Source organism: Leptonychotes weddellii, chromosome 13, assembly GCF_054177405.1.
Source record: "Leptonychotes weddellii isolate Sample4059 chromosome 13, ASM5417740v2, whole genome shotgun sequence".
NCBI classification, from domain to species: domain Eukaryota; kingdom Metazoa; phylum Chordata; class Mammalia; order Carnivora; family Phocidae; genus Leptonychotes; species Leptonychotes weddellii.
This window is the reverse complement of record NC_138381.1, coordinates 9,055,866-9,127,954: the sequence shown is the minus strand read 5'-3', so window position 1 is coordinate 9,127,954 and position 72,089 is coordinate 9,055,866. Positions and strand designations below refer to the sequence as shown.

At 37.7% G+C, this 72,089-nt stretch overlaps 1 protein-coding gene and 1 pseudogene across 3 annotated transcripts; both read right to left on the bottom strand.

The window, feature by feature from the left end:
* Nucleotides 1–26,751: 26,751 nt before the first annotated feature.
* Nucleotides 26,752–28,534, bottom strand: LOC102727251 (large ribosomal subunit protein uL6 pseudogene; annotated as a pseudogene).
* Nucleotides 28,535–40,313: 11,779 nt separating this feature from the next.
* DSEL (dermatan sulfate epimerase like) lies at nt 40,314–58,522 on the bottom strand. Of its 3 annotated transcripts, none has more exons than XM_081801054.1 (3): nt 58,172–58,522; nt 52,836–57,365; nt 40,314–52,601 (listed from the first exon to the last, which is right to left on the bottom strand). In XM_081801054.1, exon 2 carries the CDS (start codon nt 56,481–56,483, stop codon nt 52,845–52,847), a length of 3,639 nt encoding a protein of 1,212 aa, XP_081657180.1. In that variant the 5' UTR covers nt 56,484–57,365; nt 58,172–58,522; the 3' UTR covers nt 40,314–52,601; nt 52,836–52,844. The 3 variants fall into 3 exon arrangements, with proteins under 3 accessions (XP_081657180.1, XP_081657181.1, XP_030880309.1); XM_081801055.1 differs by having other exon boundaries at nt 40,314–51,621; XM_031024449.2 differs by having other exon boundaries at nt 40,314–57,365; nt 58,172–58,521.
* Nucleotides 58,523–72,089: the final 13,567 nt, after the last annotated feature.

Below are 72,089 nucleotides of genomic sequence, written 5' to 3'. Positions count from 1 at the left end.
ATTATCTGGATTGGTTGGACCATTTTTCTGTAGAGCTATAATGCTCACAATGGTGAAACCACCCCTCTCCTTCTCCCGGAAAAAAGATTTTGCATTTCCTAGCTGGGACATTCAAATATATCTACCCAGTGATAGAGGAACATATTTTACTGTGACAGTTGTTTATGAACTATGAGAAGATTTATCACTCTCTCACAAACTTTATTGTCCTATCACTCCCAATGCTCGGAAAAAGTGGAAAAAATAAACATTTAAACTAAAATTAGCTAACTGATTAGATACCATTGAGTTTCCATGGCTTAAAACACTACCCTTAGCTCATATGACCCTCTGGTCTTGTCTTTCAGGCATTCATAGATTGTCTCTTCATAAGTCAGTCAAAAGCAGACCCCTGCAATAGAAATACTGCCACTCATGTTGGATTCCAACAACTTAAATATTGATGGATCCTGTTAATCATTGTAGAGGGATAATTAAATATAATTGGTTCTACCATTAACAGGTATAGTTTGCCTTTCTTCAAAAATCACCTAACCAGCCCCTCACATTACCTAAGACCAGGTGAACTAATACCCTGGAGAAGATACCAGAGAGTGATTACTTTTAAGCCTGCTGAAAAAAGACCTTATCAGTGACTCTTATCTCCAATACAGAAGTTAAATAATGAGAAGTTATTCCTTGGATACCTATTTCTCAACTAAAATGACCACAGATCCAATAAGAATTGGAAGTTGCAACTATTCCACATCTTAAACTTGTTTGGAGAAGTTTCAGAAGTAATTGGTGCAGAGAAATGAACTATTGACACAAGATATTTGGAAAATGCACAGGAGCACCACATAGAGTTTCCCCCAAGACCAATGGAAACGTATTCTCGTCTATGCCACACCTTCATTTGCTATACATTAACAAAAATTTATTTGGTCGTACATTTCCTCTTTACTGTCTTAAGATTATATAGTTCTGACTTTGCCTTTTTTTTCACATTGTTACTAATTCCTTCCTTAGGTTTAAGCTTTACTAGAGAAAATCACTATAGTAATTTCACTTCTCTGAGCTATTGCTAGGCACCAATATTAAAAATAATATAAAGTTAAGTTTCACTAACTTTAGAAATAATATTTTTTTTATTTAACACACAAAGAAACATTCTTGCTCTACATAAAGGGAATACACTGATTCCTGGGCTGTAGCAATGACTGTCATGATGACATCAAGAAACCAAATATTACAGCTCCTAGAGTTAATTGCATCTCTTTTGCAGCTTCTGGATTATCTATGTGGGAGATTAAGTTCTTCAATGCCAACTCAGGAATGAAGAAAGTTGTTTTGTGGAGCTAGTAGCTAGACCCACTCCAGCACCCTCACAAGGAATCTGAAGGGATGGAAATTTTTAGTGAAATAATAATTGGTGGAAACGATTTCTAAGAATATCAATTTTATCCATAGTAATGACCATGGGACGTCAAACATTTAAAAGGAAAAGGGGATGTGTGAGTGACTACGAAACTAAGAACCAACCGTTTCTTTGTGTGTTAACTCAAAAATATCATTATTGGTAAAGTTAGTGACTTTATATTATTTTTAATATTGGTGCCTAGCAATAGCTCAGGAAAGTGAAGTTACTAGAACCATCTCTGAGGATGAGGAAAGAACTTGTTTTTCTAAAAATTGTTAGTATATTAAAACTCATAGACCGAGTGCTCCATGGACCAGATCTGATTCTGGGGGCTTAGGATATAGAAATCCTGCATCCATATCAGAGATTGTATTTTTAGTAAATGGGAATCCCTTGACTTCTAATTACTGACCAGATCTTTTTACCCATCGGAGCACTTGGTTGTGTACTGGAGCCTGCTTGATTGACACAAGACTCTTCAAAGTCAATTATTTGCCCTAAAATGGATTTTTCTTATTCTTTTTGTAAAACTTATCCAGGTTGGCTCCTGACTTACCAAATAAAACTTTGCTTCTGGCCTTGCATTAGACTTTGAAGTGTTGTTTTTGTGGGAACAAAATGAAGTCATCACAAGTAAGTACCTGCAAGTTTTACAGAGAGTCAGAATGTCACTGGGAAAAGAAAATTGTTTAATTACTTCCTATCAAATTTGATAGTTTAAATACTTAAATAGCAGATGCTATTTTAATGTATTCTAAAGTTTTCTCCGGTATAGTTTGCTAGTCATGGTTTTTGCATGTGAAAAAAAAGGCAATTATAATGAAAGAAAATTTAGTTATCCTTGTGGAATGATTTCACTGTTACTAGTTTCACATGAAATTTCCTCTAGATAGTGTTAAACTTTTAAAGTGGAAAATGATTGCTAATAAACTATAATATCCTTCTACATGTTTTATAACAAGAAAGAGCTTTGGAGGAAAGGAAGGGTCACCATTTCAATGGTATCAATTATACATTCATGGCCATCAATGCATGTTAAATATTGAATTGTGACATTCACTGTAGGGCTTCATGGAAATATGAACATCTTAGATATAAGGGCTCAGAAACCACTGACTGTATCATGATTACCTATAAAATGAAGGTTAAAGAAATGTAACAGAGATTGTTTCTCTTCTTCTTCTATGGAAAATGCCTTTAAATATCTTTGATCTGCTTTGCAATTTATTTTGTCCCTTAATGCAACTCAGTAATATATTTTAAAATTTGGAGTATGTCACATAGCCCAAAATCTCTGGTTCTTCCCAAGCCCAGTAGCATGCCAGGAACTATTTTCTTCAAAAGGTGTACAATTCTCTATCGTGGATGGCGTGTTCTAAATCAAAAATTCTCATGGTCAGTGCTGTGATTTATTCCATTAGGTCTTACTACATGTGGCATCTTTTCCCATCATTGATAACTTTGATAACATGGAGTCCACCATATGGTCCAAGCTACTGTGCGGACCTACTGTGGAGAACCTCTGGGTCTTGTTCCACTAAAGGCTGGCCGCCTTTCACATCACCCACCACGGAGGTCAGGGCACACATCTAAATGGGAAACAGGATGTCTCCAGAACACAAAGAAGCCTATCAAATAGTATGCTTCCCTTTTTTTATTGTGGGAGGTTTAAGACACAATAATTTGTCTTTACTCATCTTGGTTCAGATGATCAGGTCACCATCAGTTTCACCATCATACATACTTTTTAATTAACAGAACTCTTGGATTCATAATGCTTTTATAGAATTCTTAACATATTCCCTTCTGAAATTAAAATGGTAAGATAATAAAAATGTATTTAAGCAAAATATATAAAGTTAAAAAAACTATAGTAGTTTCTCTATAAAATTATAAGTACAAATTTCTGTCTTTAGTCTGACTGTTAAGTCTAGCCACTTTAACTTTCTTGAGGTCAATCGTTAACTGATAAACTTAATGTATATTAGTTCTTTCATCGACATGATAAAAAAAAATCCAAATTTTGGAGATGATCAAAAAGCTTTATGTAAGAAACTTAGTATAAACTGCAAAGCCTAAGGGATATTAAAATATTTGTATTGTGAAATAAGACAATTAAAAATGAGATATATAATCTGTAATCTATAAGGTTCTGCATTAAACTGCTGATGATAAATGTTGCAAAATAAACAGGGAGATATTGTTTCAACTTGTATCCTCTGGTGAATATGATTGCTTGATGGAGATTCTGAAAATGATTGCCAAGACAAAAAATATTTGGATAATCTGGAATAGATTTAATAATATATTAAATTCACTGATGGTTAATGCAAATACTAACATTTTTTATTTAAAAAAAACTTTAGTTAGTCCAATCCACTCAGCTTGTGCCATAATTAAGCAGAAATGGTATGAGAGTCATTTCATTTGACAGAATGACTTGTTCTGTATTGCAGTTAAGAAAAATGATTAAAGCTCTTTGATTCAGTTGGCAAAAGGATTTTGAAAGCCTTTCAAATTTATTCTACTGTTTTGTAAAACTCCATAGCTACTTCCTGTAATTGCCCACTAGATTTGCATACCAATATGAGAAAACAGTAAAAACTTTCAAGTAAGATCATCCAGACATCTTTAGTTCTAACGTAGATATATTTCTTATCGAACTTCAAAATTGTTATTGATCATTCAATATCAATAACAATATTGTTGCTGCCTTTTTCTTAAGATGAGATTACTCTTGTATTTCAGCAGACTGGATTCTTCCTCTTCATCATTCTTCATTTTCCTTCTTTTTTTTTTTTTAAATCTTTTTTTTTTTTTAAGATTTTATTTATTTATTCATGAGAGACAGAGAGAGAGAGAGAGAGGCAGAGGGAGAAGCAGGCTCCCAAGGAGCAGGAAGCCCGATGCGGGACTCGATCCCAGGACCCTGAGATCATGACCTGAGCCGAAGGCAGACGCTTAACCATCTGAGCCACCCAGGCGCCCCTTCATTTTCCTTCTTATAAATAACCTTGGATGCATATTATTCATGACAATAACAATTCTTGTTTTATGACAAACTGTCATTATTAGTCCACACAGAGCCTCTTTTTCCTTTCTTCTTTCTCTTCTTTCCTTCCTTCCTTCCTTCCTTCCTTCCTTCCTTCCATCCTTCCTTCCTTCCCTCTCTGTCTCTCTCCTCCTCCCTCTTTCACTGCCTACTCCTTTTTTTTTGTTCCTAAAATTAATATGCTGAACATCTGAAACCCATGGCCTTGCTCAGTACTAGAACATTAACATTAAATTATGTCTGGTTTCCTCTTCTCTCTCATTCTTTTACTCCTTTAATATTTGAGGATTAACTAAAGAGAAGAGATGGCAAATATAAAATGCTAAATTTGAAAAAGTATCAGAAGAGAATCTTTATGAGGTAAAGAATGAGGATGAGCTGGACAGATGAAGAGGGAGAAATGAGATACAGTCAAAACAGAGGAGACATGAGCAGGCAGAGAAGGTGCGTTTCTTTTCTCCACACTCATCTCTCTCTGGGCAAGTACTGATCAGAGAGTGTGAGCCTGAGAAGTGAGAGCTGACAAGTGATTTCATTTTCTGGGTCTGGGATGGGTCTTTTTAAAGATCTCTTCCAGCTGAGATAATATTACTCTTATCACATCTAAATTTCTACACCTCATGGGGGCTGGGGATTATTTGGCCTTGTGTGACTAGCTACTATGAAAATATTAGTGAAAGAGAGGAGTTTAAACCTTCCCTGAATGTCAGCCTGTCATTTGCTGGGCTCACCTAGAAATAATATCTTTAAGGCTTTTCTGAACTTGAATCTTCTTTAGGATGGAATTCACTCTTGAAGTAATGGCCTGTAGTACCCAGCCAGGTTTAGAGATATTTAAATTTAAAATCAATTTTTTCTTTATTCATGAATATTGAATGAAATTCAGAGAAAAAAATGTGTACCTCGTTTTCTTTATTTCTCATTGATGATTATTAGTGTATGTTGGAAACAATTCATTGGCTCTGTCTCTGAATGACATTGGTATGGCATTCTTTATTTAAACTTGAAGCAAATCCCATACCTTTACTTTCAAACACTCTGACTTGTTTTTCATCACCTCCTAACATACAACATAATTTACTTACTTGGCCTATTGCTAATTTCCCAATCCTTTAGAATGAAGGCAGGAATCTTTGTCTGATTACTAATATATTCCAAGTACTTCCACTTTTCACAGGTAGTAAGTGGTCCCTTCATATTTGTAGAATGAGTGAATGAGTTCCCTTTAGAAACTATGTATATTTCCACTTTAACAGAATCTAACATTTTAATACATAATTTCTTTGGAGCTTTTCCCATAAAAGAAAAAAAAAATGTCCTCAACTATATTTTAAGGAATAGTTTTCCAACCTTTCATTATCCATTACTCATTAACACCTATTCAATTAAATATCAGGTAGCAATTTGTATAATTAAATACAGATTCCTAAAATTGCTTAATTATTTAGAAGTTCAAGTGTTGTTTTTTTTTTTAAAGATTTTATTTATTTATTTATTTGAGAGAGCGAGAATGAGAGAGAGAGAGAGAGAGCACATGAGAGGGGGAAGGTCAGAGGGAGAAGCAGACTCCCTGCTGAGCAGGGAGCCTGACACGTGGGACTTGATCCCGGGACTCCAGGATCATGACCTGAGCTGAAGGCAGTCACTTAACCAACTGAGCCACACAAGCACCCAGGAAGTTCAAGCGTTTTTGACCACTACATTCCTTATGTTATTTCCCTGATCTTATAAACAATATATAGATGTTACATTTTTATAACTGAGTTTGCTCTACTATCCAATATCAGATCATGTATTATTTTCTACTTTGCACACTAGAATCCTTTGAGACAGATAGAGAGGAGGGGAGGAATGGAGAGATAGAGGGGAGAAAGAAGAGAGAAAAGGAAGAGTGACAGACCTCTTTTAAAAGCAACACAAAAGGAGCACGTGGGTGGCTCAGTAGGGTAAGTGTCTGACTTCAGCTCAGGTCATGATCCCGGGATCCTGAATCAAGCCCCACGTCGGGCTCCCTGCTCAGCAAGGAGTCTGCTTCTCCATCTCCCTCTGTCCCTCCCTCTGGCTCATGCTCTCTTTCTCAAATAAATAAAATGCTAAATAAATAAATAAAAGCAACACATAAAGCCGTATAAATGAGATCAGCAGTACGATCCTTGCAGTAAAAAATGGACACAGGTTTACAACCCTCGTCCAAATACCTTGCAGCCAGATTGACTTCAGAAGCACAAATGTTTCACCCTTAGGAAAGTAATCCAATGCACATATTGTTATTTTGTTACAACCCCTGGAAGGTCTAAGGTAGTTCCCTGTAATCAGGTGCATCAGTGTATCTGCAGCAAAAGTATATGATTACTTGTTTTAAGTGGGATCAACATTCTATAATATGTAAAAGTACAAATATAAGTGCATTTTCCATGCATGAATTACAAGTACAGAATCAATTACACTTCATACGTACACACACACACATATATATATGAGATGGTTAATCATTTCTTATTATCTCTATGGGTGCATAGTGTTTTGTAAAAATATGTGCTATGAATAAACAATTCCTCAAAGTTTATCCAATTCACTGAGGGCAAGAATACTAAAAATTAGAATGACCTGAATTGTTGAGCCCTATGAACAAGTTAAAAAATCTCAAGGATTGTATGTATGTATTTATACCCTCAAGGATTTAAAATGTATTTGGAAAAATACAATATATAACTTAAAATAACTAAACAAGGACGCCATTAGACTGGCGTGGTTCTAATGTCTTGGTAGACTACCTAAGCAAACCAAAACCAAAGCCTCCAGAGTCAATGCTTTCAAGAAAAGAAAAGAAACATTAAGAATAACCAATCACTAACAGCCAAATAGTCTTTCCCAAATAAGGCAAATGCCTAAGCTATTGCTGATCAGGTAGTGTCCTTGCTTTGCTTCACTTCATTTCTATGAAAACCTCCCGCCTCACTCCAGTCCCTGGAGCGTCCCTTGTCATTTTCCATTTGGTGCTGCCTGTTTCAATGTTTGCTAAAAAACTACTCAAAAATTTTATGTGCCTCAGTTTACCTTCTAACATATAGATATAGATATAGATCAGTTTAAAAATCAAGTGTATTATAGGATTAAATGCAAATATTAATGGCACAGATTATAAATGGTATTATTTTCTCAGAGGTTGATTAAGTAAGTGGTTAAGGTAGGATAATAAGGAGAATGTACCAAGTGAACTGGATATATTAAGCAACAAAAAGAGAGGTGTTAAGACCAGGGCAAAGGGACCATTTGTTGATAGACTGAGTCGACATGCTGCACAGGGGAGAACTGAGACTTTTGCCCCAGGCATGTTTATGTTGCTATTTGGATACAGTTGGGTCAAAAAGACCCTGCCAAAACGATATCATTCAGGGATTTAATGCACAATCGTGTATGAAAAAGACATTTTGATCCTTATTTCACACTAACTTCTCCCATTACAGCAGACTTTGCTTCCCACAAAATTCATTTTAATCTTTTTGCTTTTATGAAGATGTTGCTTTTACAATTACAAAGGACTCAGTTATGAAGTGTTTCATTCCTCTTTCACCTAAATTCCATTACTAATTCACCACATGTATTATTAATTAAAACAGCATTAGCATAGCAGATTGCAACAAAACAACAAATCAGAAAATATGGGTTATTCGAAAAATTTATATGCTCAGAGAATGAGCATTTCTTTTTTAGATAATCAGAAGAAGCAGGTAAGCCATGATTACATCTGATTACCTGACAAATATTGCCAAATCTCATAACACTTCTCAGCCTACCATCCACATCCCATAGGTGACCCTTTACTGGCTCATAACCGGTGGGTAATATTCAATATATAAGTCATATAGGTCTGTATATGTTATATATATATATATATATATATATATATATATATATATATATATATGTGTGTGTGTGTGTGTGTGTGTGTGTGTATATGTTTTACAAAAAGATTTTTAAAATATACCACACATAGGGCACCTGAGTGGCTCAGACATTAAGCATCTGCCTTTGGCTCAGGTCATGATTCCAGGGTCCTGGAATCGAGTCCCACATCAGGCTCCTTGCTTGGCGGGAAGCCTACTTCTTCCTCTCCCTCTCCCGCTGCTTGTGTTCCTGCTCTCGTTATCTTTGTGTCTGTCAAATAAATAAATGAAATCTTTAAAAAAAAAAAAAAATATATATATATACACCACACATATTATTAAGCTTCTTACTAAGTGGTAAGTTATAACACAAATTGTCTATCATTAACTCAAGTCATTTAGTAATTTTTTTTTTTTTAATTGGGAATGTAACCTTTTGTATGACCTGGCTGTCACTAGCAAAAGACAATCCTATATGAGGTTGGTGTAGGTAGACACATTAAATTTTTTCCCAAGATTTCCACATTGCAGTTATAATGGTTAGAAAACAAAATGTCTTAATGCAAAGGATAATTCCCTCATCATCTGTGATATTATATTTTATCATAGGATTATTTTATATTCTATAAATATAAGACATATACATTATTACGGAGTTACTTGCTGTATAAATATTGTATTTTTTTATATCATTAAGAGCTGAGTCTGCCCTTAGGTTCTTCTGAAATAACAGCAAGAACATACAATGTGTATACTGTGTGTAAATATACTTGAGCATTTAATATTTCTATCATTTACTATGTAACAAAAATTACATTCGTGAAAGCCTTTTGTAAATGATTGTCTTAATTTTAATCAATTTTTTCACATTATACACAGGATCTCATAAACATTTTGTTAGATTTAGGACTAGGTAAAATGAAAGAGCCTAAATATTTATTAAAATGTACATGCTTCTCAGCAATGAATGCATTTTCACGTAATATTAGCCAATCTAATATTTTTCTTTCAAAACTGTTTTGGGTTTTTTTTCAAGCATATCTTATTCCCCCATTTTCACAACTTCTGCTTTTCTTTTCTTTTAATTAGTTGTATAGATAGCCAATCACTTATTGGGTTAAATTGATTTTGAATAAGTGAAGCATTACTTTTTTTTTTTTTACGAACATTACTTTTTTAAGTAAAATAGATAACTGACTTTTTTGAATGACAGTTGTTAATTTCTTTTTTGGACAGTTGTTAATTTCTAAAATTATATATATATAATATATATATATATATAATTAGAAATTAAGCTTTCTTAACTATATATATAATATATAATTATTTATAATATATATGCACATATTTCTGCAAAGTTTATTACTCTGATCTCACATTTTCTATCAAAATATAAGGTAAAAGAATGTTAAACTGTTTTTGCATTACATAACTCTATTTGAGATATAATCTTCAAATTTATTATTTCAATTGTCAACTCTTTATTTTTTATTTTATTTATTTATTTATTTGACAGAGAGACACAGTGAGAGAGGGAACACAAGCAGAGGGAGTGGGAGAGGCAGAAGCAGGCTTCCCGCCGAGCAGGGAGCCCGATGTGGGGCTCGATCCCAGGACCCTGGGACCATGACCTGAGCCGAAGGCAGATGCTTAACGACTGAGCCACCCAGGTGCCCCTATTGTCAACTCTTTAGATTTATTATTTAATAATCTCTGATATTTACTCGGTGTGATATAGAAAAATGAACAATTTGTCCAGATAGGATTTTGTGTAATTTTTCTGATTTACATCTTCTATTGAATGATCCATACCTAATTGATCATTGTGTGGGAGTTAATGCCAAATTAAAAGATCCATTTTTTCCCTAAAATATAAGCTTTCTTCTGTCATTACATCAGCACAAACTATAAAAATGTCATAAGGGTTTTATATGAATATTTCATATTGAAACATTTGTCTTCAGTACTAACAATACAGTTTCATATATTATTTTGGTTATTGTCTGTTCTGGGCACAGGCGTTAAATAAAAATAAATACAGTTTCTGTTCTTCTATAGATTCAAAAATTTATTTTTATGATACTATAAAGAAATGCTCATAATGTTATCCAAACTTTATTGTCTCTTTATTTTGTGTTTTAGTTTTTAATATTTTATTAGAATTCTTGAATTTATACATTCATGTATAAATTGTATTTACACAAGAATTGCCACATTTTCAACAATTTGGAAGTGGGAACCATGACCCGTTTTGTGACTAGTAATACACTGACAGTTCTAAAGCAGAGACAATGATCACCAAAACAATACTTCCCGTATAACTCTCCACAAACTGTCTTGTAAAGCAGAACAGAGCACACAGTCTGATAGCTGTGACAGTGGACTTTATGGGGTCCCTATGACATCCACAACTGTTACCATAAAATACGTGTTCACTTGAGAGTTTATTTCATTAATTTTCTAGCGTACTACAGGTTACTCTTATGATTTTTAAGCATAGGCATGGATTTATTTCAGCATTTTAACAATTGAAAGAGCCATGTCAGTGGGTTCTAACTCTGTTCATCAGTGATGTCCCTAAAGGAAAGGGGGTAAGTTGGTGTATAAGGCTCAGGGTGTAATGAGTAGAGTGACAATGTGTCTTTTGCTTCTGGTAACTTAAAATGATAGAAAGGAATATAAACATAGCTATTTATTCCCTGGCAAAACCAAATTTTCTCTTCATTACGTCAAAATGTGCTTGGTATTAAAATGGCTGTGTCAGAATATCAAACACCCATAGGAAATGTGAAGAGATAAGATCCAACAGGTAGGTCAGAAGCAAATAATATAAGTCCTTAGAGTGAATTGTAATTAATTCTATAGGACAAGAATAATTACTGAGGGGCGCCTGGGTGGCTCAGTCGGCTGGGTGGCTGCCTTCGGCTGAGGTCATGATCCCAGGGTGCTGGGATCGAGCCCCGCGTCGGGCTCCCTGCTCAGCAGGGAGCCTGCTTCTCCCTTTCCCTCTGCCTGCCACTCTGCCTACTTGTGCTCTCTAACTCTCTGTCAAATAAATAAATTTTTAAAAAAAAAAAAAGGATAATTACTGAGGTTTTTGTCAGGGGTGTAGTATGGAGGAAATGGTGTTTTGGGAAGATTAACTTAATCCATAGTTAAATGGTAAAATGGAGAGTATAAAAAAAATGAAGAGAGTTTAAAGGGTATTTTAAAATGGAGACTATCAAAAGAAAGTTTAGTTAATAACTGATTATCTTTATACAGGATGAAAAGTAAAAGTCAGATAGGAGTGGAAATGAGAAAAACTATTTCAAAGATAGAAAACAGAGGGTTAGGAGAATCATCATGCATTGGAGCTATAGAATAGCAAGGAATATTAAATACAAAGTTCCAGTTTGGTTTTTTCTCATATAAAAAAATTCAAATATGGTCAACCTGGGGCTGGTACAGTTGCACAATATTCCTGCCAGGGACCTTGGTTCACAACTGCTTTCCAGACAGGAAGAAGAGGGAAGGGGAAAGAGCAGGAACAAGGAGCATCGGTACAATTTATCAACAAAGGAAGATAATTGCACAAATATCTTTTGTTTCCCCTGATTTTCTCCTTAGATTTCTCCTTCATTCATTAGAACTACACCACATAATCATTGATTGCTGACCTCTGTGAGTACAATGACCATATTGGCAAGATCCCTTGCCTCTTGGCATCTGTCAGATGGGCCGGTGGCAAGCCCCAGCGGGAGCCTGAGAGACTGGAATACTCATTTCCCTGACTCTCCTGGGTGGGCCCCAGTCTGGCAGTGATGAATCCTGCCTGCAAAGGCCACAGCTCATGTCAGGTGGCTCTCTCTTCCAGCTTCAGCTCTCACGGAGATGTATGGGCAATCACTATCCCTTCTTGTCTTTGACCCCTCTCATCAGATTCCCTTAACCCTTTGTAAATAGTTCCTTTATTTCTTTAGTTAAATCCTTTTATGACTGATACTTGTTTCCTGCAGAAACCCAGACCAATATATAGGAAGAGCAAATCATTTTGAATACAAAATTGTCTCAGTAAAATTGCGGAAAAAGAAGTCAATAGATGTTGGGTAAGAAGTTAACAAATAAATCAGTTGGTTGATACAAAATTAAGAAAACTCTTGAATTGCATGAAAAATATGACCTAAGAAAAATTTTAAGCAGCTAATAAATTATTTGTATGTGAAAGTGAATGACAGATTTTATGATTGTAAGGATTCAGACGTAAGAGAGATCACAAAATACACCATAAATGTGTTCACCCTTTAAAAAATACTTAAAAAATACTTAAAATTGTGTCCTCAAAAAATGGACATATTGTGGGCTTTGAAATCAATTAAAATGGGTGTGATTGGAAATTTAGGATTTCTAAACATCGTAAAGTGTCAATTTTTTTCTGTAAAAACATATACTATTCAAATAATAATTCAAAAACAATAATCAAGATTCCATATTTGAAATTATAATGACAGGACTGACAAATGAGAGGAATGTTGCTTTTGAAGAAGTTTTCATTTTTTTTATTATGTTATGTTAATCACCATACATTACATCATTAGTTTTTGATGTAGTGTTCCATGATTCATTGTTTGCGTATAACACCCAGTGCTCCATGCAGTACGTGCCCTCTTTAATATCCATCCCCAGGCTAACCCATCCCCCCACCCCCCTCCCCTCTAGAACCCTCAGTTTGTTTCTCAGAGTCCATAGTCTCTCATGGTTCGTCTCGAAGTTAAGTACTATACTGTTTATCACAGATTGCTGGAATTATAATCTCACTTTTGATTCAGAGCATTAATAAATAATAGAAAAGAATCACTTTGAAAAAGTAAAAGAGAACCACAGTAGAATCTAAAACAGAATATCCACTCTCCAAAACATTGGGGAAACAAAAAGTAATGGAAATAAAGTGTCTACGTCAAAGGATAAAAACAAGGGAAACATAAAGAGAGAAATTGTGACAAATAGTCCAATTATAACAAAGGCTGTAAGTAAAATAAACCTTCTATTCAAACAACAAAGAGACAAATAAGAAACTCTGACTCTGATGGAGTCAGACAAAATCCTAGTTCATGAGACCCCTTAAACAGAGGGACACTAAGTTGCAGAAGGAACATTATAGGCAAATCATGTCAGGTAAATGCAAATAAAGTTCAAGGCCGAAATCATTAAGTGCTAAAAAATTAGTCATTCCCGATAAGTAGAAGATTTCTTAATATAACCAAATTTATATATAAATTCAAAACTGTTAAAAATTTAAAGTAAGCCTTGACATAAATTCAGATGTTGTAGGAAATAAATTGACTCTGTCATGTAGGTTAACATGTAAAGCAGTATACAAGTCTGAATACTAATTTTATGCTATATGGATTGTGTCTGTAATAGATAAGAACATATTTGTGTTAATAAAATGCATTTTTGAACTTTGATAACAGGAGACTAAAAGGAAAGGCCTGTCCTAAATGACCTCTAGTTCTCTTAGAGTTCAGAGATTGAATCAATTTTTTTTTTCCTGCTGTATTCCCAAACGGATGCATCACTTGGCAAGTTACTCCCTGGATGCAAGTGAGTGCTTTTCTTTTTTGCTTTTCTTTTGAACCTGCATCATGTCTTTCAGGCCACTTAGCAACATCTGAAAAATTGTCACTTCAGTGGCTCCTCATAGAATGTACTTTTGAGTCTTACTTCCTGTATTATACTCTGGGCAACTGCCAGAAAATTACAAGACTCTTTTCTTGTAGTATTTTGTCATTTTAGGCATCTAGTCTTGGCTGAAAATCCAAAAAGGTCAAATCTCTTAAGACAGGAATTTATAAAACTCGAGGTAAAAGTGAATTCCCAAAGCGCTCATAAGAAGCAAGCACAATAGTTATGTCTCGATATATAGGTCCTACACATATCAATGGAACAGAGTAGGGAGCCCAGAAACAAATCCACACTTACACAGTCAATTAAGTTGAATTTATTTTTAATTGCCAACCAGGTTTTGTTGACCCAAATTGTCCACTAAATAAGATGCATTTAGAAAAACCATTGAAATCTTAACAAAAATTGCTCTGTAAAAACGTACATTTTTTGTTATCTGCAACACTTCCCTCACCACCAGAATTTCCTATTTCTTACCTTTGTTTGCAATATTAGGATGAAAATATGCTAGAACAATGTACCTAAGTGTGGCAGTTACTGTGATCCACTAGAATAGTGTATTCTCCTATAAGAATATCCAATAAAAATAATAATACAAAAGTTAAATTATGTGGTTAAATTATGTGTAATTATGGCTATTAAAAATAATTACTTATTACATCATGTAATTATTTTTTCTTGTGATTTCCCCTTTCTGTTTATATCTGTTTCTAAAATATTGAAAAATGCAACAGGTTAATAAAGTACTTTTTATACAAAACGCAGAAAGTGCCAAAAGGAATGATAAATTCAACCGTACTGAAATTTTAAATTTTATATTTATGGAATATCACCATAAAGAGTATGAAAATACTAGATAAAAACTCAGAAAAGTTATTCGCAATCCTTAAACTGACACAAGATGTATATACAAAATATATAAGGAAGTTTCATGCCTCAGTACTAATAACACAACAAAATTGTCCAAAGTCTTAAAGAGGTTCTTCACAAAAGAGTAAACCCAAACAGCCCATGAACATATGAAAGGAAAGGTGGTTAAACATCTCACCAGGAGAGTCCCAATTAAACACATGATGAGATATACTTCAATACTCTTCAGTTCGACAAATATAAAAATGTCTGGCAATATCAAGTATTGTGAGGAAACGGAAAATTCATATTTAAGACAGACTTTTCATTGTTGCTGGTGAGAATAGAAATTACTGTATGAACATTCGGTAAACAGTTTTGTATTAGCCGGTATAGTTGAATATGTTTAATGTCCTACGATCCAGATATTGCATGCCTATGTATATGCCCTTGAGAAATTCCATACAGTGCACAGGGAAACATGTTAAATAACAGTAATAATAAGATCAACAACAACAAAATCGCAAATAATACTTGTATAACAAGTTTATATATGCAGAAACTAATTTTAAGTGCATTATAAAAGTCACTTGGTCCTCAAAGTAATCTTATGAAACAGGAAGTGATATATTCCCCGTTATTAATAAGAATGCATATGTGGTAAAATGCAGAAAATAAAATAAGATAAAGTAAAATAAAATAATAAAGGAAAAATTTAACACAAATCAAGATAATGGTTATATGTTTAATGGTCAGTATGCGTGTGTTTTCGAGTGGTGTTGTAATGAGGCATCTAACATACTGCAGTGTTCTCTATTTTATTCCAGGCAGCGGCTACACATATTTGCTACTTTATGGTTGAAAATATATAATGTATGTTCATTTTATACATGTTTTGATATAAAATATGTATCACATTTTAAACATACAAATGAACATATGTATTTTTCTGGAAATAACCAGAATTGCAAATGTTGTTTAATGGAATATACTTTTAAAAATGTGACTGACTTGGGGCACCTGAGTGGCTGCCTTCAGCTCCGGTCATGATCCTGGGGTCCTGGGATCGAGCCCCGCATTGGGCTCCCTGCTCAGCGGGAAGCCTGCTTCTCCCTCTCCCACTCCCCCTGCTTGTGTTCCCTCTCTTGCTGTGTCTCCCTCTGTCAAATAAATAAATAAAATCTTCAAAAAAATTTTTAAAAAATGTGACTGGCTCTTGATTTCAGCTCAGGTCATGATCTCAGGGTTGTGAGATTGAGCCCCGCATCGGCTCTGAGCTGTGCATGGAGCCTGCTTAAAATTTTCTCTATCAGGGGCGCCTGGGTGGCTCTGTCGTTAAGTGTCTGCCTTTGGCTCAGGTCATGATCCCAAGGTCCTGGGACTGAGCCCCGCATCGGGCTCCCTGCTCAGCAGGAGGCCTGCTTCTCCCTCTCTCGCTCCCCCTGCTTGTGTTCCCTCTCTCGCTGTGTCTCTCTCTGTCAAATAAATAAAATCTTTAAAAAAAAAAAGTTCTTTAAAAAAAAAATTCTCTCTATCACTCTCTAGAAAAAAAAAAGAAAAAGAAAAAAGGTAATATATCAATTCACAGTAGTAATTGCCCCTGGGAAGATGGAGAAGAGTCAGAAAATGAAACTGGTGTAATGTTTTTTAAGAAAGATAATAGTTTGTAAAATTTAATCTTAAAAATCAGAAGAGGATATCCAAAAGTTTAATTTTTTAAACTTTAAGTGGGGAGGATATGAATATTTGTTTAAAGATTACATGCATATATACCTATATGTAATATATTTTTACATGTATAGCATATGTATGTGTGTATATATAGAGAGAGAGAGAGAGAGAGATTCTCCTTCTACACTTTGCTTGAATGGGACTACAAAAGATGCAAACCCTTATTTGGGCTGCAAATAAATAGAACCAATAAATTTACTTCTTTCTATATTCCATGTTCCAGGGATAAATGGAGACACCTTTGGCTGAAAGGCGGGCATAAATCATATCAGCAAGTATTAAGTGCTGAGAAGGCACTTAAAATTTGTTTTAATGGCACAGTGGAGAGAGCACACAGCACTACTTGGAGATCAGGAATCAGAAGTGCTTTGTGCAGAAGAGGATAGCTACTTTGGGTCTTGGAGGATAATTAGAAAACCTCCAGGTGGTAAAAGAGGGCATGGAATACTCATCCGTTTAACAAAATTCAAGAAGAAAAGATGAACAAGCAAGCAACCTGGAAAGCTCAGGTATGACTTAAAGGTAGAAAATGTGTGCCATGGAAAAATTAATCTTTTATCAGGATTGAACTCCCCCTGATAGAATTAGTTGCCAGGGAGGGACTCAACTTCTCTTAGGATTGGACTACCTCTGATGATAGACTGACTTTTTATTTGATGAACAGCATTTTAATAATATTTACTTTTTGATTATGTCAGGACTGTGTTGTTAAATCTATCTGCAATTACCTGACATTCTGGTATACCGCGTCTGGTGTTTTTAAGGAGAGATTTTTACCTCCTTCTATAATTTAAAAAGAATCTGTCTAATCGTGACTGTTACCAAGTTATTTAAGAGGGTTGCCTGCCTACTTCTTATGTTGTAGCCTCCTGAGGAGTCCTTAGAATGCTATTAATTATGTCATAAGAAGTTGGATTCAATTTTCATCACATCAGCAGATATTCCTTCTCTGTCATTCTGCTGATAATAATCACTGAACAACAAGTAATCACCCAGTCATCTCGACATTCAGAAGATACTAAACCAAAGAACGTTCCCGTTAAACTAAACAGCTAAGTAATGCCCGCTGTTGTGACAAACACTCCCCCAGATCAGTGGTTTCTCTAGCTCACACCACAGACCAGTGCAAGTCTGTAGCTCTCCCAAAGGGACAGGGATTCAGTGTTTTTTTTTTCCATTCTGTGGCTCTGACATTTTGAAATTCTTCACTTACAGTTACAAGGATAAGAAAGAGAGAGGGAAGACATGAGGATTGTGCAGGCCATTTTAAGGGCCAGGTAATTATTTCTCTCTATACTTCATAGTCCAAAACCCAGTCACAAGTCACATGGCTCACACTTTATTCTGATGGAAGTTGGGGATGTTGGGAGATGTGGTCTGATCAGAGAAAGGAAATAGAATTGCTGAGCATCTAGCCACCAAATAGCATACACACACACACATACACACGTACACACACACACACTGGCCCCAAACTATTACCAATAAGTTCAGCATCTCTAGAGTAGATGCAGATGCACAGATATACATCCCTCCAACTCTAGAAATTTAATTGTCTTAGATTCTCAAAAATACACATTTACAAAGAAATCTAATCTTTCATCCTTAATAAATTGTTACTATGTTTAATTTTTATTTGATTTGCTCAACCATAAATGTGGAAAAACTAAGAATAAACTCAGAGAAGAAATAGTTAGATTTTAAGAGAAATACAATTATCATTTTAGGAGTTACCTGATATGAGTTAAATAAAGAGAATTGCAGAGTATTTATTTCACTGTAAAAAGGTTATCACTTTAACTTGTGGTTATATACTAGATATTTGATGATGTATGTGACTACTCAGGGCAAAGAGTATTCTTACTTACACACAAACAAATTCCAATAGCTCAGAAGACTAAACTTCTTCAGAAGTGTCATGCAATACAAACTGTGACCAGCCAAAATTTAACTCACTACTACCAGCACACAAGAGGCACTTACTGAGCCAGTGAAAAATGTAAGAAAAGGATTATATAATTCAGTGCCTAAGACATAGAATTTTAACATAGGCAAGCACTGATTATACTGGTGATTTGAAATCCTCATTACAGATGCCTTCATCAAGCATCAAAATTGCTTAACCTAGTTCAAATTACTACTATGGTTTCCACGTTTCCCTTCAAAACGTCACTCCACCGAGCAGAGGACAGCAGATGTTGACTGGGAGGAGGGAGGATGACGGAGTGCTTTCTGCATGGGCGTTGCGAAGTTTGATTTTACTGTTGGGTGCTACCAGATGGTGCTCCTTTAGGGATAAAAAGAGGTTTGGAAGACCCATGGAAACCACAACCAATGAGTTGATTAGGTGGGAAAACTGGGCCTTAAGCTGCGTGTTTACATAAATACGGCTGGCAAGGAAGAAATTATTTTCTCTGTCAGTCAAAACTGTCCTGCTCTGTGACCATGATTATCCTAGAGGAAAATTACCATGCTTTTAAATACTTGCCTTGAAGAGAAAAAAAAAAAATCAGCACACATTAAAAAATAAAATACCAATATGTTGTGTTACTTAAATGTGCATTTGATTAAGAACTTGAATATGACCTACACTAAATTTTTAGACATTCAGAAATGGAGAGAACCAGTAACAAAAAATATATATATTTATGGAAAAGAAAGAGAGAATGGGTATGTTGGATGTTCAAAAATGACTTGGTCCTTGAATAAAGACTAAGTCTTAAAAAGATATAAGTATTCTGTACTTGAAATTAATAATATTAAGCTTAATTTAACATATTTTATATTTTTACTTTCTAAGTGACTTGGACTGGCTTTCCTTCATAATTTCCCCAAATATGTGTATAGGGAACTTGTCATTTTTTCCAAGAGGACTAGAACTCGCAAAATTATGTTTAAAAAATAGGTATAATAGCAATTGTTTTATTGAAATGCACAGAAAAAAAGTAAATGCACATATTGAAAAAGATAATTTGTGAACTTCATTAAAATTATAAAAAATACACATTTTCAAACACAATGAAACACACTCACATATTATTTAATGTATGCTTTGTGTCAATCTTGCTTACAATAAAACTGAGTAGGAGATATTAGCATTCTTACTTTACAGATGAGGAAAATATGGCTCAAAATAGTTAAGTAACTTTCCCAAGTCATACTACAAACAAATAAAACAAGTACTATATTTTAGGAATGCCTAACTCCTAAGATCCAGATCTTTCCTCTACACAGTGCAGCTCAAATATTACCCACACTGACATGAATCGCATCATTCCTCTGCTTAAACATAGTCTTTCTGCACTAGAGCCATTATGGTATTATAACTTCCTCTGTATCCAAGAAACCTCCCACCAGATGATGATTTTTTTTTTTTTGGTCTTCCTAAAAATCTGGGCCTAGGCTGTAGCATCTCAATCAATATGTCAATGATATCTCTTAAAAGAAAAAAGCCCCGTGTTGTACTGGAGAGGATCTTGACTTTGTACCAGATCAACCTGGGCTTCTCTCCCTGCCTACCATCCATCGTTAGGATATAGTACAATTTGTTTAGATTTTCAAGGGTATTGTTCTAATTTTTGAAAACAGAATAACAATATAGACTTCACTGAACATACAGAGCTTAAATCATCTAATGTATGCACACCATCATGCACTAATATTACACCATGGGCATAACTTGAGCGCTGTGATCCACAGAGCCAGAAAGAGACCTGAGGTATGCAAAACTACTTATATTACATGCAAATATCTATAAGAATCTTTGTCTGGCTACACCTAAGTAATATTATATCCATACACAATTCAATGCAATTATAATATATATTATGTCTGAAAATACAATTTAAAGTATCTGAGGGAATATAATTACTGTTATAAATGAAATGAATCGAATGAGATTCTGAGTTGAATTTAAAGCTAAACTGAAGCATTTTTATGATGTGTCACTTTAATAAAACAATGGTAATCTATATCTCTAATAGTTGCGAGTAGTATTTTTCTGTACACAAAAGTTTCTCTTAGAAAAAAAAATCACACTGCTAAAAAACTAATGTTTGATAAATATTAGTTTCTTTTATCTGTGTCCTATCACACTATGAAGATTTGACTGTTCCATATTGTTCAGAAACTAGATAAATAAGTGGTCAATAACTACAAAAATCCATAAGCAGTAAAAACAATATAAATTTCTAAATTTGCTTCCTAGGGTATGGAGACTGTGTGTATCATGATTGTTTTCATGGCCCCAATACCTAACTTATTAATATAAAATGATGTTATAAATTATTTTCTCTGCTGACCCTGATGTGAAGAGTCAGTTCTGAAGTTAGCTGATGTTGCCTTCTGTTTGGCATGCAAAAGAGACTGGAATTTTGATTCTCTGGCACCTAGCGAAGGAGGAGATGGAAGAGGTTTTCTGTTAGGAGACAATGGCTGGGGGCCAAAAAAGAATCTCCTATTCGATTTTAACTTACTGCTAACTATTCTGTACCATGCTAAAATTCTCCCGAAGTAAACCCAGAAAGTTAAGAAAATATTACATTATATTATGTTCTTTCATTAATGGTGTACAAGAAAATTGAGGGAAGATTCTGTCCAAGTTTAGGACAAATCAACCAGAAAAAAATATCAAGCTGTGGATGTACAGATAAGATTAGCAACTCTTACCAAGAGAAGGCAGGAGAGGTGAGATCTCTCTCACAAGGATCCTTAAAAGTAGAAAAGGCTGACAGAGGAGGGAAAAGTAAAGAGATGGCAATGTGAGAAAGACATAACCCAATGTTGATGGCTTTGAAGATGAGGAAGTAGGGATATGAGCCAAAGAATATGGGTGGCCCCTAGAAGCCTGAAAACGCAAGAAAACAGATTCTCCCCTAGACACTCCAGAAAGAAATAGAGGACTCCTATCACCTCTATGTGAGCCCGGTGAGACTCAGTTCAGACTTCTCTATAATTGAAAGACAGCAAGTTTGTGTTGTTTTAGGACACCAAGTTTATGGTATAATACGTTACAGCAGCAATAATAACCTTATACATACATGTATGACCAAAATTCTATGAAACCACGGAAGAGGAAGTACCTAGTTCTGCTTGATGCTTCATGAGTATTGGCCAGAATCAAAAGTCATTCATGAACAGAAATGTTCCATTATTTAGGCATGATGCTATGATGATTTCCACAATTACAAGCTTCATTCCTCATCACATATTAAAAGATTTAAATTCAAGTGGCAACAGTTTATAGATGGGTAATTTGTATAACTCATATAGCCTCTGGTTTTCCGCATGAGATGATTTTATGAATAAACGCCATGGAACTAAAAGCAATTTGAGCACATCTTCAAAAAAATGTTTAAATAAACATTATGATTTAACAACTTCTGCCAAGCACTGTCAAAAGAAGCAAGAAACGTGAATACTTTGTATCACAAAGTATTTGTATTCACATTCAGATGTGAAGTAGTCCCTCCCAGCGTGAAGTCTAAATACATTAGGGACTCAGCACTGTGACAGCCAGTACCCTGGAGATTATCTCTTTAAAGTGCAGAAACAGACTGAGAAAATTAATGATATGCTTGTGAGAGATTCAACCTAAATATCTGCATATAAATACAATAGTATTTCCTTGCAGATATGTAGTCCTATTTTCAAATTTGTTAAGATATATGGTAAGGAATGCTATTTTACTTTTGAATTCCCTGTTCGGTATTGCCAACTGATCAGGGCACCAGATACGGTTTTGCCCTGTATCAGAATGTTTGAATTTTTAAAATCACCTTAATATTTCCATGCCTGGAAGCAAATGCACACACACACACTTACTTCAATAAATCTTGATTCTGCACACTTGTGAAAAATTATCACCAAACACAAATTTAATAGAATGTTTTGAATTTTATTTTCCCAACAAATATCCACACCAGAGAAACACTAAATCCATTTCTTTTATTGAAGTATAATTTAAAATATATAAGATTAATATTTGGAACTCACTACTGATAAAGGACTGAAGATAAATTTTAAAAATACAAAATCACTGGGGCACCTAGGTGGCTCAGTAGGTTGAGCATCAGAGTCTTGATTTTGGCTCAGGTCATGATCTTAGGGTTGGGAGATGGAGACCCGGGTTGGGCTCTGTGCTGAGCATGGAGCTTGCTTGAGATTCTCCCTCTCCCTCTGCCCCGTCAACCTGCGCTCCCCTCTCCCCCCGACCCCTGCCAGCTCGGGTGCATGCCCACACTCTTTCTCAAAAAAAAAAAAATACAAAATCAGTTTATGGTAGATAAAAAGGAATTCTTTAAAGTTATTGATTTACCTCAAATTCTTTTCTTTCAGTAGTTTCTGGGTACCTCTCTAAGACTGACTTCTCCCCTATGAGTGCTATGAAATCAAAGCACAGAGGTTAAGATAGACATTAACTTCTACGTGGGGCACTGTCATTTATCCCATCTAAATTAGATGAATCAACAAGCAAAATGCAAATTCTTCTGTCACATTAAAAACGTTACCAATATACATGAAACTGATTTAAAATGTGCTCATGGGACTTTAGTATGAGGATTGTAACGTCACTCAGAGTCTTTGGTCAAGGTTGGAGAACAATAAAAAAGTTATAACTGTAATAATATTTCCAATAGTAATTGCCTCCATCCATGATTTCAGTGAATAATGTACATAGTTTTTGCAATCCTTTTTTTTTTTCATATTGTGCATTCGAACTGATTATTGGAATGTGATTTTATGTCTGTTAGGTCTAATAATAAAATTATTTCTGTTTCATTTCTCTTATATTTGATTTTTCTAGCAACTTCAATTTTTTATATTTCATATTTCATTGTATTTTACAAAAACGTAGATCATGGACATTTAGAAATTGAAAAAGAAACTGTCCTCTACCAAAGATGGCTTGAGAAATATAGTGTAAAATCCATTCCATATTAAAGATAAGGGAGAAAAGCCCTAGAAAGATTAATACTTTTTAATAGAAAAAAAATCAACTTGTAGCTAGATGCCCTAAGAATGTTAATAAATATCAAACTACAAAGCGGAGTAGTCTTTAGAGAAGTCCCACGGTGTGTTGGCGCTGAGCCCTGTCTTGTTAAAAATTTAATTAATAACCAGGAGGAAGACAGATAAGGGCATGGCTCTAAGATTTGTAGATGGCAGCAAGCTGGGAGTGATAACTAAAGCATTAGTAACAAAATCAAGAGAAAAAAATGGTTTTGACCATCTGTTATGCTGTGTAGAAACCCAGACAAAATTTTATAGAAATCTAATGGAAGTCTGGTACTTTTTAAAACTTGGTGGTGTAATTTCAGGAAAAAAGGAAACCTTAAAACAAAAACAAAAACCCTATAGATTTGAACTGGACTTACATGGACATTGTGATTAGCAGCACGAGGTCCTACAAATTCTAACAGAAAGACACCCAATTTGCAAAAGAGGTCAATGGGTGTTCTATTTCACTACTCTCCCGACTCAAAGAACAATCTTCAAACTATATTTTTATTTCTGCCTTTGTCAGATGTAAAGGATGTTTCTTGCCATCACAAACAGCTCTCAATTTGTCCAAGTCCTAAACCTAATGGCCTGAGGCCACAGGTGTGATCCAGACCTTCAGTGGTGCTTCCTCCAGTTAAGAAGGGCTGCAGGATTTCAGGTGCAAGAGGAGAGCGGGGCAGCATGTCTGGGGCACAGATGAGAGCCTGCCTGTGCCAAGCTGACGCTCGACAGATGACAGGCTGACTCTGGATGTCGGCTGCTCTCCAGGAGGACAGCGAGAGTGCCAGCTTGGTGCGCAATCCCCTTCCACGTCTCTCCCCGTGTTGTGACTGAAGGTCGATCGGCCTTCACCACTCAGGAGTTCGGTTCTCCATCTCTTCCCCCTTGGATTCTCCACCTCTTCTCTCTTCCTTTTCCTTTCCCCTCTCCGTCAGCTAACAAAACAGAAATCATACTGAATGCACTGGGCCCAGGTGCGCAGCCGCATGTGTGGCCAAGGGGAGGGGACCGCCGGGGAAGCCACAGCGCACCTGCTACCTCTCTTGGCTTCTCAATTTTAACTGATTTTTTTTTTTTCCCAGAGAAACGTCTCATGACTATGTTAATATTAATAATAATTCATAATCTCACTATTAAAACATCTGTTATATTATGGCATATACATATGACATTTATTTGTTTTATCAGGCTTTAAAGAAATTTGGGGGTGACAGTAGGCAACCCCAAGCAATCCTCTCCCATGCCTCCATCTCCCCATTTCTCAAATGTGGACAATAATAGCATCACACCACGTTTTTATATCCATATTACTGGTTTTATTCAGATGCGATGGTCCAAGTGCCCTAAATTAACCTCCACCTCCAAGAGGTTGCCAGCAAATTCCGAGAGCTCCGCAGAAGGCCCCTTCCTGTGTGTGCAGGGCTCGTCCGCTCACGTTCTTCCTGCCGCCGCTGCCTCCTCCGCTGTGACCCGCTGGGGTGGGGGGGAGACCCCCCCGTCCGTGGAGTGGGACCCCTGGTGCCCACACTTGAGGCCCCAGCGAGCGCGAGACTTTGCATGGGGAACCTGGGTGGGCCATGTAGACGCGCCACCGCCAGGTGAGCCTGGGCAGAATTTAACAAGAGGGAGCTGGTGGGGCCCGTGAGAAAACGAGAAACCTGCCTCGGACGGAGCCTTGGAGGTGCATCTTCCTTAGAGACAGCCTGGCTCAATGTGACACCCCCTTCCTTTCTGCTTAGGGAATGTTTACACAACTCTGAAGCCACTTTATGGCCAACACAATGAAGTCTTTCCTACCATCCCTAGGGACCCAGGATTCACCTTGCCCCAGGATGATTAAAATGGAAACAAACATTCCCTCAAGCTGAGAGCTTCGTTGTGACACCTTGCAGAATGGGGAAGCCCAAGGCCCTGAAACACAACAGTGTAAGATCCTGACAAAATAGAGCTGCAATGGAGGCCAGTAAAATCCTCAGGTGTGCCTTTTACCAGAGACCCAAACTCCACCTCACCTATGAAGACCTGTATGAAAATGAGGAAAAGTATGTAGAAACAGAGATGAGTAAACGAAGTTTTAGAAAAAGAAATAATTTACATTGTGACCATCCTGCTGACAAAACAATAAATTCCAGGCTTGTTATAAACATAAGCTAGTGTCACAACTAGATGTTTCTTTCAAAGGGCTACTTTCCTTCATTCAGATCTATTTTCAAATTCCTGGGTAAGTATTTGTTTTTACTTTTACATAAGAAAATACAGAACATAAAATAGTAATGAAATTCTGATAAATATAAAAGAATGTGTGACATGTTTAAAAAACACATGTATTTTTCTTTTTCTTTTTTTTAAAGATTTTATTTATTTATTTGACAGAGAGAGAGCAGGAGAGCACAAGCAGGGGGAGCAGCAGAGGGAGAGGGAGAAGCCGGCTCCCTGCTGAGCAAGGAGCCTGATGCAGACCAATCTCAGGACCCTGGGATCATGACCTGAGGCAAAGGCACTCACTTACACTGACTGAGCCCCCCAGGCAACCCTGTTTTTCTACTGAATGAGATGTGTCTTGAGGGTAAATTCCTAGAATTTGGATTGCAGGATCAAAAGGTTAACATATATCTAGTTTGTTTAGAAATTTCAAAATTCTCAGCAAAGATTTTACCAATAAGCTTTTCCTATTAGATATGTAGGACTTCACATTTCTCTATACTCTTGCTAGCAGAGTGATGTTATTATAGTTCTTAATTTTTGCCATTCTGATAGGTATGATAGCTTTTGTGTGCATCTTTTGATTATGAGTGATTTTGAACATATTTCCATATTTTCAAATCACTTTAAATGTTTTTAGTAAATTATCTATGTTTTTTATCTATTGTTATGGAGGGTGGAGGTTTTTTGTATATTTTTCTCACATTTTTAGAAGTTCCCTATTACTGGAGTATTAGTCTTTTATCAATGATATAGTAACTTATATTCTCACTTTCCATTTTTTTTGTCTATTGTTTTGGTGGTTTTGCTATGCAATTATTTTTTTTAGTTGTATGCAGTTAAATATATCACATTTTTATTTTATTATATATGAATTCCAGTAGATTAAGAAGGCAGATGCAATAGCAGTTTATTTGTTTATATATATATATATATATATATATATATATATATATATATATAAATTTTAAGAAAAAGCCCCAAATCAATACAGTTTTAATTGCATCTTTGAAATATCACAAATAAGTCTGCAAAATCATCCAGTCGTCTTGTGTTTTTCTGTAGCTGGGCAACTTAGATCTTATTCATCAGCCTGTGAACTGTTCCTTTTCCAGAAACATACACCATTTGAAAATTTTCTGATATCCCTGGTTTTAACTGTTGTGACTTACTGAATCAAAGCAGCTGAGTTTGATACAAATTCAAGATCATTTCCTTCAAGAATTAACTCATCTTTCTGGGCTTGAGACGTTGGACAAGCAATAGGTGGCCTCATCCGAGCCCTGCAGATATATTTTTCACCCAACAAATTTCAGATTTCAGCAAAAGAACCATTCTCCTGAATAACAAGGTTGATGGGGAAGTGAGCATAGACAGACTCATCTTGTAACAGAAGCCCAGTGTAACACCCTTGACCATGTTCTGTACATGACTGCAGATCCTGTGGACAGTAGTCAGCTCTTTTCTATTTCCCACCATTTGTCAATTCAGAGCCTCTTCTTTTTCTTTCCAAAGAGACTGAGTTCTACACTGTGATTGACGTCCCTCTCGAGGGTTGCTCTGGGGCCCTTCACAATAACAGCGCGTCCCTTCAGAGTGATGTTGACATTTTCCGGAATGTCGACAGTCTGATTGCTGAGAATGGTCTTCGTTCTCACAAAAGATGTGGCAAAAGGCAATAGCATTTTTGATGGTTTTCATCCCTTCTTGAATATATGTTTCCATCTGTTTCATTGACTTTCAACCTGAAGTACATCCTTTAGCATTTCTCGTAGCTCAAATGAGTTGGAGAGCACTTTCTCCAGTTTTGTTTATGATACAATATCTTTACTTCTTTTTTCCTGAGACAACTGTTTCTTTTTTCTGAGGCAACCCTCAGGCTAGAAGTGGTTTATAGAATTCTGGGTTGACAATTTGGGTTTTTTGTTTTTGTGTGTCTTTTTTGTTTTTGTTTTCATTCATCACTAAAGATGTTGCTCCAATATCTTCTAAAATTCATTATTTTTGAAGCCATGAATCCTTTGAAATATTGTTCCATTGATATGCAGTGTAATTTTCCTCTCACTGCCTTTAGATGTTATCTTTATCTTCGATTTACTTTGTTTTGACTATGGTGGGTCTAGTCATAGTTTTCTTCCTTTTTAACCTGCTTGAGGTTTCCTGAAGTCATTGAATAAAAATTAAACTGACAATAAATTTGAGAAAATTTCAGTGATTATTTTTATAGTATCTTTTCAGTCCTATTTTTCCTTTTTTTCCCTCTGGGACTCCAAATATGAGTATGTCATTGCCCTCAAATATTACTAATGTTCTGTTCAGTTTTTTAATCATTTCTATGTATCTGTCTTCAGGTTCACATCTTTTTGCTGTTCTCATTCTGCTATAACAATACCAGACAATTTTGTTTGGTCTTTTTAAATTTCAAATATTGCTTTTTTTTTTAGTTTTATTTGTTAATTAAAATTTTCTATTTTTCAGTTATTGCAGAATAATTATTCTTTATGTCACAAAGCATGATTATAATAGCTGGTCTAAAATCCTCGGGGGTCTCAGAGCCTCTGGGTGGCTCAGTTAGTTAAGTGGTAAACTCTTGATTTCAGCTCAGGTCATGATCTAAGGGTTGTGAGATCTAGCCCTCATTGGGCTTCGCGCTCAGTGGGGAGTCGGCTTGTCTCCCTCTTCCTCTGCTCCTCCCCCGGCTCCCACACATGCTCTCGCTCTGTTTCTCTCTCTCAAATAAATAAATAAATCTCTAAAATCCTGGTCTCCCAATTCCAAAATCTGGATCTTCTCATCGTCAATCTCATATAATCATCTTTAGTGCTGAATATAGCTTCCATCTCCGTTATTTCTTCCTGTATTAAGAATTTTAGATTGTATCCTGGACTTTGCAAAAATCATTTTGTGGGAATCTGGATTCTGTTATTTTACCCCAAAGAAGCTTTCTGTTTTGTTTGTTTTTAGTAGGTAATTACCTTGATTGTTCTCAGATTTAAAGTCAAACTTTTGAGTAGCCGGCCAACTTTGTTCAGCGACTGTGTCTTCCTGTATACAAGTAAGACTCTGTCCTTAGCATTTGTGTTTAGATTTGGCCAGATAGTTGGGCAGAGTTGTGCCCCAATCTCTTACACTCCCCTTTCCCAGTTTCCTCGTTCACTTTCCAGTGAAGTTTTCTCTCGTAGCGGCCACGTGCAGTACATGTGAGACCTGCCATCTCGGCTAGAAGTGGTGAGAACAACCAAGTCCCCAGGGCCATTCCCTCTTCCAATGAGGAATTTCTTTGAAAGTTCTGCTACCTTTGAATCATTTTTCAGTGTCTTCCAGTGGTAGTGTGCTTGTTTACTTACCATTTTTTATAGTTTCTCTGGAGTTTATAGCTGCTATCTGTAAATGGGTTGATAAAACCAGAGCTTACTTGGCTTTTAGGAGAAGTGAATTCAAGCATGTATATCCAGGATAAAGACAAGATTTCAAAGTAATCACATCACCCTAACTAGAAGAGATTTATCCTAATGCTCTCTCACATATTTCTTTTCTCCAAGCTTTCATTGACTTTTTAATAATTTACACTTTGTGTTATTTTCTCCCCCCAGATTTACTGAAGTATGACTGAGATTGGGTAATACGGACATTTTAACAATATTAATTCTCCCAATCCATGAACATGATAAATCTTACCATTTATGTATGTCTCCTTCGATTTCTTTCATAAGTGTTCTCTAGTTTTCAGTGTATGGATCTTTCACCTCCTTGGTTAAATTTATTCCTAAGTATTTTACTATTTTCAATGCTATTGTGAGGGGATCATTTTCTTTATTTCTTTTTTCAGAAATTTCATTGTTAGTGTATAGAAATGCAACAGATTTTTGTATGTTGATTTTATATCCTGCAACTTTACTGAATTCATTGATTATTTCCAACAGTTTTTACTGGAGTCTTTAAGGTTTTCTATATGTAAAATCATGTCATCTACAAAGAGAGACAGTTTTACTCCTTCCTTTCACTTCTTATTTTTGCCTGATTGCTTCTGACTAATACTATGATAAATAGGAATGGTGAGAGTGGGCACTCTTTGTCTTGTTCCTGCTCTTAGAAGTAAAGCTCTCAGTCTTTCACCATGGAGTATGATGTTAGCTGTGGGCTTGTCATATACACTTTATTATGTTGATGTACATTCTTTCCATACCCAATTTGTTCAGTTTTTATGGAAAAGAAATGGAATTTTGTCAAAGGCTGTTTCTGTTTCTATTGAAATAATCATGTGATTTTCATTCATTCCATCAATGTGGCATATCAATTTATTGATTTTTGCATATTTGACCATCCCTGTATCCCAAGGATGAATCCAATTGATCATGGTGTGTGATCCTTTTAATATGCTGTTGAATTAATTTGCTAGTATTTTGTTGAGAATTTTTACATCTATATTCAGGATATTGACCTATAATTTTCTTTTCTAACAGTGTCCTTATCTGACTTTGGTATCAGGGTTAGGCTGGTTTGTAAAATGAGTTTGGGAGTGTTCCCTCCTCTTCCGTTTTTTGGAAGAGTTTGAGAAGGACTGGTGTTAATTCTTTAAATGTTTGATGGAATTCACCAGTGAAACCATCTGGTTTCAGGCTTTTCTTTATTAGGAGTTTTTTTTTAATTACTAATTCAACCTTCTTACTTATTATTGGTATATTCAGAGTTTACATTTCCTCATGAAGTAGGTTGTATATTTTTAGAAATATATTTCTTTTTTTTTTAAAGATTTTATTTATTTATCTGAGACAATGAGATAGAGAGAGCATGAGAGGGGGGAGGGTCAGAGGGAGAAGCAGACTCCCTGCTGAGCAGGGAGCCCGATGCGGGACTCGATCCCGGGACTCCAGGATCATGACCTGAGCTGAAGGCAGTCGCTTAACCAACTGAGCCACCCAGGTGCCCTGAAATATATCTATTTCTTTTAGGTTGATCAATTCGTTGGTATATTGTTTAGAGTAGTGTCTCATAATCTTTTGTATTTCTGTGGCATCGATTGTGATTTCTCTTTCATATCTGCCTTTATTTGAATCCTCTCTTTTTTCTTGGTAAGTTTAGCTAAAGTTGTTGAATTTTGCCTTTCAAAGACAGTATTAGTATTAGTATATTAGTAACAACATTGTTAATCTTTTCTATTGTTTCCTATTCTCTCACTTATTTCTATACAAAACTTTATTATTTTCTTCCATCTACTATATTTGGGCTTAATTTGTTCTTCTTTTTCTAGTTCCTTGAGAATATTAGGCTGTTTACTTGAGATCTTTTTTTTTTCTTAATGCAGTCATTTATAGCTATAATCCTTTCTCTTACAACTGCTTTTGATGCATCTATTAAGTTTTTGTATGTTGTGTTCCATTTCAGTTGTCTCAAGATATATTTTTATACCCTTTCTTAAATTTCTTCTTTGGTCAATTGGTATTTCAGTATTGTGTTGTTTAATTTCCATGTATTTGTAAATTTTCCAGCTTTCCTCCTGTTATTGATTTCTATTGAAATCAATAGGTGGGCAGAGTCACTGGCTGGTACTACTACAAACAGGAATGCAGTCCACCATGATCTGAATACTGGTTTCTCTTAAGTCCCTGTCTTCTGTGTCTTTCCCTGATTCCCATTTATTGAGCCCCACAGATTCTTCAGTGATCTCTATGAGGAAAGACCTAAGTGAGCCTCCTGAGCAGCAGCTCACAATGTGGGTAAGCTGGATATGTATCTTGGGCTCTCTTTTCCCAGCAGACAACCTACAGGCCTTGGGGGCCCCACTTGGTGTGGCAATGTGCCAGCCTTGGGGATGGTGATGCAGTCAGAATGTAGCCTCTCCTCTTACACACTTGTAATGCTTTTCTTCTCAGTCTCTGGAGTCCAGAGAGGTGCTGCAGCTTCTTCTCCAGGTTCTGATAGATTCATAATGGTATCTTGTCTACAAATCATTGCTAGTTGTTCTTCTTATGAGAAGGACTGGAGTCAGGAATGACTCGTGTCACCATCTGCCTTGAGGACTGATGGATGATGCACTGTGGTAGACATTGTGGACACAAATCTGAGTAATGGTCGTCTTGTCCTAGGCAGCCTGTTGCCTCAACACTGTCCCGCATAAGAAGGAGCTGAATTTCCTGAAGGACAAGCTGGAGGCAGAGCCAGAACACCTTGTTTTGGTATTACAGCTGCCACCAAAGGCTACCATAGTCCTTCATGAACTTTAGCACAAAACCAGTATCATTCAATTAAAAAAAAATGAGTAATTGTATTGCTAGTTGCAGAAGTTCAATCAGACTCCTGTTCATATTTGAAAGTAAGTTACCTACAACAATGCCTTATAAAATAATATTTCAATGACTATGAGAGATATCATAATTACAATAGCAAGTAACCTAGGTTCATCTTTACTGAAAAACTTGGGCAAAATAATATTTGATCAGTAATGATCTGGGCTCAGGAGGGGATGTATACATCATGAATCCTCTAAATTATTCAATTTGGAAGTTACTCTATCATTTCTATGAAAGATAATAAAGAACTAGGAACAAAAATGGCAAGTTAATGATGAGACCTGGGATTTATCCTCTTTTTGTGTTAATTGTCCCAGTTCTTTACTGAAAGTGAGAGAATAAATACCAAGGATGCTTGTGTGCTGTTTGAATAGGATTGAGTCTCCATGCTAAATGGTCCCTATAAACTGCAGAGTACATATCATTAGCATATCAAAAATCTTCCAAATTGTTTGGGAGATTTTTTTTTTTCCTTTATTGCAGGTTTTCTCCAGAAGGGGCTAGTAAGGAGTGTATCCTGGGATATGAGTTTTATTTCAAGGTTATTGAAGAACCAGAGGAGTGCAGTCAAATGGAAAATGATGAATAATATCCAGAGGGCACTGCTAGCAAGATAATCCCATAGTTTCAAGACACTTGAAAAATGATGATAAGGAAATATTTTAAATCTAGTTTGTTGCTAGTGAGAATAAAAATATATTTTGACAGACAACCAACTCTTATCCAAGTTTAATTATAAATTGTAGATTTGTAACCTTCCAATTCACAATGAATACTTATCATTTTGCAGTAATTAATGCTCATGTTCAGGAGATATTTAGTCTTTAAAACACAGATTTGTTGCCTAAAATAAAATAAAATAATTTAAGACTGTTTAGGATATTCGTGTATTTTTGTTTAATAGTGAGTATTTGGGTCATTTTCAGCATGTTTTTACATACCAATTTTACAAATGACAATGTACCATTTGGAAAGATCACCTATGTAACTTAGGTATTATTTTTTGTATAGCCAGACTAGGTGATTGCAAAGATTCCTTCCAACTCTAAAATTATTTCTTTCCAGTTGAACATTATTATTTACTGTTGTCTAGAAATTAAAAACTCCCAACCTGATAAAGTAGCTTTAAGATACACTAACTCATAAATATACACAAAATAATAATTGAAAATGTGAATAAACATGTACTCATCAACCAACTAAAGAAAAAAACATTATTTTACTTTATCTTTGGAGACCCCTGTGTAGCTCTGAGAAAGTTACCCTTACATTCAGTGTCTAAGACTCAGCCAGAGGGCGCCTGGGTGGCTCAGTTGGTTAAGCGACTGCCTTCGGCTCAGGTCATGATCCTGGAGTCCCGGGATCGAGTTCTGCATCGGGCTCCCTGCTCAGCAGGGAGTCTGCTTCTCCCTCTGACCCTCCCCCCTCTCATGTGCTCTCTCTCTCCTCTCATCCTCTCTCTCAAATAAATAAATAAAATCTTTAAAAAAAAAAAAAAGACTCAGCCAGAAAACTGCATGTTTACCCTTTTGATGAATGACAAGATAGATGTCATGCCTACAACTGAATTGAGAAAATTAGAGAGAGAGAGAGAGAGAAGTACAGGAAAGAAAACCATGGGAGAGCAGGGCCAAATTCTGCATATAAACTCTGGCCAAATTTCTGGCAGATCCAGAAACTAGGATGGTACATACAGAGTTTGGGCACACCAGATAAGGCCAAAAGAACTGAAGGCATATTTCAGCAGTAATTGACAACAGGGAGGCAGAATTTGTGATTTCAGTTTAATCAAGATAACCTTTTAAAATAAAGGTTTAAATACCAGTGTGAATTTAATCCTAGAATAGGAGGTAAAATATATCTGAAAAATCAGTGGACAAAATTTCTCTCCATTTGATGAAAGGCATACATTTACAGATTTAAGAAGTTCATCAATGTCAAGCAGAATAAATACAAAGAAAATAGCCCACAAGCAAATCATAATAAACTGACAATCGAGCTGAAAGAAAAATTTCAAAGTAGAGATTTAAAATGAACACTTTAAAAGTACATGGGGGCAATGATATGAATGACTGATGACCTTTCATCAAAATCAATAGAAACCAGAAGATGCATTTCAAAATTTCTTTCAAAATATCTTCCAAAAATGAAAGGAAAGTGACAATATATTCCAGGGAGAGAGAGAAAGAAGGCGAGAATGCTTTCTCAGCAGCTTTGTACTAGAAGAAGTTTTAAGAAGTCCTTCAGGCTGAAGGGAATGGTCAGGATAGACATTTTCTGAGCAAACTTGACAAAATTGACAATTATAAAATATTTCACCTAACAATATCAGCATAGTCATTCTTTCCAAGTGCACAAAGTATGATTAATAAGATAGACCATATTCTAGCCTTGAAATGATACCAAGCATCTTATCTACCCACAATGAAATATTTTATAATAAAAGAAGTAAAAGAAACCTCTAAATATTTGAAAACTAAATGCACACTTCTAACTATCCTATGATTAGATAATAAGTAATAATGAAAGAATAAACAATTCTAATCATTTACTCTATAATCATTACTATAATCATTTACTTCTAGCCATGTCTGGTTCTGCTGCAATGTACCCCTCTTAAAAGCAGGAGTGACATAAAATACCAAGAATTAAAAAGTGTCTCTGAGGAGAATTCACCACCATCACATTCATTGTCCTCACCACCTGGTCTAAGACGAAAGCTAGGACGCTAGGAGAATCCTACCTTAAGAACAGAATACGAAATAATAAATCAGGAGTGACATGGTTGACAATGATATTTTTGATCTATTTCTTTTTCATTCACAATACCTTAAAACAACAGCCACCCAGTTCATTTTCAAAGTTTGGTGCTGACTACTTACTCTGCTTACTACTGACCATTAGACAGGCTAGGAATTGGGTTGGGTTGTTCTCTGGTCATTTTATTTTTTTAGCTGTTTCCTGGAATGATCTGGATGATGTCCTTATGAATCTTTCATTTTACCTGGTCATATTTGTCATTTCATAAATGGTCATTAAAGGAAAAGAGGAAGAAAAAGGAAAAAAAGGAAAAAAAAGAAATATGCTCCTATTTCTATAAATTATAAAAAGAAAACTTCATAAAATAAGTCTAGTTAAGCTTTAAATTATGTCCTCTGAAATATGTTTTAAATTAATGAGGTAGATTTATTTGGAATTTAATTTGAGCTGGAGGTGTTGAATGAAAGGCTATTCACATCTTTTAGGCTTTTAATAACTATTGCCATTTATTATTCATGAAAATTCTGTGAATAGCAGCAGTATGTAAAAGCACTTATTTTATTTAAAAAAATAAAGTCATCTATTTTTAAAATAATTTATTGTTCCGGGGCAAAAGTCTAATTTCAAGGTGTTTTCATAATTTTGAGATTGAACAGTTATTCATTTGCCTAATAGCCATTTTAACTCATTTTCTAAAATTTGTATTTAATCCTCTGAGAATACTATTTTGGGTGGGGAATACTTTGATATGTTTTTCTTTAAGTTTTCAATTAGTTTCTTCCATTATTTTAAAACAATTATTCTAATAACATCACAAGCATAAGGAAAAATAAAAACACTCATCTGAAATTTCAATACCCAAAGATAACTACTGCTACATTTGACCCATAATAATCCAGAAGTACGTGTATAAAACATGACTGTATAAATAGATAATTCAGATATAGATGGATATAAACATTAGATTGAATAATTTGAAATTACTGGTATTTAATTATTGTTGACCTATTAAAATGACCATTTGACATAATTCACTCTAATATATAGATACAAATTTATCCAATATTAAAATAAGATTATTTTATAGTTGTTTCTCACAATTAATAAAAAATTATCACAAGGATTTTTCTAGCAAGCTACTATATATCTTCATTGATTTTTCTTCCCCCTTTAGGAAGTTTCAATGTCTTGATGTGATAAAGGACACTTGCAATGAATATCCTTATATATACATCTTTCATGTTTCCTTTTTTGTTTTCCTATGGAATAAGATGCTTGAAATGGGAATTCTGGGTCAAAAGGCAACATGTGATGGTGAAAGAGAGGATCTTTAAAAAATCTGGCATACAACTAACTTGCTTTTAATAAAGAATATATACTGGTATTTCCAAAGCTGTAGCTGATAATTTACTTTTTGCTATATCCACCAAAGTGGGTGTTCTTTTTCTTGCTCTATAAACTAAGAAATATTGATTTCTTCTTAATCTGAATTTATGTAATTAATAATGGCATTAATGGTGTTAATATTTCTTGGTGAGTTGTATTTTTTGGCTTTCTGAGTTGCTCTTTATCCAGGCAGAAGATGCATTCTATTCCCATACTGCATAAGTCAAGAAATAAACAAAAGAAACACAGTTTGAATGTAACCGTAGTGTTAACATAAATTGGTGCTTATTTGCTTAAGACAAGGTAACTTCTGTGGGTTGAGAAAAGTAAGTCCCTCACCTATGGTTTGGGACACCAAACTAGTCACTATGATGAATGCTGATTTCTTTATTGAAGGACCCAGGGTATTTGTGAAAACGCAGTGAACTATACCAATCCTTTTTGAAAACTTGGAAGTAGAGAGACATTGATATTGGTTCAGCATGACCTCAAAAATTACTGTGTGTGCAGAAAAGGAGAAGAAAATACCAGAAATCAGATTACCACGAGAGGGGATTTTAGGCTGGTGAATCAGGCTCAACAGAAATGCCTGGTACTTTTTTTTTTTTTTTTTCAGCGTTGGGGAGGGATGGATGGGTGGTTTCTGCACGATAGGTACCTAACGTAGGCAGCTTTTCTAGACCCAATAACAATGGTTCAGGAGGTTGTGCTTTTCAGTAGGTTGTGCTGATAATATAATTAAGAAAAAAAGAGAGAGAGTGAAAGCTAAAATGAATTGGACTTTTGTGCATGGATCAGCAATATGAACTGCACAAAAAAAGTATAAGCATGCAATTCTAGCCCCTGTAGACAAGTCATTTGTTGAGTTGAGCAGGACCAGTCATCTATAATGACGCTTTATACCAGTGAGAAGCAGAGAAAGTTTTGGCCACACAGGATTATAGCTTTCTTCATTTTACGTTTGGAATTAGTCCTGAAACCTTTTGATTAAATCCCAAGGAACTTTAAGACATTTTTTCCTGTATTTCTTCCCCCACTCGCCCCCCACTATTTAGTAGTGGGAGAATAGTCCTTAAGGAGAAATAATTTGAAGCTTAAACTATGAATTGTAAAATAAAAGGAAAGTAACCGTATTTGTACTTGGAATTGGTGAAACAGATTATCTGCTTTATGCATGTTTTATCACTTAAATTCTCTTTTAAAGTTGTGATAATCATTTTTTGCCTACAGATACACAGATCTTCTTCTACATTAACAACTTTAAATTTTTACTTATTTAAAGTGAAATCATGTTTTCTAATTTGGTGCTTTTTTAATGCTCTTATTGTTATTAGTTGTTTTTTTTTTTTGACATAGAGAATATTTAAAAATATTCATGCAAATCTCTTGGTCTTTTTTTATCTGGTTTCTGTCTTTGATATCATGATTAGTTAGTCCTACCCCCTTCGCCCACGATATTATATGAACAATTATTTCCTCTTTGTCACTTGAAATGCCTGTGTTTACACTGCTATCATTAATGCATCTGAAACATATTTTAGGGTACTTGGGGGAAAAAGTAAGATTGGTTCCTATTATGCACAATATGCCTCACCCTTTAATTGCTGAATTGGACGCACTGAAGACTTTAGAAAGCCATTGAGAATGATAAGCTTGAAATATACCTAAAGAAATGAGCAATTAGGAATAGTTAGAATTAATATTACTGGGCCTACATTTACCTTATTAACTGAAAATTGGATTCAAGTTAGATCCCAGTTCAGAACACTTTATCTTTGTAAACCTGAAAGTAAAAGGACATGGTCAGATGCTCATAGAAGCTGTTTCTCAGTGAGGGATTTTTGGGTGTTCTTCAAATTTGTCTCTGCTTTCAAGACTTTCTGTAAAGAATATATATATATATATTTTTTGAATCAGAACTCCTTTCTCAATGCCTTACTGAGAATAAAGAATATCACTCTTAAAAAGTGCTGAAAAGTAAAGGAAAGGGTAAGATAAAGACAAACATTTTCATAAGTTATAGAAACAAAGAGCCAGGCAGAATCTCTGGTGATGTTCAAGTGAGTCAGGGTGCACCCAGGCACACAGAAGTGGGGGGACCGTGGAAGCTATTTTCCGGGCAGAGATCCCTGAAAGATCAAGGAGTCAGATTAGGAGAGAAAAGAACTTGAGATACAGTTGATCCTTAGTATTTGCAGATTCTGTCTTGGCAAACTTGCTTACTCTCTAAAACTTACTTGGTAGCCCCAGTCAATGATCATGGCATGTGTCGTATGGGGATATGCACAGAGGGGCAAAAAATCTGAGTCGCCTGCCTCACGTGCGCCCAGCTGAGGTTCAACAAGGTGGGGCTGTCTTGTTGTTTCAGCCCTCTACCGTAAACAAGTGTGCTACTGCTGTTCACCCCAACAATCCCAGGACTATGGCATTACTCCTCTTTGGCTACACTCTCAAACCAAGTGATACTGTTCAAAACTATTTCCGACCCTTCTCCAGCTCCTGAAACTTTGCATTGTGCCTTCGGAAACTCAGCCTGTAAAATCCTCCCTCCACATCCTCCATGTCTTTTCCTCTCTTGTCCCCACTATAACTTGGCTAACCCCAGAAGGCATTTCTTCTTTGAACTTCATTCAATGCTAGCTATGCTCTCTTTTGTTCTCCTCCTGCCTAGATTTTATCGTAAGCAGTAATTTCCATGTCTCAGTAATCTCAGTTCCAAGGATCTCACTCTTAAAACATTGCTTCCTACCTTACCAGTGAGTGTGTTCCAGACAAAAGTCCCTGGTGCCACCAGAATCTAGGGTCCTTTATAACTCCGTGTCCTAACTCTCATTTCCTCATACGTCTCTCTCCCTGCAGTCCACCCCCCACACACAACCTCACCTCACATTCCTTTATCCTGTCACCTCACAGTGACACTGCCACTTTCTGGTCAATCCAACTTTCCAGTCTTTTTCACACCTGCACAGGTGGAGCTGAACGAGGCTGGGAGTGTCTAAATGCAGAGCCATTCCTGTCAAGGGGGTCCTGAGGGCTGCAGGCAACGGTCCAACACTTCCCCTCCCACCTGCTTTACGCCCTCATCTCCTACATGACTATTCTGTACCTCCTATCGCCTCCAACCTCCAATACCTCTCTTCCCCCATATCATTCTCAGCCATCGATCTCGCCACCTATTTCACAGAGAAGACAGAAATAGCCGAAGTGCTTACTGGGATAATGGATTCAGAATGCTGTTCACCTAGGACTCTGTGTACAACAAACCTATGCGAGGGAGTGACAAAAAAAGACAAATTTTAGGCCAACAAAAATTGAGAAAAATATTAAAGTACACTTAGAATAGAAAAAAACAGATACAGATGAAAAACTCTGACAGCTAGATGGCACAGAAAGGAAAAAAGTAAATACATGGGTAAGTATAAACGAATACTGGGTATTTACTTTTCACTTTGCTATAAGCCTCAAAATAATAGAAATAGGATACACTGCTTCTAAACCAGTAAAAGGGAGGGAGGAACAATTATTTCAAAATAATTCAAGAAAGAAGAAAATGAAAAAGGAATATAGTAAATAGAGGTATAAACATAAAGTACATACTAATTATTATAAATAAATCCAAGCAGATGAATAATCACAATGAAATCCACAATGAGATAATAAAAATAATGGTTTTTAGAATAAGAATAAAAATACAGTTACATTCTATTTACAAGATGTATTTTAAAAATATAAGGCCGGGGGCCTGGGTGGCTCAGTTGGTTAAGCATCTGACTCTTGGTTTCAGCTCAGGTCATGATCTCAGGGTCATGAGATCAAGCCTTGCCTCGGGTCTGGGCACGGAGCCTGCTTAAGATCCTCTCTCTCCCTTTGCCCTTCCCCCCGTGCTCTCTCTCAATACATAATTAAATAAATGGCCAAAAATGTTTTAAAACATCAAGATGAAAATTACATGATAGGCTAATACTAAACAAAGGGGAAGCTTGTTATTTAGTATCATCCAAAAAACATTGTGTAAACCAAAAGCAATGCTAGAGAAAAGAGGGTCACTATATCAAGGCTCTATTCATAAAGTGTGTAATAAATACTAAATATAACATGCACATACTTTTAATGACATAAAGCTTTTATAGTAATTGAAAGATTAGGGAAACTCATATGGATACACATGTTTAAACAGAATAGGAAAACTGTCAAGTTAGAGCCAGCAGATTTTCAGAATATCTTACCCAACAAGTAGAGAATACCCACTACTTTTACACAACACATAGAGCATTTATAAAAATTTACCAGATACCAGTCCATATCCAGGCAGAGAGCCTTACATTTGACAAAATTAGTGCCATACAGTTCATAGTTTCTGACTGCAATATACTGAAGATAAAAAGTGACAGCAAGTTCTGTTAGAGAAACTCTATAAATACATGAATACACATGGTTGTATAAGAGATCACAGCGGGATTCTGAAAATACTTAGAAGGGATAATGGGAAAACTACACATTAAAATAGGAGTGACAGCTACTTCTTAACCAATTACAGAGTTGGTCTCTAATTTTCCCTCCTTCTAGATAAGATTTATTCAGATACCCAGTCATAGAATTACCCCACTTCCTAACAACAGCTAATTTAGAGCAAAGTTGTATTATTTCCATCCCTTTTACTGTAATAAACAATAAATCCTCTCTGTTCCTGGTGGTTTTCGGGTGGTGGGCATTGACAAAAAAAAAAAAAAAATCCATATGATTAAAGGTACAAAACAGAACAACAGCAAATTAGAGAAAATAAATAAAATAGTTTGAAGGGAATATGTAAGATCAAGAGCCAAAATTATGCAATATCAAATAAACATAAAATAGTAAGCTGAACAAAAACAGCCAAAAGTTAGTCTTTGACTTATATAAAAGGCAAACCCTGATAAAGGAACAAAAAGAAACAAGGTACACATACTAGGGATGGAAAAATTTTGTGTGGGGGTTGGATAATTAGAGAGAGGCAGCAGAATGCATTTTGAGCAAATTTAGGTCAAAATATGTGAACGTTTAAAAGGACAAATTCTTTTGCCCAAAATAGGCTTCGAAATAAACACATGACCTCAATAAAATAAGCCTATAACCATCAAATACAACTGTATACATAGCCAAAATGTTTCCACAAAGAAAACACAATAACCAGTTGGTTTTACAAATAAGTTCTAACATTCTTAGTGTTAGATCATTTCAATCTTATGCAAACTCTTCCAGAGAATATAAAAATAGAACATCCTCAATTTATTTTATGTGACAAGTAAGCTGACTTCAAAATTAGGTAAGTACAGTATGAGAAAATCACAATTACAAGTGTTGATGTCAACATCTTAACTTAAATATTAACAAACACAATCCAGCAACATATAGAAATATAATGAATCATTCCCAGGCTGGTTTTATCCTTGCAAATCAAGTCTGGTCTAATCTCAAAAGAAAAAAAAAATATTTTCACATATTTGTACTACATTAACAGATAAAGGCGAAGAAACATGTGGCTATTAAAACAAATGCCGAGAAAAGCATTGAATAAATCTCATCATGCACTGATTTTAAAAGGTTATTTCTCAAACTAGGAATAGAAGGGAATACCACATAGTGAGAAGGTGAATCTATGGACACACACAGCATCCATTTGCTCAGTGGTGAAATGCAAAAGCATTCCATTCACATCAGGAACAGTACAAGAACACTCACTATGACTAAATCCATTTAGTATTTTATAGGAGGCCCTAATAAATGCACCAAGGACATTAAAAAGTTGTAAGAAGGAGGGAATATAATTTTCATTAATTACAAATTACACAACCCCCTATGTAAGTATTTTTGAAAGAATTTACAGGTAAATTATTAAATTAGTAAGAGGATTTAGTAAGTGGGGATGCCTGGATGGCTCAGTCGGTTAAGCGTCTGCCTTCGGCTCAGGTCATGATCCCAGGGTCCGGGGATCGAGTCCCGCATCGGGCTCCCTGCTCCGCGGGGAGCCTGATTCTCCCTCTGCCTCTCTCTCTCTCTGTCTCTCATGAATAAATAAATTAAAAAAAAAAAAAAGAGGATTTAGTAAGTTCCCCGATACAATAGAAATACACAAAAATCAATTGCATTTTCTATATACTAGCATCTGTTAGAATTTATAATTAAAAATAAATATCATCTGCTGCAGTAACAATATATGAAGTGTTCAGACTGAAATCTATCAAAAGATTAACAAATGTAGTATTATATAAAGGAGAAATATCATGCTCCTAGATAGGTGAATTGAAAGGTAATTCTCCAATACCAATGTTACGCATTTACAATTAACAATGTATTGTTCTTTGTTTGTTTTGAGGAACTGTGCAAATTAATTCTAAAATGCATATAGAGGGAAGAGAAAACAAAAAGACTTGTCTTGCCAGATTTCAGCCTAACAAAAAGGCAACAGTAATTAAGACAGTGTGGTATTATCGTTGGCGTAATCAAATTTGCCAGCAGAATGAAATGGAGAGCTCAGAAATAGACTCACACAAAACATACGGACCTGATATATGGTAGAGATGGCATTGAAAGATGGTGGGAAAGAAAAGCTTATTCAATCTTTTCAGTCTAGGACAGCAGATTACTCATACAGAAAAAAAAAAAGTAAAACCTCAGAATCAACACAATTAATGTAAAGCAGATTAAATATTTAAGTATAAAAGGTAAAATGTGTGGCAAATGGACTCTAAAATGGCCCCCATTACAGCTCCTGGTACTCATGTCCCTGTGTACTCCCCTTCCTCTGGCTATGCGTGAGACCTGTGACCTGGCTTCTAACCAAAACTGATTAGGTGTCACTTCGATGAATATGCTACACGGTTAGCACTTTTTCTACTGATTCTCTCTCATTCTGTCTTTTGTGAAGGAAACGGACATCTGGATAACCCTGTATGGTAAATGACTGAGGATGGTCTCCAGCCAACAGCCAGAAAAGAACTGAGGCTTTTAGTCCAACAACCCACAAGGAACTGATTCCTGCCAAGACCCGTGTGAGCTCGGAAGCCTGTGCTTCTCCAGGTGAGTCCCAGGTGAGAGCACCTTGCTTGCAGCTCTATGAGAGACCCTGAGCAAAGACCCAGTTAAGCCATGCCTGAATCCCTGGCCCACAGAAACTGTGAGATAGTAAATATGTTGTTCTAAGCCATTATGTTTGTGGTAATAAAAATAGAGGAGAACATTTTCTGTGCTAAGACCTTGGAGAGGATTCTTTAATACGATGCAGAAAAAGGTATATATAATAGAGAAAAAACACTCACATATTTTCTTACATTCAAATGAAGAACACTTGTGTATCAAAATACATCCCCAAAGTTATAGTACAAGGATCATGAGAATATAAACTGAAAAACTAGTCACAACACAGACAACCAAAAAAGGATTAGGATTATTAATATATGGTAAACTCCAATGAGTCAATAAGAGAAAAGAATGAACTCAATAGAAAAATGGATGGAAGACATGAGCATGGATTTTATTTCAGAAAAGAAGAAACACAAATGGAAATAGGAAAGACTGCTATATATGTTTGTGTTCCCACACACACCAGGTGTATGTGCTGAATGTCATTAATAATTAAAGGACTGCAAATAAAAACAAGAGTGTGACACCCTTCACTCCCATCTTTGTCTTTCGACATCCAGAAAAAAAAAGGTGACTCCTTTTCACCCCACCAGACAGGAAAATATTTAAAAGGTCTGAAAATGTCAAGTATAGGAGAAAACTTGGAGCAACAGAAACTTTCTTATAATGGCTAAAGTGTCAATTTGTACAATCTAGAAAAATACTAACTTGGCACCATCTAGAATAGTTGAGGATGTGCTTTCAGTCACACACACACACACACACACACACACCAGGAAGAAGTTTGGAGTGGGGGGCTGGGTGGAAATGTTCTAGGTACAAACAAAACACAGGAACAAAATTCTTACATAGGTGCATTATAGAACATATACAACTTTTACATGCAATGTTTGAATATTTCCCAAATCCAGCAAGATAAAAGATAATGTACGGCATGTTCAGATAATGGTATATTCATATAATGGGATACTACCATGTTGAAGATAAGTGATCTCCACCTACGAACAACAATATGCATTAGACACACAAAATTTTGAGTAAAGAAAAGCAAGCTGTATAAAAATATATGCAGTATGGGACTGTTTACACAATGTTTGAAACCATGCAAAAATATACATTTTGTTGACAAGGATAGACACATATGTGTAGCTATAAAGAAAAGCAAGGAAATAGTACACACAAACCCAGGATAGATGTTCCCTCACTGTTGGGAGCAGGAGGATGTGATAAAGGAAGGTCAGATAGGAGGTTTAACCACTAGTATAAATTGTGGGTGACAGGTACACTCTTACTCATTTTATTAATTTCTTTTGTACCAAATATGTTTTGTACCATATTGTAGAGTATGTGAGTACATAAATTCCTACCCTTAAGTTTCAGCTCTGGCCACAGAAATTCATCAATATCATAGAGGAGGGCTTCTGACTTCTCAGATAGGGTCAACACAATTTTTCCGTGTCAACATACTACTGTAACCTATTTTGCATATCCATAATACCTACCTACAGTTTGATAAGTGGGGGAAGTAGAGTTGGCATATGCAAGAGCCAACACAAGAGTAATTTCTAATTTGCATACAGCAAACCATACTTAGTAAGAGTGTAGACAGCAATACCCAAGGAAAATCAATCACAGAAATGGAATTCCTGTCTATCAGTGGTATGAACCTACTACCATTGGTCTGTGGCAGTTGGACCCAATACAGAAGGGTATTCTGTTTTGCACTTCATTGCTGGAAGGCTGAGTTTCTGGCTGGAGGCTCTGCAATTTGCTCCTGGGTCCCAATATATAGCCATGGAAGCAAGAAAGCATTACAAAGCATCAGCTATAGGATAAGGTACTGTAGAATTTTACCTCAACCCAAAAATAGGTGTGAATGACATGTGATTTAACAGAAAAAAAAAATACTCTACACAGATCAGATGATTGTATTTTGATGCAATCTTCGTGAAGTATGGTGTTGAGGTGAACAATCATTACATATGTAATTTGGATATGCTACCTCTAATTGGCTTCCACTTACATCATCATAGTTTGTGGAGTAAACACAACATTCACACATAGTCTTAAACACCTCAGATTTCATGTTCATTTCACAATAAATAAGTGGAAAAAATAAAAGAGAAAAAATATAATGGTTATAATATAGAAGATCACAATTATGTATCTATTGAATGAAGGTATGGGCATAAAGTTATGCTTAATGTTATACAAATGGCACTTACTGTAATATGGAACACAATTTCAATTGCATCAGCCCTAAATTAAAAATGGTCTCTATTTCAATGAACATAATATGCTCTGGAAAAAACAAACAAACAAACAAAACAAAAAAAACACATGGCTCTGGAAATGGAAGACAAAGACATGGAAGCTGAAGTGAAAGCTGCAATAAAATTTTTTCTTGAAATATGACCATAAAGGAAACACTGCTTCCAATTAATGTATTAAATGTATAATTGTGATTGTACATGTTTGTGTGACTCAACTGATATATTAAATATTACACTAAAATAGATGCTACTTTAAATACTAAACCAAAATATAAAAGACCAGAGAATTGTAGGTGATCATCACAGAGAGGAAACAAGTACTGTTCCATTATTTTTTTTACATGAGATTTTATTTAATCCATGCATCGACTCTAGGGAAATTTTACAGAGGAAGAAATGGAGATTTAAAATTAAGAAAGTTGCCCAAAACCTCACAGCTGGTCAGTATTTACTGACCTAGGGCTTAGTGTTTTTGTTTTTTTTTTCCTAATTCCAAAGCTCATGTAATATATAAAAGTGTTATATAAATGTAACATTTTAACAGAAATGACCTTCTTCAAATTAAGAAAGGAAATGGGGGAAGGTATAAACAAGGCCAGTGGAAGACCCCCCAGGGGTCGGCTTTTAGTTATTCAGAAAAAACCTTATGCCTCTTATGGTAATGGAACTCTGCCAAGTTGTTATGTGTGTATACAAGCATGTTCCTTTCTATTCATGTGTTCAACAATGGGATATTTTTGAGTTTTATAATTAGTGTTGGGTAGAAGACAAAGTCATAAATGAATGTGTGTGCAATTCAGTTTATTTTGGTAAATCTGGAGAAATTACCACAAATTTGTTGGTGCTCATAAGCTCACTGTAAGCATGCTGTGCCCTGTTAGCATTAAATTAGCCATAAGGCTCAGGTTAATGTCTGATACGAAAAGTAAAACCACCTGACTTTTATTAATTGCATTCTTTATATGCATTTATCTTTTTATGGGTATCTAATGAAAGCAATTTCATCACTTCTTGCTTGTATTACTGTGTTCTTTTACATATAAATAAATCGTCCCTTCAAAGTTTTGTGAAATATCACATTAAGGCATCAAATTAAAAAGGCTTAATATACTTAAAATAGCCATATTTTTAAATCTCATGTACTTTAAACAAATCTACAATAAAATCAATCTTTTGGAACAAAGTGAAGGAATAAATGAATATATAATTAAAACAATAAATAAATACCAGAAAAACTGGACAATATTCTTTCACTGTAGTACAATAAGGGTGTAGAGCATTATTTGCATCATGCAATAAATAAGGTAAGAAGTGTGTTATGTACTGTGCATAGAGGGGTGCTAGATTTTAATGCAGGGATCAGGGAGTTTATATTGCTCATGTTCTAAATAAGAAAAGTACAGTGATTGGGAGCCAAACTGTTCAAAAAAAAAAAAAAAAGAATGAAGAGCATCACAGATGTCACATGTGTGTGAAAGTTTGCTTCCTTAAACCATTAAGAACAATGTATATATCCCAAATAGAGAGGAAGACAACATACGGGAAAACATCACATATTATCAGACATTTGAAAACCTGAAACATGTAAGTAAAATTCAACATCAATGTTACTACACTTCAAAGAAAAATTACATTTGATCTTAAGAGAGAGCAATCCTAGGGAAAAAAAAATAAAAAGATCTGCTCAAATTATAATTTATCTTTTTTCTCAAGTTTTAACAATAAGATTTCAAAGAGATTCTAAATAGTTCACAGAATAATTAACACAATTGTTATAGGAGTGATTCTCCCTGTACACCTTACTTCCTGTGTTCTAAGTTCTTTCCTCCCTCCCTTCTTTCCTTTTTTTCTCTTTCCCTCCCTTCCTGCTGGTATTATTTACATCGTGGAGGAAAGACCAGATTTTTTTTTTTCCTAAAATGAATTCTACTTGAATATATTTGTTAGTCACAGATTTGACACGAGTAGGCACTTCCATTTGGTGTAGACTTCTTTGAGCTAGAAACATTGTGAAATGCAAATGTGTTTCTCTCTAGTCCTCACTAGACTGTCCGCTCCATAGATTTTTGTTCCCTGCTGCATCCCCCAGTATTGACAGCTGTGCCTGGCACTGCGAGTCTGGAGACACTCAGAGAGGAGGGACAGGGAAAGATGCTATTGGTCAGCTGGACTCTGGATGAAAAACATGGTGTTGTCTTTCTGTCATTACTAGCAATGATCGGTACGCACAGCAGTCAGACCATACTCACATATTCTTTTCTCTTCAGAGCATCTCTTGATATTCACCTACAACCAAATTTCTTTGTTGTGAATAGTGTTATTAGGGTAGTTGAGTGAGTGGGAATGGGGAGAGAGCAAGTGTTGGTTTTGTTCTATTTGCACTACCCTTTTGGAAAAGCTACTCATTAATGGGATGTCCCATGACAACTAGAGCCAAACCTAATTAAGAAAAAATAGGTGGTAATCTCCATCCAAGTTTACCAAGCATAACTTCCTCTAACTCAATATATGACTCTCTTTCCTCACAACGACCATTTCAGAAATAAACCATGTCTACTGCAAAAGAGATAACAATTTTCGGTGTCTTTCCCCGGGTGATAATCACTAACTGGCATGCCTCCCCTTCTCCGCTTCTTGATGAATTCCTATTAGCTTTGAAGTCTGGAAAGACTGCCAATTCCTCACACAGCAGGACGAGTCAACTGATTTTTCTGTTCTTCCCTCACACTAGTCAGTATCTCAATAGTAGATACCCAAGAAGTATAGCGAATAAATGAACTGATGAATTGTAAATCCATTAAAAATTCCCTTACAAAAATGCACTTCCTAGAGAGATAATAGGGGTTTCAAATTTATTTGTAAAATAAGTACCGTATAGAGTTGTTGTGAGGATTGTAACGAGACATATAAAAACCTTACAGTTCGATGCATGGCACATCAGAGACTAATTCACTATATATGCTTCTCTTTTTTTAAAAAAAGTCTTCACTGTGCCAATCCTGCACACCAAACTTAGAACATCTCACGTAACCTTCTTCATGAGTAATGCATCAGGCAGCACAGAGATCTTACCAATGGCCGCAGGGGCAGATGTAGAGGACAGGTGCATAGTACAGGGATGCTCTTGCCATTTCGTAAGTGGGATAATGTGTGCAGAAGACGGAAATGAGTCCAAGTCAGAGACAGACCTGGGATTAAGTCAGGAAAGAAGAGGCTAGCTCATCACTTAATGGAGCAAGTTTTGTGGCTGAAATCCTGAGGCTGAATGTCAGTATTCAGTGTGCTCCCCATTTCAAGTCCCTGCCTTCTCGGCTCTACATAAAATCCTCACAGTTACCCAAAGATCTAAAGAGAGCTAGTATAAAATTATCCCAACCAAAGCCAAGTTGCTTTTAGCTTATTTATTTATTAATAGTGGAGTTTTGTTATACATATAGTGCCAGGGTAAGCTAGTTTATGATCTTCAGTCTATTTTTTCTTCACTGAATAACTGGGTAAGTGTGAAAGAAAAACCAAACAAAAACAAAAATGAAATTCTCTATGGTTTGGAAGCATTAGCTGAACCTATCTCTGGAAACAGAATTAAATATGTATACGTTACGTGGACTAAATATAACACAAGCTCATGTAAATTATAGCTCAAGCATCTACAAGTTAATTACAGAATATTAGAATCTATTGTTTGAAGTTCCTATCATCCTTTGTGCAAAAATTCAGTCATTTAGTTCTTAGAATATTATTTGAATTTTCCTGACAACATGAAGGGAATGACACTAGTGAGATAATGAAAGAAATTGCCTTAGCAGACATTTTTATATGTATTAGACATGCTTTAGCTAACATTTAAATAAGCAGTAAATGGCCCACATATTAAATTCCTTGACATATCCTGTATTAGGCATCCTTATCTCTGGAAATGGTATTTATGTATTGCCTTCTATTTACATTTTTCCTAAATTAATCAGTGAATATTTTTCTAATTATCATCAGTTAATCAAGCCAATCAAACGTAGTGATTTAAATCCATTGCTAATGTCTACTCACAGATAAGTGGGTATCCTTTACATAACAAGAATGGCTGGGATCTTCAAGGATGCACCCAAAAGTACTGATAAACAACGTTAATCAAAAGTAAGTGGCAGAGAGGTAACATTTCCACAAAAGGAAAAGTCTTCAGGATGCCCTAGTGTGGGTGGAGGGGTGCTGCTTCTTTGAATGCATTTGCTGAAGGTTTTGTGGCAAGTCCTCTGCCATTACCTGGGAGTTTAACATCCCGTTCTTGTCAGGCATTTACTAATTCTTCTCTGTTGATTTAAAAAGACAGCCAATCAAATGTCTAATATTTGGGGTCTAGATCTAATATGTATGTTTTATTTATTTATAGGCCTTTATTCACAGGTGCTTTCCTAATATGTACATTTTCTTGTCATTTGCTTAAAACTTGTGCCTTTCTAGGTTTCTATCAATTAAATTTAAGCATACTCATAAATTCATCTTGCTTTTCCTGAAGAGAGTCTTCCACTTCCTATCCTCTCCAGAATTTCATTAAACTCAATTCTGGATATGGCCTTATTTTTTCATCCTAAGTGAGTAATTTGCATTATTTCAAACTTTTGAGAACCATATTATTAACCATTGCATTTGTTACCCTTGTCAGCAAAACTGTCTTCTTTTAATTTCAAGTCCTAAATTCTATTATTTTAGTAACAGTTTTTATCCCAATTAGGCCTAAGTTTGGGGAAGTTAATAAAGAAAGGGGTTAATTTTACAGAGAGGACAGGTGTTTCCTTTAGAAGTGTCACATAGTACCAATCATCCCTTTAATGATTTTCAAGATGACAAGAATAAAATTAAGTGTGGAGGCTATTGGAATTTTTCTGAAGCTAACACCCTAAGGATGCAGGACCTGGATGTTCTGGGAGCTAGTCACCTCAGGTATTATGATTATAAGGCAAGGGGTCCCAAGCATGAACATCTGCGTGCAGATCCAACGGCTGGGTCATCCTTCACCCATAACGTTCCTCACAGGGGAATCTGCAGATAGAGGTCTCTTCCAGCAGACTTTCCCTTGGGGTGGGGGGGAGGTGAGTACAGTGCCAGGGAAATTCATCTTGGCATTGCTGTGTGGGGGTGAAAGTTAGGATACACCGTGGAGATCACTTTGGTAAATGTGTCCCTTTCTTCAGCTATCAGTAACATGTCCCCATGCTCATTCACACAACTGCTTTTTTTCGTTTTCCCCACCTCTCCTCCGATTCCTCCACATAGTCCACCTGGTTCTCTCCTTCCCCTTGGGGGTGTTTCTGCAATATTAACAGGCAGTGGTTCGGCTTCTGCACATATGTGTAAGTCTTACCTTGATCAGACCTGCTTTTACTGCCAACCCAAAGGCTTTTGATTTGATCTGATTTGAGATCACGCATCCTGGGAATTGAAAGCAAACCCTGAGACTATGACCAGTAATGGGAAGAGTGTTATCATCCATGCAGCAATTTTACATGCTTGTTGATAACCCTGAGATAGGTAGAATAACCTTCCTTGAGAATACCTGTGTAGACTCAGGTCTTCAGCTACCCTCTCAACCTACACTGATACAATACGATTTTTCATTCATTTTTGACTTTGCAGAGAGAAAGCAGGGAGAGCAGAGGGAAGGAAGTAAAGCTGGGGGAGGAGGAGCGGTCTGCATTCACACTATAATGGAAGAAAAATGACAGCCAAGTTAGGTTTAGCTGGAATGGAACATATCCACAGCCTTATCACTCTGGAGGCACATTTTGACATAATAACAAACTACTGAGAAAGAACCACTTTTATCTAGGTCAGGACAGACTCCCAAGTGTTGGAGAGCTTGGGGAAACGACAGTCTGAAACGTCAGGAAGACTGCAATCTGTACAGAGATTTTCATCAGGTCTCGACCCCGCCTAATGGTTTTTGTCCAGTGCGCGGTAATTACTCCCCTGGCTTATAACGGCATCTAACGGTGTGGCATTTTGATTTCAGAGCCTACCAAAATAAAATGAACCAGATTTTATGACGACTACATTTATAATAAGATGCAGATGGTGAAAGAAACAGATGCCTCTGACGTCATCTCCCATTTGCCTGTAACTTTTGCAGACACTGGCGGTCTGCAAACTCATTCAAAGAGACGCAGGATCAGCTGGGCAGGTTTCCAGTTCTGTTTCCAGGCTCAAAAAACACTAGCAGCGCTGGTACCGCTTTCTCTGAGTCATACGGTGAGGATTCCACAAAAAGAAACTCGATTCTAAGTGCGATTCTTTAATGCAAAATTAATCATCAGGGAAAAAAAAAATCCCCACAAATGTCGGGACTTCAGCACTCAGTACTAATGGGTTGTTTTGCATGACAGTGACAGAAAGGACAGGGCGTGAGGGGTGGAAACAGCTGTAGCTTCGAGGAGGAGGGAGGGAGGGAGGGAGAGAGAGAGAGAGAGAAGAGAGTTTTTAACAGACAAGCAAGTCTAAAATACTCTCCCAGCCCTTGGCACCCAGATTGTTCAAAGACTGACTCCTTGTTCCTTCCAAGTAAAAAAACTTTAAGGAGGCTTTTCAGGCCACTGTCTCGGACCTCAAAAAAATGTTCGTTCTGTATTTCCATCTGTATTTTCCAGAAAGAATTCTATAGTTCTGATAGGAGCTTTCACCATTTCCCCAGTGATATCACTGAACATTATACACAGGGAAAAAAAAAAAAACAAAAAAAACACCAAAAAAACCTTTTTTTTTTTTTTTTTTTTTTTGGTGCAAGATAAATGTGTTAGAAGATCTTTTAAAAAAGATAACGAACTTTTGTAGTCCATCTTGAAAGCAAGAGATGCTTGGGCAGAGCAGCAATTGAAAGGCCTTTAGCAGTGTTTGAGGTTCCAAGATAGATCAGCACAGTTACAGACGAGGAGATGGCCAGACAAAAACCTGTAAAATCTTACCTCCCCTGACCTCCATCCTATAACTTCATCTACACCTCTGTAGCAGGAACATTTCAGCAGAAAAAAAAAAAATTCAGACACAAAGGCAAGGGAAGTAGCGACGTAAAAATAAATCCTGCTAGGCCAAATACGGGGCCTATTTTTAAAATAATCTCTGTGCAAGTAACAAACCGAACACGCGCGCACACGCACACACACATAGTACAAGAATAAACAAACTCGTCACATCCACAAACCGGGTTGCAAAGGATTAGTGCAAATTTCTGCTGACCTGCAGCATTTAGTCCATGAACTTTGGATATCCTAGACGCTCCATCAGTGTCCAGCAGATGTTCTCAATCAGTTTAATCTCATCTCTAGGCAAGTTTTGTTTCCAAACGTTAGTATTACTTGGTGATATTTCCCCCTCATAGGGAAGATAGAAAAGGTTTGTGGAGGTGGCGAACAGTATTTGGTTTAAACTAGCAGGAGACAAAGGTATTCCAAGAAAGGCAAAAATCCTTTCAGTGGTTTTCTGAGGAAAATGTACGATGTCTTCAAACTTGATCAGCTGGTAGCTGGTAGGCAGCAAGTCTGTGTTTATTCTCAGGGCCGCTGCGGTGTTTGCGAGCCACAGATGGGACAACAGGGAGACTGCACTGGACGTGGATTTCGATAATTCTTTCCTCAACGATTCATACTCGAAAGCATAGCCTGAATTTAAGTTACATTTGCCTTTACCTCCCTCTATTTTAAACAATCTAGCTAAGTGCTCTGGTACATTTTTCAAAGAGTAGAGACTTGGTTTACTACTGTACAGCATTGAATAAATCCATGCCCGAGGGTCCCTTACTATGTACAATGCCCTCATAGAAGCTCCTAAAACTTCTTGGAAAAAATGAAGCTTTAAGGTCCAGCTCCCACTGCTTAAGCTGAGCACAGGACGCGCGCTTGGGTAATAGACCAGGTGTCTCCTCAAAGCCCTAATATATTCAGCATCTCTATCAAAGGTGCCTTTCATCCTACTTCTTTGTTCTGGCAAAGACTCTCTCCTTTTCAATTTTCTTTTTTTGTCCTTATTTGCTGTAAAATATGGGGCCAGTTTGCCCCTACTGGGTTCATGCAGATGGATGTTTTGCAAATGTAGTTTCGTGTCTTGAACTAAGGACTGCAACCAGCCTCGGAGTAAACGGAAATGCACACTGTGGATATCTGATGCCTTCCATTCACAGGCATCTGCAAATGAGTCAATTTCAAATTCAGTTTCAGGAATATCGATGTAGGTTGTAGGAACTCTGATGTAGAGAAAATCACTACTGTTGAAAAAAAGCTGTTTGAGAATTTCAGCTCCTGAACCAGGAAGTGAGGTAATGACGACATCGGGAAGATCGAGGTGGTGCCCTTCGGAAGACAAAGACTTCCGGCTTGCCTCGGCCTCCGTCCTTGCCCATTTTGCACAGAGGGGCTGAGTGCAGGCGCTCCACACATCCAGCAGCTCAATAAACCACAAGGCAATAACAAGGATTAGGATCCACCGCATTAGCTTTCTAAAAGAAAGGTAAAACCGCCACTGAAAGGTTAAAATCACCAAGCTAATGCACAAAATCAACCCAACTGCTATATTAAATTTAAACCCAAAAGGGAAAATAACCCTATCTTGTCTTATGGGCTTTGCTATTGTTTGAGTGCCCAAACCAAATCGGGTTATTTGGCCCTGATCAGCCACACTGGCAAAGCCACCAAAACCCAGGTAATCAAATCTTGTCTTCAGGTTATGGTAGTCAGTTACAATGGACACAACATGTTCAGTATTGTTGACATTGAGAGAAATCTGAAGTCCAGAGTTGGAATTATCAATAAATCTGCAGCTGGAAACATTGACATACGGCCCATAAAAGACATATGCAATTCTTGTGATTGCGGATTCCATCTGAAATGTAACATTAACAAATTGAGTCCACCGTTTCTTAAATTCAGCAGCTTGCTCTGCTTCCTGTATGCTAGCAATGGGACTACTGCCACGATGATCAGACCAGAACATTCTGTAGTGTGCATCCCACACATCCATCATGGCGCCATTGTACCTGTTCATAAACCTGTAAGGGATGTACTTAAAGTCAATGTCCAGATTATGAAAGAAGGCACTGACAGATTTTATTGGGGAATTGTCCTGCTTCTCAACGTGATCAACAACTAGCAAAGTCTGGGAATTTAAGAGAAGCAAAGCACGATACACACTCTTCAGCTTCATTGCTGAAGAGTAAGCAGACACTGCTTCCCCACTCACAAATATCATTTCTCCATGCTGAGAGGCAGTGACGATTTCCCCCGCCGCGTCACCGGCCTCCTCGCCGCTCCACTTGAGCCACTGTGCACATTCTCCCAGTTGACCTTCCCAGGGCTCGTTACACTGGCTTGTGGGTGACGGAGCAAACACCAGTACGTTGTTAAGGTGGCTCAGCTTGGGTCCATAGAGAGCTTCAGAAACAAACACTTGCCCGTTGGGGGCAAAAGTAAAGGAGTTCTGATCTGGATGTTCATGTCCTGGGTTAAAGCTTCTCCACCCATCAATCCAGGAGTATGGCTGAAAGTGAACTATGTCATACACCGCTCGCCCCCCTAGCTTCCCAGACTTAAAAGACACAAAGGTATTGCTCTGTGTATTTGGCAACCCAGCCCCATAGGTGACAACACCCCAGTTAGGGAATGTGTGCATTTTTGCAGTACCATATTCAGCAGGAGGCTGTGGGGTGAGCTGGGGATCATACCAGATGAACTCGGTGTGAAGAGTACTCCACCTCTGGGCAGTGGAGGGGACCATTGGTCCATCTTTAGGTCGGTGCCTTCTAATTTGCTGAGCTAACCAATTCCCAGCTCCATTCTTTAAGATAAACTTATCCAAAAAAACTAACTGGCTCTCTGGACCATAAAACCAATTATAATTGGAATCTGCTATACCCACAGTTCTTTGGAAGCCTGGTAAAAGGGTGGCGTAATAGAACCAAAAGTGCATTTTTAACCAGTTATTATCCAAGTTGTTGATATTAAAATGACGCTGGGCTAGAAAAACATACTGTGTGACTGATTTAGCTGTGTAGCTTCCGTAGGCCACACCTTCGTCCAAAGAACCATCGACAACGTGATTCAACAGAAACATCGTCTTTTCCATCACATCTACTACAACCTGTTTCCATACATTTGCTTTAGATCCTTTATCTACCCCAGTCACCAAAGCCCCAGTGAGTAATGCTATCATGTTAGTAGCTTGGTGATTATGGAGAAGTTGTTTGCCCCAAGAACGGACCTTGGAATACTCATACATTTCCTCAGTAACAGCCCATATTTTTTCCAGGTATTTAGGTCTCCGATGATCATCTAGTAAGTTATACAAAAAGTCAAAGGCAGTGGCAAAACCCGTTAAGGAATGGCCAACTGGAACCTCATCCCCTGGTGCGTTCTCAACCAGCCAGTCTTTGTAGCCAACCATCCTGTCCATATATTCCAAGACAAACTCAAAGGCAACTTTGTCTTCTGGACATAACAAACAGTACAATGCTAAAGGAGGCAGATTGTTACCATAAATTTCATTCCACTTGGCAGCAAAATCAGCATGCTTGGGTGGAGGTAGGTAGTATGTGGGGTTGGACAGCATGACTGTTACTGCACTTCTGATAGTTCTAAACAGATGCAAATGGCTTGTACGAGACTTTTGTCTCATTGCCTGGATTTCTCCAGCATCAAAATATAAACTTGGATGAAGCATACTTTTCTTCAGCTTTTGATTGGGTTTGAAATCTTGCACTTTCTGTGTCTTAAACTGATCTATATCATCTGTGAAAACTGCCCAGTCAGAGTAATTGCTCACAGATTCCTCAAAAGTGGAGAAAGCAAACATCACTAATGCTAAAAATAAGAAATGTCCCGTAAACATTAACGCCATGATCCATCGGGGAGTTCCCTTCCTTAGGCATACATGTCAAACACAGTGCTCAATGTATTTCTCATCTGCCTAGGATAAAACATACATTTAAGGCCTTGATAACACAAAGACTGTAAATCATATATGCTGTGAAATCCAGCTGACATTCAGTTCATTCAAAGTAAGGTGGGTTGCCAAAAAGAGGAAATTTACACTATCTGTGTCCCTGACACAGATTTGCTTCCAATAAAACTTCAAGGAATGTTAAAACCTCTAATGTTTCCATATCACAGAGCAAACAGTGGTAGAGTCAAACATACTATGAATTCAGGCTTTACCTCCTTTACATAAATCTATCTAACGTGAAGAGTCAAACCACAGGTTGTTAAAAAAAAAAAAAAGAAGAAAAAGAAGCACTCCGAAATCCAAATTAAAAAGTCGTTCCTAGGATAGGAAACCATCACCCATGTGTAAGATGTCTGCGCCTGTGTCTGCCCAAAGGAGCTGATGATGTACTGAAATTCTTGAAGCTGAAATTCTTGGTTGTTATTCCCTTCCACTTTTTACACCTTTGCCTTGAAAATTTTTTCTTCTTCCATTTTTGGGAAAAGAACATCCTCAACAAGTGTTCAAAGTCCTGCTTGGTTTTAAAAAATCAAAAGTTCTGCCCTCATTTCAAATCTGTCTTGTTCAGGCTTACTTACTCATTGCCCATTATGACCCAGAGAAAGTATTTTCATGTCTTCTTTTATCAGCTTCATCTGTACAACTATAAAAATCTAATCTCTTCAGCCACCTAGGTACTTCGTTTCCAATCATGAAGTAACCACCAACTGGGAAAGAAAACTCCCCTTTGACCAAGAGTGCCGGTTCTTTTCTGTTCCTTTTTCATGACACTCCTTTCTGGAGGAGAAACAAAAAGAAATTCTCTGAGGCTACAGCTATGCTGGGAGTGGACATGAACTGATGACTTAAAGGTTCTACAATCTCTTGACAGAAATTTTAGAATCACGATAAAATCTGTAATTGAATACAATCTAAGTTAGCTCAAGTGATTCTTTTTTTTCTTACACTTTTAAATGCATACAGTGAATGGTGGCAGATGACAAGTAGCTACAAGATGCAACTTTCCTGCAGCATTTATTTTAACTGTGGCTTGCTTGACTCATTTAACCTGTTTTTATTCAAGTGCGCTTAACACAAAGATGAGTCCTGCTATCATTCTTGTTGGTTTGGTCGCAAAGGACTCAGGGACAAAAAGCAGAAGTTGAAAGGACCTTTTCTGATTCCGGTTGAGGGATTACCTTTTATGGGATCAAAAGATGCCTTTGTAGGGGAAACTACTGAGACCAGTCACGTTTCTCAAAGGAGAAATCATGAGAATGCGTGGGAGCAAGCAAAGGCGCCCCAACCTCACCTGTAGCCTCGTCCTCCATCCTTACGAGAGGCCACCAGAGGGAGCTCAGACCCAGACTAAGGTGCAGCGTCGCCTCTGCCCGTCTTCGGATTTGAAGAACCTAACCAAGTTTCAGTCTTGGACAAGTCTCTCTGTAGGAAACATTAACGCTAGAGTTTCCTGAACCGCCGCGCCTGTTGCACTTTTTTCGTTCGCTTCCTACGAACGTGCCGCCCCCATCCTCCGCTCCCCACCCTCGACCTCTGGCTCTGGTTTGGGGACAAGAGACCCCTAAATGGCCAAGTCCGCTTACCTTCCGCAGATGTAGACGGGGTCTCCCGACAGCGCTGGGCCCAATGAGGAGGAGGTGGAGAGTTCGAGAAAACTGCTCCGCACAGGGAGCCGGGCCGCGCCGTCCCCCGCAGGGCTCCCCGCGCCCCGGGCACGGCACCCCCAGCGCTCCAACAGGCTGCGGCCCCGCGCTGGTCCCCCGCCCCGCGCCGCGAGGACACGCCCGCCCTCGGGGAACGCCGGACGCTCCGGGCAGTCCCGCACCCCGGGAGGCAGATCCGCGCGCAAAGGGCGCTCTCGCGGGCGCCGAGTCCGGCGGAGCGCTGGCGTCCCCAGGCTGCGATGCCGCCGCGGCCGCCGCTCCTCCCTGCCAGCTCCGGCCGCGCGGCCCGAGGAGGGCGAGAGACAGCGACGCGGGCCGGGGGCGGGGCGGGAACGGGATGGGGGCGGGGCCTGGGCGGGGCCTCAGGCCCGGGAAGGGCGTGGGAGGGGGAAACGGAAGCGGTGGGCGGGGCGGGAGCAAGACGGAGGCAGAGACAGGGGCGGGCCCTCGGGACCCGGCAGGGCGAGAGACTGTGACGTAAGCCGAAGGCGGGGCGGGAGCGAGATGGGGGCGGGGCCTTAGGGCCGAGGGGTTGTAGGGAGGAGACAGATGGCGATTTAGGAAGCGGGGCGGGAGGGCGGGGCGAGAACAAGGCTGGGGCGGGGCCAGGGTCAGGGCCGAGCGCCCACCCATCCCCGGATCCGAAAGCCGGTCCGTGGGTGTCTCTGGGCGCTTGAGTTCCGGGCTGCGGTGGGGAATCCGAGCCGGAGGAGGGGGAAATTTGTTAAGTGCAATTGTCTGCAGACCTCGCATTGCTGCCTGGGTCCTGCTGCTATTTACCCTTTGGTTATGGGGGCGGACTGGTGGGCTGGGGTCGGGAGGGAGCCAAGAGTTTCTGGGCGTGATTACAGATGCTAGGAGAAGTGGGGACAGGCGGGATAACGTTGTAGGATGTCAGGAATTACCCTTAGGCAGAGCAATGGATGAGGAGAGAAGGTATGAGAGGCAGCTTGGCTGAGGTTGCTGTCATTTGGGAAGGCAAAATCAATATAGCGGGTTAATATGAGAATGGCTTCAGGAGCACGGATGCTGAAGATCAGAGGAAAACAAAAAGGCTAATCAGTTTTATTGATTGAAATAATTTATCCAGCAGTATAAATATGAGACGGAGTGGGACAAACAAGGGGAAGGAATCTCTTTCTCGTTAAAGAAATGAAAACCGAAATTCAGTAAAGACCCACAAACAGAGGACATTGTGCCTCTGTTTTACTATGACACCTGTGTGCAATTCCAGGCTTCAGATGTGCTAGAGCAGCTGTGAATCCTGATGTATTCTACATATGGAATTTCTCACAGATACCTGAAATTACGCTTCCGCGTGAGCCAACACAGGGTCTGACCTCAACTATCACAGTAACTTAGTAATCATAGGAATCCAGTGAAACATCAAGCCTCACAAATGAACAAGCCCATCTCCAGTTGGGGATTGGTAATACCTTCCTTTCCCTCCAACTCCATTCCGTTTTGGTAAAACGGTCAGATTCGTCCATTAAAAAACGAGTGCCTTGCTTCGACCATTTCTTGGTAGGACTAAATGGTAGACCATTACTAGTGGAATAAATTTCACGTAATTTATCTTGGAGAAGAAATGTGGCTTTTACCTCATTACTCTTCTACTTTGTCCTCTTGGGAACCCTACCCCCGTCCAAATGGCCAAACTTGCTTTTGCTTTGGCATCCCCAAAACTATGCTTACCTCATTCTTTTCCCTGTGGTGTCCTCTGTCCAGCTAACGCCAGGTCTTTCATCATCCTGGTCTGAGCTCAGATGCTTAAATTTCTCTGTAAATACCTCTTAGGTTTCCCTCTTAGAATGAATTACTCCAGCACTCTATGATTTATATCTATATTCAGTCCTTAGATCATTTGTTTTGTCCTTAATATTTCACCTGACTCCTGTGCTCTATTCAAAGTTCCTTCAAGTCATTAGCAGTCTCTCAGTCCCTTCTGTAAGCACTGCAATGGTATTTGAAATGATTTGGACCTACCTTTGGCAGTTGGACTCCCATAGAGCATCGCCTCTGCCACTGAGGTCCACTCTCAAACAAGGGTTCTCCTCTGAACTCCAAGGACAGAAATTCCTGCAAATGTCTGGATTGTCCCCTATGTGACCCAGCATGGGTTCCAGCCTCATTAGAGTTGGGGGAAAGAGGAGCCCAAATGCAGAGATTTCTGTAATTTTTTCCTAAAGGGAACTTTGGAAACTGTCAAGGAATTAGTGTTAGTAAACATAGTGGGTAAATATGCAGACCATTTTTCAGAACAAAATATGTGGACCGGGATTCTTTCATTCTGTGGATCCAAAGTTCCTCATGATGCCAGGGCAAAGTGAATCATGGAGAATTATTATGAGCTCTAACATCGGCTAGGCAAATATTTCAACTTCCATCTGATTTTTTTCAGGTTTTCAGTATGATCTTTTTCATTTTGTAGATGAATGGTACAGATATTGGGGCCTTTCAGTTTTACCCCACACATCTGCACTGAAGCAGGATGCACCTAACTTCTCAGTATTTTCAGATGAGCTTTCAGGCTAATTCACTTTGAACAGGCATCATCTCCCAGTTGTGAGTGTGTTGAGATAAATAAGAACTATAGCTAAACAATTCAAATCATTGGCAGAAAGGGTGGTAGGTAAATGGTACTATGAAAAATAAATAGAGTCTTGTTTCCTGTGAACTAAAAATGGATAGCTCCTATTATTGCTTCTTCCACACATGAAGATGGTACAAAGTTAGTTAATTTTAAATAATGCATCCAACCATAGGAGAGATGAGCTATATGTTATGTTATTGCACATTAAAAAACTTTATGAGTGTGGCAAGAGACACATACGCCAACAGCTGCTAAATTCAGAATCCTGGAGCAGTATCTTATTTTAATATAAGTGGAGAACAGTACAGTCTATCACTCTGGGAATTTCCCACTATATAAAAGGTTCTTAAATCTACATGAGCTTTTGCTCATAATTTCAAAGAATTTATGAAAATTTGTTTTCTTTATTTAAATGTCTTCTAGCCCTACCCCCAGCCACCCTACTTACAACAGAGATGATGCTTTCTGGACTAGATTCCCCAAGGCAGGAGCCTGCCTGGCTGCCTGCCTTCTTTCCTTCCTCCCTTCCTTCCTTCCTTCTTTTCCTTCTTTTTTTTTTTTTTTTTTTTAATTCCCATCACCTAACCCAGAGCCCAGCACTTTGTCTTGAGTGTGTATTGAATGTGGAACATGAATTATCACCTTCATTTTATGGCAGAAGAGGAAAAAGTCATAAATGTCTAAAGTGGGTTGCTGAGTTCTGAACAGAATCAGAAACTTTTTCTTTTTCTCCAACTGTGCTGAGAAGCTTGTTACCACACAATCAGTGGTTGGAGCTTTCTTGGGGTGACTTAATTCAAATGAAAACTAAGACTGGGAAGTTGGCCAACATTTTAAGGAGAATTTCTGCAAGAATTTTATGTCTTAAGATAGGTAAATTCCAAGTTCTGAGCCTTAGAACATAAGGTAAATACTACATTGCCTTACTGGAAGATAAAATACAAGCAGTAAAACAAGCCAAGACACACTACATAAAGTCCCTTGACTGAAATCTTATTTGTCCATGATCTGTTATTCTGGTGGACTCTTAATAATTGGGGCTAAGATATGCAAGAAGCAATTGCTGTGCGTTCAGCAACTAATCACACGCAGATCCCCAGTGCACTGGCTTGCTTGCAAAACAGGCATTTAAATCCGGGATGACTTTGTTATTCTTCTTTAGCACAGCCCTTCCTTGAGATGGTTTTGGCTGTGAGAGCTCAGATGCAGATTTCTTGAACCACTTACCAAGGCCAGATGTATATTATATTGATCCATGAGCATTGTTAGAACTAGTGTTTTCCCCAGAGTTCGGAGAGGTAGCAGCTGTGAATGTACAGAAACCGACACCAAACTTAAGCTGCAAATTTTATTGCATGATTAGCCAGCAGTAATAGGCCACACCAATAATAAAGACAAAACCACAGATTTAAAGCAGTCCGTAGAATCTAGAAATACTCTTTCTGCAATTGCTTTGAATACAAAACATCTCAAAATGACAGGGAATTAGCCTGCAGAGTTGCTAATGAAGATGTGGCTGTGTGTGCCCTGAGTTTGTTTATCCGGTGGTGCAAGAGTCTATATGACAGAAACTGGATTTATAAAAAATTAAAAATACCACAGCCAAATTCTGAGGAAAGAAGTTTCCCCATAAGTCCACTAAAACCCTGGACTGGTAAATGGGAGGCTTCCTTGCTCCCACATCTGCGTACATACAGTTTTGCTTTTACTGTGAAAGAAAATTTTAGGCAAAGTGAAACTTACAAGGGGAGCCCATGATGGGGCTGTTTCCCTCTCCCCTCCCCCCACCTCTCCTAGACCCATGGTTCTCAGCCTGGGGCAAATCTGACAATGGCTGGAGAAATTTTTGATTGTCACTGCTGGGGGATGAAGGACTGCTGTCATCCAGCGGGGAGAGGCCAAGGATGCTGTTAGACATCCTACCGTGCACAGCCCTGCCCCTGACCCCAAATAAAGCCCTCTCCAGCACAGGATGTTGATACTGCTGAGTTTGAGAAACCTCACCCTGGTCCACTGACTTGAAAAAGTATGTGCATATTATTGGTAGTTGTTCAAATCGAGTCTTAAATTATACCCCAGACTTTCTATCACCTCTTGGCAGTTAGTTCCAGAGCTAGCTTTTAGCCCGTTGGTTAACACATGCCTTTCTATTTACCAGATACTGGGTCTGTTTCTCTTTGCTTGACCCAAGACTCCCGTAAGCCCAGCTATCTCACCTCAAATAAGATCCTGGGCTGGTGTTCCAGACATAAGTGTTAGTAAGTCAGTAAGTTCCCCCAAATAATAAGGGGAAGATGTGGCTTTAGGGCTGTGAGAAACACCCTTCTGATTTTTTTTTTTTTTTGATGTTAAAAAATCATATCCCGTGACACACCCAGGCCCATACGTACGCGTACATGCACACCCCCAAGCACATTTATTATTATCTGAAATGTTTCCTCTAGGACAGTGCTTTCAAATTAAAACTCTTAAACCCCTATAGATCAGAAAGACCAGGGTGTTGTTTAAAATGCCAGTTTTTCAAATCTGTCCCAGCCCTAATGGATTAAGAATCTCTAGGTGTATGACCGGGTAATCTGCACTTTTCAAATGAGGCTGAGGTGCACACCAAATTTTGAGAGCCACTGTTCTGAGACAAGAATTCTCATTCTTTTCTTGCCCACACACCTGGGGGGATGTCTCTGAGGGTTTATTTGGGTATGTACCGACCCATCCCCAGGCTGATAGGAGCACAGGGCCTAACTAGGGTAAGAGTTGGCATTGTGTAACAGCCCAGAGACACGTAGGTAGGTAGGTAGTTATTCTGCAGCTAGCTTGATTATTTTACATGCGAATTGTTTATTCACACATGAGAGAGTGAGGTAAAAAGAAGGTATAAGATGGGAAGAGAGAAAAATTAAGACAATGTGGGAACAGTGGGACTTGTCTTGCACATTTTGGGGGCAAATTGATTAAATGAAAAGTAGCAGAGAAGTTCATCCTGGGTCCGTAAATGACCAGCTTGCAATTCTTTATAGATTCCCCAGAAAACAGTGAGAGTTTAGCTGTGAGCAGGAGGAACAGGCTGTTCTTCTCTGTCAGCCAGTGACCTTTCTGGTAGCTGTCAGCTGATCAGATCCAGCCGCCATGTCCCCCAGTAGACGTCCTTACTGGAAAGCCACAGGAAGTAAGGCTTCTCTCTCCTCCCATCCAAGGCCAGGAGATTCCTCTCTCTGCTTTTGAGACTTTGCTTCATTCTTCAGTTCTTGAGGATTAGCTTTACCAGATCTGTCATGGGGATAGGACTAAATATGGCTAGCCCTCCGCACAAGTTTATATCGCCTCGATTCTGCCATCAGGCAGAAATAAATTATCCTTTTTGAACTCCAAATTCAAAGTCTCGAGAAAGAAAAGATGATTGCACAGCATGGTCAGGGTCACATCATGACTCACACAGTGATGGAAAGAAGTTCAAGGTTAAGTAGTTCAAACATTGCTACGGGGGCTGACATTTGTGGGTTTGGGGTATCAATCATCATCACAGAACAGAGCAGGCTCATATTGAAAAAGTTTCTACTGTAAAATGATATATCAGAGGGTCGTGCTTCCCCTAAGAGGCATAGAGAAAGCAGTGGATTTGATGGTGGGTGGGAGAGGTGGGAGAGGTTGAGGTGGGGCTGGGATAGCAGGAGGTAAGGTGGGAGGTTAGCATAAGTTGTTCAAAAATGTCCACAAGCTGCATAATGCAAGCTGACTCCTCTTTCTTATTCCTCTTTGAAAATTATTTCTTTGGTGGGATTTATTAAATTTGTCTAGTTATAAAAATCACCCAGAAGTGCTTATTAAAATTACACAATATGAAATCCTACCTTAGAATGATGGGTGGGGAAGGGGATGCAAGGGATTCATATTTTTAAATGCCACTTTGATCATGAAAAACTGGCAAATTACCCTTAGAGAGCTAACCTTTTTAAAATATTACAATAGAACATAAATTAGTTTCCGATCCAGAGAGCAGTTTGATGGAGGATAAAAGGTGTATGTGAGTGAAGTTAGAGAGCTGTGTTGTCCATAGTAGCCAGTCACCACATGTGGTTACTTAAATTAAAACTCATTAAAATGAAATAAAATAAAAAATGTGGTCCCTTAATTGCACTGTCCACATTTCGGACATTCAGTAACACTTGTGATTAGTAGCTATGATTTTGACTAGCATGGAGTAAACACTTCCTTTTTTGCAGAAAGTTCTCTTGGATAATGCTATAGAGAAAGGAGCGAGGAGGGAGAAAAATGTTATAATATTTATAGCAGAAGTCCCCAGCCATAGGCCTATGCAGACTTAGTATATAGTGATCATAACATTGAAGATGATGTTGGTGTATTAATAATGCAGTGGTGACAATCACCCTTACTGAGCATGTATTGTGTGATCCTTCAAACAACCTACACACAAAACATGGCACCACACTGTCTTACGGGGTAATGTATGTGGGTGAAGTCAGCAGGTTGATTGCTGTCACATGGAATTCAGGGCCCCAGGTAGCCAGACAGTCTGATTTTTGCAAAGAAAGCCAGAAATCTGGATTTATACGTGAAATAGCTTGATTTTTTTAATGGCTCAATTTTTTTTTTTTTTTTAAGCATTGTGAAGACCAAATAAAATACAAATGCTAGTGAATTCGGATCATACAAGGGAAGGTTTTGACTTTTGATTTAGAAGCTGGATGCACTGAAAATTAATTTCCTGATTTTTATCTTTGTTAGACCAATTCTATCCCAGGAAATAAACTTTTCATTTTAATGTGGCAGAGAAAAGTGCCGTTCTTTCTCTTAAGTGATCTACAACTACGACCCCTCGCAGTCTGGAACACTCAAAGATTGATGACATATTAAAATAATAATATTTATACCTGCAGAAATGTGTTAAACTTTATTTCCTTCACATATTCAATAAATATTCACTAAGGGCTCAATAATGCACTGTGTCAGGCACTGTTTGGGGGGAATCTCTATGGGGAAAAAAAATTATCAGGCAAATGGAGCTTATCTAATCTTATGCACAGAAAAGTCATAATGAAAAGGCATAATAGTTAGGAATTATTACTTCAATTGTTTTCTGTATTTTAATCATTACTTCATAGGGTTTAAATATCTTCGAAGTATCCTCTATATCTCACTCATTGCCCATTATTTTCAAAAGGACATTTAAACTGATGAGGATAGAGAGATTAGTAATGACTCAGGAACTGGGAAAATGGATAAAAATCAAAACGTTGAGAAATCTCTAGGATGTTTGCACTTTTTCAGAGCTGCACCCCTTCTGTACCTGGAGTCCAGCCAGGCACTGAGCAAGCTGGCTGACTACTGCAGAAAGGAACCCTGGATCCTCTCTTGCTGACCTGTTTCCAGACTTTCCAGCACAGCTAGCCAGAGATTTCCTATAGACAATGAGGGAATTCAAAAACAACGAATGTGGTAGTTCAGCTATTTATCTAGGGACCGTTGGGGATGAGACTGAGCCATTTCCCGGCAGCTGGCTACCACACAGGCCATCAAGACGGCTCAGGAGGCAAGAACAGGGCCGTCCGGCTGACACATGCCTCACCCTGGGCCAGAGCTTTCTATCAGAGCATTCAGTCAAACCCAAAAAGCAAGATGAAAATCATCTCTCTTGTGAGTGATCATTTTAAACATAAAAAATTGAAAAAAGAGATGGGCAGATCCGTGATTTCCTAAGTCCTTGATGATAAGAGCACCAAGGGCACTTGGTAACTGCTTGTGCTGGAAATGCTGATTCAGGGGCTGGGAGGAAATCAGAAATTTGGGGTTCCTGGTCGGTACATCAAGTGATTGTTATCACCAGACAGGTAGGATAAAAAATGATTCTTTCCTAGACTTTTGAGTGAGGTGGTCCTGGGTTTGAGTCCACGCTCTGAGGCTCTACGTGAGACACTGAGCTAGTTATATAACTTTTCTGAATAGAGATGTCTTCCTCTGTAGAAATGGGGGTTGGAAATTTACTAACTGCAAAGGACAGTTGTGACGTTTAAGTGAGAAGAGGTAGGCAGTCCTTGGTACGGAGCTTGGGGATTACTCAAGGAAGGCTCTCTACGGTTAAAAAGCAATTTTACATAATTTGTCTCATTTAATTCGTTTAACAATCATGTGAATGATATATGATTCACTCAATTTTGTTTACAAGCATTCCTCATTTTATTACTCTTCGCTTTATTGTGCTTCGCAAATACGCATTTTTTTTACAAATCAGTTTTAAGATGTCAGTGGAGGAAGTCAGTGCAGATGGGGTGGGAATAGCAAGAGAACGAGAAGCAGAAGTGGAGCCTGAAGATGGGACCGAATTGCTGTAACCTTGTGACAAAATTTGAACGGATGAGGAGTTGCTTCTCATGGATGAGCAAAGAAAGTAGTTTCTTGAGATAGAATCTACTCTTGGTGAAGACGCTGTGAAGATTGTTGACATGACGCAAAGGACTTAAGATATTCTATAAACTTAGTTGACAAAGCAGAGCCAGGGTTTGAGATGATTGACCCCCATTTTGAAAGTTCTACTGTGGGTAAAATGCTATCAAACAGCATTGCATGCTGCAAAGAAATTGTTCGTGAAAGGAAGTTAATTGATGCGGCCAACTTCATTGCAGCCTTCAGCAACCACCACCCTGATCAGCCCGCAGCCATGAACATCGAAGCAGGACCCTCCACCAGCAATAGATTGTGACTTGCTGAGAGCTCAGATGATGTGTAGCATTTTTTAGTAACAAAGTATTTTCTAATTAAGGCATGTATATTTTTTTAGACATCATGCTATTGCACACTTAATAGACTACAGTATAATGTAAACATAATATCTATATGCACTAGGAAATCACAAAATTTGCTTGATTCACTTTACTGAGGTATTTGCTTTCTTAGGGTGTTGAGACCCAAACCCTCAATATCTCTGAGGTCTGCCTGTATTAAAAAATGGAGGAAGAAAAATTCAGGATAGAAAATATCATCTCTTAGGATAAAGTGACAAAAATAGTACACTGGTGTCTAGCGACTTGCTTTCTGAATTTATCTAATTTTAAAGACCGAGAGTATTTTAAGGACACAGCTAATCCACTTCCTTCAATTTTACAGGTAAAGAATCTGAGGCCCAGTGAAGTAAGATAATTTGTTCAATGTGTGAGAGAGAGACAGACCAACAACAGCTCGGCTTTTTTAAAGCAGATCTGCAGTCTTGCCATTGCATTGTTGAAAATTTGATTTATCTTTAAATAAATCCAATGATACATGTTTTAGATATGTTTCTGCTGATATTAAATTAATTCCTAAAAAACTATCCTACATGCTTCTTAAAATAAAGTGGTATTTCAAGGAATTTTCTGGTCTATATCTGTACCAAAATTCTTTCAGAAACCTTTTAAAAACCTAAATTTCTGTGTCCATTAGAGATCCTTTTGAATCAGAATCTTGGTGGGGCATGAGAATTTGCATTTTTATCAAATTTACAAATAACGTTCGAGAACTAGCTGATTAAACTATTATGTCCTTAAGACCAGAAATTGTGCTTTTTTTTTTTTTTTTTTTTGTATTCCCATCTGTTCCAGCCAGAATTTTAGGCAGGCACTTTTCACTCAGTTAACTGTTATTGAATTGAACTGTGGTGAAATCAAATTATGGCAAAATGTTTTGATTATCTGTGAAGCACATGTATGGATGAATCATTTCCAAAGATATCATTTATAAAATTTTATCTGAATTAGAAACATAATTCTCTTGCCAGATACATTCTTCTTTCTATATATATGAGAGAGAGAGAGAGATTGGAGAAAATTAGCTTTCAGACAAATGGAATCTGGTTTAACAGAGAGGGGGTTAAAGCCCAAATATCAGGCCAATTTTGAAGAATGTTAGCTTGGATATTGCTATCCATTGCTGCATAACAAATTATCCCAAAACCTGGCAGCTGAAAACAAACAATCGTTTCTTTTCTCAGACAATTTCTGAGGATTAACAACCAGGAACAGTTTAACGAGATGGTTCTAGCCAGGGTTTCTCAAGAGGCTGCAGTCAAGATGTCTGTGTTTTAACCACATTACACTGAGTGAGGTAGGGTGAGGCCCAGTTCAGATCAAGAGAAAGGATCTGGAAAGAGTTTTAGACTTTTGTTACTCCCAGCTCTCTGGGGAGAACACAATATGCCATGCAAGAGCACTCAGGGGAGGCACCAGGATGAGTCGCAGGGCAGACGGAGACAGAACTGAGTGAGGGCAAAGGCCTTCACTGTGCTTTTTGAGGAAAGGAACGAGTGACGCAGGGTTAGCCAGTTTAAGATGGGCCAGTTTAAATAATTTCACTGGGTTCTGGGCATTGGAGCTGTCCCTGGTTGTCTGGTACTTGTCCCTGGCATGATTAAAGTGGGTGTATAGTGTTCCGGAGTGTGAGATTCCGGTAAGAGGGTAGTTGAGGTGTAGACATGGTCAGCGGCTCAAGAAAGGGACTGACTGCCCTCTGGCCTGGATCTCAAAACTGACTCAAGACAGCATTTTAAAATGATATTAGAGTGGGCCAGGGCTGGCAGTCTTCTGACTTGAATGGGGCTCACGGGGCTGCTCTCGAGAAGGCTCACCCATGTGGCCATTTCCCCCACTGGCCGATGGCCGGAAGTCTCAGTTCCTCACTGCATGGACTTCTCCACAAAGTGACTTGATTTTCTTAACAACATGGCAACTGAAGTCCCCCAGGAGAAGCAATCAAGAATGAGAGGAGAGGGGCGCCTGGGTGGCTCAGTCGTTAAGCGTCTGCCTTCGGCTCAGGTCATGATCCCAGGGTCCTGGGATCGAGCCCCGCATCGGGCTCCCTGCTCAGCGGGAAGCCTGCTTCTCCCTCTCCCACTCCCCCTGCTGGTGTTCCCTCTCTCGCTGTGTCTCTCTCTGTCAAATAAATAAATAAAATCTTTAAAAAAAAAAAAAGAACGAGAGGAGAAAGGAATTATGTTTGGTTGGTATTAGGATTCCATTTTTTTTTTTTTTTGGTTTTGTTTTGGTATAAAAAGTCATGGCTGCCGGAAAAAGGTCATTTATTTTTATAATTTTCTTATGTGATCATACAGTAAACTCTAGAACACTATGGCTTGTCATTGTATCAAAACGGCCATTAAAAAAAAACCCTAATATATATACTGATTTTCCCAAGCACATTTTCACGTCCATTCATTAATTTATTCAACAAGTATATTTTAATAGAGTTCCTATCATGTGCCAAGCCATGTGGTAAGCACTGCTACATAATAGGAAGAAGAGAGGTGTGGTCCTAGTTGTCACTGAGTTTACATTCTAGTACAGGAGAAAAAGTCCCACTGAAATATTAGGGCTAATATGTATGAAATTTAACTCAATTACAAGGAAACATTTGCATGGTACTGTGAAAGTGGACAAAGAATACAGAACAATAGTTACAGAAGTCTTTCTGGAGAAAGTAGCAATTACTCTTTGGGCTGGATTCTGAACAGTGAGCTGTGAAGGCAAGGAGGAAATCAAACCCTTTGTAATCGGTTGAACTTTACATCATAGATTTTAAAAGTTAAGTAATCTCAACTAACCAAGAGATCCTCAGTGGTTTACTATCTCAGACAATAATATTGCCCTTTGGAAGAGCTTCAATATTTTACTCCCTTGTCGCATTTATAACCTTTTTTATAAAAGGTTTTATTTTATTTTATTTTATTTTTATTTTTTAAAGATTTTACTTATTTATTTGAGAAAGAAGAAAGTGCATGAGCAGGGAGAGGGACAGAGAGACAGGCAGACTCCCCATGTCTTCTGTCCATCTTCACTGCCACTGGTCTAGCTCAAGCTACCATATGTAGCCAGAACTACAGCAAGAGACTCATCACCTCCCTGAACACTCTATGACCCCTTGCTAGTTTGTTCTACTCCGTATGGTCAGAGAAATATGTGCAAAACCCAAATCTGATATTCATGTAACTCTATATTCAAAAGTCTCAATGGCTTCCGATCATTATTAAGATAAAGACCAAAATCTTTAACACAGAGAGTGTGATCAGAAAATGTATCATCCGGGGCGCCTGGGTGGCTCAGTTGGTTAAGTGTCTGCCTGCAGCTCAGGTCATGATCCCAGGGTCCTGGGATCAAGCCACGCATCGGGCTCCCTCCTCAGTGGGGAGTCTGCTTCTCTCTCTACATCTGCCTTTCCCCCTGCTCATATTCTCTCTTGCTCTCAAATAAATAAATAAAATCTTAAAAAAAAAAAAGGAAGTAATGAGTTGTGTGGATATAATCATGGACAAAGTAGGTCATAAAGTCAATCTAAGGTTAAATCGTGCATTGAACACAGTACAAGGAGACTGGTATTTGCAGCAGTGCTACATACATCATTAACCGAGCTGTATACAGAAGGAATTATGAATATGGCACATTTATATACTGATGTTCTGATATAGATTAAAAAATGGCCTTGGAGAAATAGCTGCACGTGTGAGCTGGAAGAAGAGGAAGTGTTTCCAGAAAACAAGATTCTTTCCTTTTCTCTCTTCCTCCTCCATCACTCCTACCTCTTCCTCCTTCTTCTTTCTTTTCCTTTTTGCATTGACATTTTTTTTTAATTCTAGCTAGGTTCAGTGCTCAAGGTAGGCGAGGGAACCAAACAAATAAAGCCCCTGTTCCCATGGAGGCTTATTGTACCTTCAAATGGTACAATAAACACACATACAAATAAGCATATAATGTTATGTAGTAAGAAATGCTAAGAAAATAAAGCCGATTAAGGAGCAATAGAAACCCTGGAATGCTAATTTAGAGACCTCTCTAAGGGGTGATATTGGAGCAGAGACCAAAAGAAGTTACAGAACAAGACAAGAGGATGTCAGGCCAAGGGATCAGCTAGTGCACTGTCCCAGAGAAAGGGCAATGCTGAGTGGGCTGAGAAACAGCAAGGGGCCAGTGTGGCTATGGTGCATTTGGAGGATGTGGGGCATGGGGACTTGAAGATGTAACCAAGCACGCATGGCTCATGGCCGCTGGGAAGGACATAGAATTATATTCTTGGTGTGATGGGAAGCTATGAGGCCATTTTGAGCAGGAACTGGAAAGTCCTGAACTATGTTTCCAAAGAATTTCTCTGACAGGCAATAAATTAGGGTGAAACAAGACTGACACCAGGAAAACCAGAGCAGCCTGTAGAAATTAGTAACTTTGTGTGATGGAAAGCTCCCAAGCATGACTATAGGTAGAGATGATTAGA

Coding starts and splice junctions, on each gene's coding strand:
- DSEL (XM_081801054.1), bottom strand. CDS start 56,483: ATGGCGTTAATGTTTACGGGACATTTCTTATTTTTAGCATTAGTGATG.